Below are 72,089 nucleotides of genomic sequence, written 5' to 3' on the forward strand. Positions count from 1 at the left end.
TGGAGGGAAATATAAGTTAATTACCGCGCTACCACAAGTAAACCCCTGCAATTGGAGAAACTGGGTATAACTCGAAAAATCGCCACATTTTTGAGCAAAAAATGCTTTTCAACCTTTTCCAAAAGAATGCGAACATTTTGATCCCTTTCCTTTCAGGTCGTCGACGGCGACGGAGGGTGTGGGTCGGACGGGAATCGTTCACGCGTCAAGAGGAGGGGAAAAGGGAGGAGGCGAAGGTCAGGAGGAGAGATCGGAGAGGAAGGGCCCGCTGTAGAATCGACGGTAGGGGGTGCGAAGGACACCGAAACTGCTGGTAATGTTCGGGGCACCATTGTGCCCGTGGTCCGCGTGGGAGGTTTATGCAATCCCCCTTCCTCCCGCCTGCCCCCGACCTCCCCACCTCTGTAGGACCCCCGAGCACGGTGGCGAAGGTTTTTGCGAGTTAGCGCCCTGTCCATTTGGTGCGTGCGCTTTCGTGCCGGCACTGCCGAGACAAAAGGTCGTGAGAACACAAAAGGGAGGTCCGTGGAGGGGGAAGTGGGAAAGGTGCTAGGGAAGGAGTGAAGGGTAGGGCTTGTGAGGGGAAAGGAAGGAAGGAAACTGGGATTGTTCGTCGGTGGATAATTCACATACGGGAACGAATGGAGGAGGGTCCGAAATAGGGGCCACGGTGAACGAAAACGATGGGCGAGAGAAGAAAAAGGTATACATAATGAAGAGGAGATCCGAGATGAGGTGGAGGTGGAGGGGTTGACCGTGCGAGGAGGAAATGGCCATAATTCGGACTGGTCGGAAGATATACCGCGGGCCGGGAAGAATAACAGCGGGGAGGAGAATGAGGCGAGGGAAGGAGAGTGAGAGAGAGAAAGGCTAAGGCTGTAATTAATGCACATGTAATGGACGTACGACGAGCAAAATGTAACGGAGATGGAATAACTAGTATAAAGCACGAGAAAAGGTAATGTATTCTAGGATTTCACATTAATGATTTTCAATCCATACACTTTCGCTATCCTTTTTCACATCGAAATTAATGTTACGTATTCCTGGTTATGGATAAGCCAGTTTTATATAATAAAGTATAAATAAATCCTTCATATCAGGTTTTCTTTAGCAAATAAATAACTCATACATTGTCGATATATTTCAATGAGTATTATCACTTGATACTTTTTATGCTTAAATCACCGAAAACTACAAAAAAAAATGTATTGCATTGTATTAGCTGCATATAAAATTAAAATATCTGTGAGTCAGAAAACAACCTAAACTAGGTAGTTATTCATTTTATTTCTATTTGTGGTGTTTGGTGCATAAAAAATAGGCAACTTTGTTCCAAATCACTCGATGCTAGATATTAAATTAGATATTATATTTTTGTAGTTAGATATTATGGAATAGGTTTCATAGCAAAATTGGTTGTAATTCAAAAACATCCATTTATATTAAGACAAATACGGAAGTGATGAGGAGTTTAGCTCTGATATGATGAAGAAAGCTTTCCACGAATGTGTTTCCTCAGAATGTGGAAGGAGTAAAATATCAGGTAGGTCTAGTTCTGCATCGTAGAAAGGATGAGAAATCCTTACACATTTTTACGCGAAATAGGTCCACTTCCCCGGAAAGGGATTAACTCCCATCGTTATACATCTTTAAGCTGGGCTTTAGGGAATAATCGACATTACATAAGCTTTCGGTATGGTTAAATAAGCCTTGATTAGGGAGTGAAATACTTGCAGCATAAGTCAATGACGCAATAACCTTCTATTACTCCATTGTAAATCGACTTTAAATATATATTTAATTGCAATTAGACTCACATTATGCACTGATAATGAGGAATTATCATTTACATGGACATGAAGAGGATTAGGTGCTTTTGTGAAGTTTCGTATCATATAATTATAATTAAGTCTAGAGCTTAAAATCAACTGCCTAAATAGGTGCATGGTAGGCCATGCCTGTAATATATAAGTAATTACTTTTCATTTCAAATAGACTTCGAAAAAAGAGAGAACAATTTCATTTGAACGAGGCCACGAATGATATTAATTCAGACAATTGGTGACGTTAAACATTTGAATGAAAGTCGCACCTGACGATGCATAGTGAAGAGAATTGAGGTACTTCACGTGGTGAAAGCAAATATTGACACTTTGCTAATTGACACTTGCAGGTGTATATGAAATTTTGTTCATAGATGCAGACCGCGAACTAGGAAGGATAATATTCCGTAAAACCGATGGATTCTGGGCAAGGAAACCTAACTAGCGTCAAGGGTTGAAGAGAGATATATGGAGAGCGGAGGACAAAGGAGGAAATATCCGGACACATATGGGGAAATAAATGCGTGGGATAGAGAATTGACATGATAGACGGCTTGTTACGAGGAAGAAACGGACGGTGACAAAAGATGTGAAGGGGAAGATGGCTGAGGCCAAAGGGAGAAAGGAAGGACTCCGTGGAGATAAAAAGGGGATTTTTGTCCGAGGGGATCTCTTTTTCTGGGATAAGTCGTTGAATGAAGTGAGGATGCACTGGGGAGACTCTTTGAATGACCGAAGAGTGGAAGAGATTACAAAGATGGGGGTCAGGGTATGAGTATGGTAATCCCGGTATCGGCAACTGGAAAGGCTTGGATTACGATATGGGATACTACGAAGTTATTAGCGCAGCGGTGCGGTTTTCCAGTACTCAAGATTTAATATAACCTTACACACATACACAATCAAGATCTATCTTCCTCATATTTTTTAATTAGTGCATTCATTAATATTGAGAAAAATCATTAAAGCGATCTGACTTCAATTTATCATCAATTCAAAATACACATGAAATGACTGTATGTGAAGCAAAATCATAAACTCAATTATCAGCTAACTTTATCATTGCATGAATTGTTTCCATTATTTATTCACATAGCAGAATAATACGACGTGGAACAATTTCATTTAGGAAGAGGCTTATCTGTTACCACATTATTCTGCTTCTTCAAGTTTATGCTACTAAAATCAAATACCTAAGACCGTCTTAATTTGTCCAATAACTTCTACAACATGGATTGGTAGTAAAATGAATGCAGGCAGCAAACTTATATCGCATGGCTCACACTGTTAATTTATATTAAAAATTATCCAAAATTATTTGTATGGAAAACATTTCAATTTATATGAATTTTGGAAAAAATTACCCGTGAAATCTGTGACAGACACACGCTCGATTCTTGATAAGGTGCAACACTAGCGACTAATATGATGGCTTTTGACATCCAATGAGATGAATTCTTATAACACAGCCTCCATTTGAAGATATATTGCATACCATTCTTAATATGTTGAGCACTTTATAAATCACAAAGTTAATTGCTAAGGAAGAAATGCAGTCCCTCTTTGTTTATATAGCTCCGTTGGGGGATGGACATGTCTTTATTGGCTTAGCTGTCGCGTGAGATCCTACTATTTCCTACTTTTACCTGTTCAAATTGTTTTTTGGGACAAAATTATTTCTCTGCTGGCCATTATTCTCAAGTGGTTGGCTACAATCACAAGAGCACCTCGAGTGGAAACGGTGAAGAAACATATTGGAGTGCCTAATTCGTGAAGATAATAGAAAATAACAACAATGAGGACATTCCCTTGACAGGGAGATTAATTGATGTACATTTGACACGTATTAAGTATTTAGGATATATAAGTTAGCTATATACATTTTCGAGCTATATAAATACTAATGAATCAAAAGATATACACCTGTAATAAAACAAAGGGTACTCTTAGCCGTCAACATCAGATTTCCTTGTTATTGGATTTCAATTGAATTTTTCCAAGGTTTTCAAGGTACTTTCAAAAATATTGACGATATTTTTTATTTTATGAACAGCCACTTCATTCTCGTTATCATTACCATACTTTGTATTAGCTGTTGCTCATACGAAATATTTTTATCGCTAGATTGGTATATCCCTGATCAACATTTAACAACTAAACTCCCATTTAACTGGACGTTCAAGTATTTATTCTTCACTATACGCTTTATAACTTAAAAATACTAATATATTGGGCTAACAATTATATCTCCGCAAAACTGGGAGGATAAAACGATAGCTATTGCAATAGCTGGAATGATCTTGCTTCTCAAAAAAGAAACAATTATTTTGCATGCTAAATAAGCAAGGGTGGAACTATTTTAAGCTCCTTGGAAAAAATCAAAAACCATCCTCCGCTCTGAATAAAATACACAATCATGGTTTTGTGAATTATTAAATAAACCCTGATTTTTTTACTTTAATGTATTTCGGTCATTCTAAACTGTGGAGCACTATTTTTAAAGTAAAAATATCACCTATCATGTTCATCTATCTTCCAATGCCCGCAAAAAATTAGCATAAATGTTTTGAAGTTACACCGTTAAATTATAGAGGACTAAAAGGAAAATTGGCATACATATATAAACACATTGGTTAAGACATTTAAACACAGAAGCACAAAGAAAGGACCCTCATATATGTAGTTTTGACATAGCCTTTCGACGGCACGGCCGTCTTCATCAGAAGATTCTGATGATGAAGGCCGTACCGTCGAAATGTCAAAACTACATATATAAGTGTCCTTTCTTCGTGTTTCTGTGTTTAAAGGTCTTTATATATAAAACCATAATCACAGTAATCAACCCGAAGGTCGGTTTAGCAGGTGATGGTAGAGATCAACCAGTACTAAGCCCGACGGCGTGTGAAATTCACACATCAGGGTAGGGGGGCCAGTTCCTTTCCCTGTACCGGTTATGGTTTCCCAGGAAGACCTGGTACCCGAAAAATCACTTTAGCTTGGGTGGAGCTGCAGGTGCCCAGAGTGCCTTGCCCGGGAATCGAACCTGGGCCTCTCCAGTCTATATATATATATATATATATATATATATATATATATATATATATATATATATATATATATATAAGAACTGTATCTGTGTAACTTCAAATTTTTAAGCCATGTAACTTCATACAGGTACTGTAGGCACAAGTATATCATATCTTTAACCATTTCTTTGCATATATCACTCCCCATATCAGTACAATGTTATCAATTTCAATGCTGAAAAGGCTGTAACAGAAAATTCTGAAAAGAAATAATAAATTGATCAGCTTCATTTTTCTCTTGGGTTTAATTTTCCAGATGTACTAATTTTTGATACTTTGCCGTTTACTTGATTGAGATGCGTACTATCAAACGAATGATGTATATTCGGTGGTGGTAATATTTTGAAAAAATATACCGGCAAACTCACCAAATTATATTTAATATTTACAAATAATGCGATGGGGAAATATTCCCTGAAGTGAGAAACCACCACTTAAAGGTACGGCGTTTTTTAAAAAAACACCTTTTTAATATTAATTTTTTAAATTATTCCGTTGACACAATGCCATTGAAAGTGAATTTAATGTAAAAATATGCATTTCTTGTTGCATGTGACCGAAATAGCTGATAGATTGAGTGTCAAATCAGTAATAAATGCTTATGTAGGGTGCAATTAAATTTTTTTAGTTTAAATAAATTAATTCATAAATTAGTTTATAGAAGGACTTGAACATCATTCTACTTAGTTACTGACACACATAGAAAAAAATGCAGCGACCTATGAAACCATTTAAAATCTCATTTTTCCATTTCTTGGACCAGCAACACTTTTGAGGCGTTTTTTCACTGGAGATAGAAATGGGGACCAACCGCTGAAGGTGTACTGCTTTTTGGGAGGACGTGTGGGGTTGCAGAGGCATCGGCGGAGTCTAGCGCATTCCCTCTATCCCCCCAACTCCCCATGGTTTTTCGTCCACACCTCTCCCACTCCCCCGTCCGACTGCCCTCCCCCTCCCACCTGTTCCCCGGAGGAATTCCCGTCACGACTCGAGGCAGAGACACCGTGATTCGCGCGGACCTTTTCCCTGCGTCCCGCCCGAGGTTCCATTCGCCACGTTGCATCGCGGTGCACGGGAGAGGGCGACCGGGGACGGATGGAAATATGGGAGAGGAACGAAGGAGGTTACGTGGTGGAACGAAGGGTTGACGGCAGGAGAGGGGGGACGCGGAGGAATTCCGTGACTGCTTCCGCGAGAGTCAATCGGCTGAATTTCCATGAGGTCCGGGAGCAGTCGGAGGGCGAGAAGAGGAGAAGGGCGGCGAAAGGGGTGAGAGTTGGACAGTCGGAGAACAGGGATGGTGGATGGAAATAAAGGATTACGTACATCGGGACGGTAGCTCTGTCTGCGATCGCGTGGATACACGTGGGAAGGACTCTCTGGCGATCGCTAGCGAGGTTGAGATTGGGAGAGAGAGAGAGAGAGAGAGAGAGAGAGAGAGAGAGAGAGAGAGAGAGAGAGAGAGAGAGAGAGAGAGATGATCGAATCCACGCAACGTTTCCCCACTTGTTATTTTTCTATTTCGTCACCCAAGCCCCGCCAACCCCATCCCAAATGCTTCCACGAGTGCTCTTTTAATCTCACTCAATAAGCGGAAGAAGTTGGACACGGACTGTGATATAGGGATCCTCGGGCAAAAAAAGGGGAAGAAATTCAATATGCTAATGGCCGTTGCGGTAATCCTGTCGTAAAGTCTCCGTCTATCTTTCCGCTCTGTCCCTCTCGGCCTTCCACGCTCACGGCATAGAAAGAATGCCGTGGACCGTGCCCCTAAAAATTGATTTTTATAAAACAGATTATTTCTAGAAATGACGTCGTGGATTTTTAAAGGTGAAGTCACAAGTTTTCTCCAATGAGAAGACGCCTGCAAAGAGTATCGATAACGAACTTCTCTTCACCAGTGTCATGGGTATTTGTTGTGGTTTATGTCGCAGTCTGCGGATGTCTGAGATGGTAAAGCAAAGCAGAGTGTGGCAATGGATAATAATGCGGGAAAATTCTCATTCTTGATTGAAAGGGTTCGAAGAATAATCGGATTTCATTCTCGTTCACATCACCAAGGTTCGACATTTCTTTTCCCTCGACTAACACCCTCGCTGATAACAAATATCAAACCCCATCCTCTCACGTCTCTGACGCTTGATAATGGGCGTAGATAAGTGACTCTCCTGCATCATTCACCTATCCATGTGCCAGCGCGCCCCCTTCTTCGCCACCGCTTGCATCACAACGAGACCGAACTGGTCCCTAATGGCGATCCTCATGTCATTTGTCTTGCCTTGTCTCCACGAGGAAAACGCGCTGTTTGCCATAATAATCATCCGGCATTGTGCCGTCGCGCGTGCTATTCCAGCTCCTATGAGCTTCACGGTAATTTTCTATTGCCGAACAGCTTTTTTTGAAAAGGCCTTCGTTCACCTCCTTGCGGCTTCAGTGAGGCCATTCCAGGTCGTTCCCAAGTGGGAAAGACGTGAATGTGTCCCGTCAAATTTCGGCATATATTTATGAAACCAATTTCCTTGATAACAGCATTCGCTCATTTGTCAATTTGAAGAATAGTTCAGTTTAACCCAGTATAACTCTCTGTCTAGTGATAATCTTCCTACTGAAATTGGTGTCCCGATAATCATCACATATTTTCACGTACTTCATATTTAGAGTATTTCAACTTATCTCTTATCTCGGCTTTTCCAAATATTTAGCTCCTAATGAATCTCTCTTAGTATGACCAAACATTTAGTTCCAATTTTACTTTTTTATTCGTCTGATTCTCTTAAAACTTTAGAATTTCAAAATTTGCATAACTCTGTATCTACAACACGTTTGCCTTCTGTAACCGGTTTTTAAGACTGCATCTTTTCCCTGAAATAACTGTTTAATGCTTTCTCGATCTCCTACAGGTAATGATGTCCTAATCTCTAATATAGTGCTATATAATAAATAAGTAATTTCATGTTGTAGCTGCTTTCTCTATTACACAGAACACATTTAAAAAGTCTGCCGCTAGGATATATAAGTCTCGAACGAATACGTATCGAATATGAATTTGAGATACTCTTTGTACTTCAAGTAAAGTGTCTTTTGTGATACATTCTAACACCAACAAACAGTTAACGCTAGGAATTAAGAAAGCACGCCAAACAGCAGGAAAAAAGGAAGGTAGCTCAAGAGGGCCGAGATAATTAGTGAGTGCATTATTACGACGCACGTATGGCAAAAGCTTGCTAGGGTAACTCACGGTGTAAACAAGTATGCTTTGATAGTGACGTGCGTCTCAAACAAATATTCCTTCGCTCGTATCATGCGCCCTGCAAATGGCGGTAGAATACCGTTCATCTAAGTTCAACGCAAAATTTCTTGTCTTGTTAAGGATACCTGTATGCTACCCACATTGGTGCAAACGTGGCGTTCACGAATAAATACACCTATCCACTTGCTATGGAAAAAAGTGTATTCATGAAACTCGAGAATCATTTCTGAGATTTTCGTACTTATTGGCCTTAGTGTTGATCACACCAATTAACTTTGCGTTCAATCAATGTATGCCAATGGCTAACTTGTTGGGAAATTCATACTCCATCACTCCATTGTGTATTTCAAAATAAAATGATTGCATTTATTCTAGAGTTAATCGTTATATGAAGCCAATACATTATTAATGAATGGGAGGCATGATACCAGAAGATCAATGCAGATTTCCATCTTGATGGTTGAAGATGACGGCCCTGAGTTTGTTTTTTCACCATCGGTCGGGGCATTTTCTTCACCTCTTTGCATCATAGCATACAAATGAAATATTATTCAAAGACAAACGTTTTAAAATTTATTTTCGATTTCTTTTGTCATTTCGAGAATGACAAGAGGATGGCATTGATACTTCTTAAACACTGCATAACCTTAACCGTGTTATTATTGCTTTGCTCAAGCACCGGAAAGGGGCAGCTATGGAGAATGAGACAAGGACATTTTATAAGTATTGCATAGGCGTAATTTAAATTTTCAAGAAATACAAAACTTGTAGAGATATTAAATACAAACCAAATTTATTAATTTTTTTACGATATCATCGTCACTATTAGTGGCCATCATTTCCAATAAAAGTATGTTTCAGCTCTCAACCCTATTTTTCTTTCAACATTTAACGTACAAAATACATTTGTCACTTCTATTAAAGAAATATTTTTATTTTGTAAAAGTTTATTTTATTGAATACTAAAGTTCTACTTCATTTCATTAGGAAAGACAAATGAATTGGTGCCACTGGAGAGTGATTGGTATAAAAGAATAGCCTTGCCTAAAATAACGGAAGGTTTATATGGAAAGGAGAATGCTAAATAAACCGAACAGTGTAAAGAAAAGAACACTTGGCCAATTTTTGGATGTCCTTGGGCTTTTTGGACGACATCAAGGCAGGTAGACGGTACGAAGAACTGATAAAGGAAATAATTAGGGGCAAGGGAGAGTATATACACGGGAAGCATAACAGCTGTTTGGACCGGCCAAAGCCTGCATTCAAAATTGTAGACTACCTTTAAAAATTAACGTGAGGCTGAACTGCTCCTAACCTCTGTCGATAGCCCATATACATATTTATCAACAAGGGAATTCTAAAAGGGAGTGTATAAAAATTATTTTTAGAGACAACTTATTCTCTCTGTATAGTTTCCAAAACAAAGAATCCCAAATGGGATTTGATTTTTGATAACAAGAGTAGTACTCACCATTCATACTAATCGTTTTGTATACGTAATTCATTGTACATTAATCAATTAACTACAGTGACAAAGTTTCCGTGAAGTCATAAACAAGTAAGTAAGTACTTCAATTCAAGCTTAATTTTTCATCTAAGTCACTATTGTATAAGCACTCATTCTCTTTTCTTGATAATTCTGGTCATAAAACTAGTCTAATTCTGCCCTTAGTAGACTAGCAGTGTATGAGTTGTTTTCAATAAATGACGAGAATTTGAGTAATTTGGAAAGAATTTAATTTTTTTAATTTTTATTTTGAATTTTATTTTATTTATATTATTATACATTTAATTTTATATGAGCACTTTCTCCAATCCTCGAAACACTTCTAGAAGTCGATCTTTGGCATGACTTTTCACTCTCTCGACGATGCCTAAATAATCTCATCTATGCTTCTAAAATGGCTGCTCTTTTAGGTTGTCTGTATTTAACAGAAAAAAGTCACACGGGTCCATGTCTGGCGGATATGGGGACTGGGACATCATTAAAGTGCTGTTTTTTTCCAAAAACTCACGTAAACGCAATGAGCAAGTGCATTATCGTGGGGCAAAAGTCATGAATTGTTTCGTCACAAGCAGGGGAGATTTTTTCGTATTTATTCACGAGCACGGCAATGAACTTGTAAGCAGTATTCAGTAATGATCATTTGACCTTGTGGCACGATCTCATGGTTCACTATGACGTACACTATGCAATATGCGAAATTAAAATTTTTCCGTTAAAAAATGTTACTTTTTGAACTCACCTCCTATCATACTATTTTGTTGCGTTCGATGAAACGAAATGGATGATTAGGATGGGTTAAATACGCTTAGGTAGTGGGTCGCGAAGGTCTCCCAATAAAATGACAGAATATGGATACATGCATGCAGTAAGAATCTATTCCTTCTGACGAGGAGATACAACTTTAGAACGACGAAAGAGAAAATTTTGCATACAATTTTCCAAGGAATATAAAAAGCCACTGAAATTCCACAATTCGCAATTAATTAACACACAACCATGATTTCACTGCTCACCTGATGACGCTGTGTGGTAGTGAAACCATGTTCGTGAGTTAATAACGTGTGGATTGGGGAATTGCAGGGTTTTATCTTGCCATTCCTTACAACATGGAGAAATTCAACACAGTTAAGCTTGTGACAGTGCCCCTGTATGCAAAAAAATGAAAAATGAAACGTACCGAAAATTTATTTCTTTCCTGTTGAGCCACGATCGAAAAACTACTCTTCTATTCTGTAACCCAAGTTAATAGTTTGAGAATATACGAGAAAAACCTAAATGTATGAGTGAGTGGATTAGAATTTGTACAAAATTATGCTTCTGTAACATGATCGGCGGAAAGGGGGCGGACTCCTTACATAACTCTGTACTGTTCGAGGCGAAATAAGATCGTGAATGACAGGTCTAGATGGTATGAAAAGCCGAAAGGGAATAATAGAGAATGAATAACTTCAGGGAACTCGAGAATAAAAACAAATCGAAGACGACAATTCTGGATGAAAGGGTAGAAATATGCAAAAAAAATCTTTCAGCGAACAAGAAGAAAAAAATGTTATAAATGGATTGATTTCTTACTTGGACGTAGAATGGAGATGAGGGGATCCTTTTCCTTGCCGAATTTGTGTGAGAGAAGGGGAGGGCGCGGCGTAGGAATAGGTTAGCCGTGCATGTAGAGCAAAGATGAAACAAGAGAAGAGGCAAAGGGGTTGAGAGATATGAGGGTGGGGCGAAGCTATTGGGGGGGGGGCGGGGAGGATGCGAGGAGACGGAAGCCGTTTGGGAACACGGCGTTGCGTGAAATATAAACCCGGAGGCGGAGGTTAACGAATCAATCGGTTGGAGGCACTGCTGTTGGCGCCGGGGCCTGGCGGGCAGATCAACGACGCTTGGGACGAGATTCGCAACGTCACCTCGGGAAGGAGAACTCGATTTTCTCGACTCAAAAACAAATAACTGAACGCACTTCGGATCGAGGAAACCGCGTCTCTCCTCTACTAGTCTAGCTCACTCCCTTTCCCTCTCTCTCGCTCTTCCGTCTACCTCCTCCCGCCCACTTCCCCGCTCGCGTACGCCGCGCCTCGGGGAAAAATATTTCATTCCATAGATCAAACACGTCGAGTCGATACATCCGTGTCCACATTTTTTTTTCGTTTTTGCCATCGCACTTTTGTCTACTTCGACTCCCCGATGGCACTTCGAGAACTAATGAAAGAGGATCAGTCCGCGGAGGCCAATAAAAAGAGCAACGGAGCCCGTTCGCAAATGACATGTCAACGGGGTCACGAAAACAATGGATCCGATAGGAGCTGAATCATTCATGCAAAGAGTATAGAAAACATTATTGTCTTTGCTTCACGGTAGCAATATATTTTTACTTTCGCTACCTTTGATAAGGAACAAGGCTACGACATATTCTTTCAGTATCGATTTCCAAATCATTATATATGCGTCATCAAAGTCATTCATTCATGCATGACAGTTACAAAGCATATAAAACGCCTTATTTTTTCAATTTAACTCTATGACCAAAGACTATTTTTATCAAAGACTCACACAATTTTATGTTGAATCTATGTTTATTCGGTAAATTTAATACTGAACTTAATCAATTCAAATATTAAGTAATTTTATTTACATATAATCCTTTTTTCCACTAGTACAACACTTTAACATCGTCTGAAATGTCATTATGTGACGTATATTAAATATCAATGGGTTTCATGGGTTCCAATGGGAGGTTTCCCCGTTATGACTCGAGATATAAATGCCAAACGTCCAAGAAACTACTAGAAAACCGATTGTGCCTTGTTGTTTCAAGTATGCGCAAATAGTATCGATGGCTCACTCTAAAAATATTCTAAAGTTACCTGAAGACCATGAAAATAACGTTTCGGAATCAGATAATTGGAAGTTTTTCCGTGAGATTTTATGCTTAAGTTCTAAGGTCTTCTGTGAATATGTTGCGTTATTTATCGGAGTAGAATTAGTGGGTTCTATATATTCTGCTATTGACGTTTCGAATAAAATTTAAAAGAGAAAAGATTACCTGATAGAAGTCTGTTTATAGGAAAAAATTATAAGTTATGGAGCTCCTGTACTTAGGATTTACTTTCTTTAATTCTGCAATAGTAGCATCTACATAATATTCTCTGTTTATTGGGGATATCGAGCCATAGGATCACGGAAACTGGTCTCCGTAATGCTCCTTATGATAAGAAAAAGGGCTCTTAAATTATTTAGTGAATAGTTGAGACCGGACGGAATTATCAAGCTGAACTTAATTAATGAATTCTCATATCTTACGCTCAGTTTTAATCTCGAAAATACATAGTTCTCCGAAATGCGGTCAATTTAGTGACTGAATTGTCTATAAAATAAATTTGATAAATTTAAGTCATTAAAAAATCGAATTCATTTCTTGCAAGTCTGATAATTCAAAACTAGTGATACTTGAGAAAATATCGATTTTTATCCAGGAAATGAAAACATGACTACTCTGATTTCCTGGTTTCAAATTACGCAAAGAATGATTTTTTACTACCGCTCATGCAAGATTTGAAAAAAATACGTACACTGCATCTTTAAAAACTATCCAAGTAGTCCGGACGAGTCAGACGTAGACAATCGATTCGGTATCGATGGACAAGGCTGCGGGAAAGAACGAAGTTCATGGAAACACGGCCGTGGTTAGAGTCAACGAGAAACTGGCAAATTATTCCCAACAGGTGATGCAACCTTGCATTCACAAAGTTGACATGATGGCATTCTTCCCGATAAAATAATCTGGAAGTAAAATAAATCCCAAGTCGGATTTCAGGGTGGAGAATACTAGGAGGGGAGGATCAGTCAAATTGGATGAATGCAGGTTAGGGACATGAAATGTGATATCTTTAAGAGTCACGACGCAGCTGGAAAACGTAAAAAGACAGAGATTACTTTGCCGGAGTTAGACAGACTAGAAGTCAGCCAAATAAACGAGCGTTGAGAGACGACGCAGTACACGGCAAAGAGATAGTCGCTGGCATCGTATGAAGGGAAAATTGAGAAGAAACGTGACGGCGAGTTGGCAACATAGCAAGACGATTGCGATGATAAAATTAGGAGAGTCCACAGTATGGATAGTGTTTAATAATAAAAATATGGTGACTGTCGAGCGTGAGGAAGAACACTTAGAAGCATATGACCGACAGGAAGTACTCTCCTGAATAGTAAACAATGAAGCGAATTATAAACGAGTTAAAGGTAATGGTAGTTTGCGGTTGAAAGAAGGAAATTATCATAGTGATAACTGAACTGGCACAACGTAAATTTGACGCATGATTACCAGTAGACCTTTGGAACAAGAAAAATGTAGTCGGTATTGGCAAACAAAATCTTTGAGTAGCACCAGAAATGAACTTAGGCATCAAATCAACAACACTATCAGAATCATATAAGAATCAGGTGAACACAATAGGAGACATTAGTTTCAGATGAAAATTATACTCTCAACACTGGCAGAAGCATCAAGCTAAACATTATTTGAGTAAAACGTGAAATAAAATATAACTTGAAAACCCTGCAGAAGATGACATAGGTCTAAAAGAAAAAGTGACAACACTCATAATTAAAAAACAGGTTTTAATAAAATCTGACCGTATTTTTGTAGACTAAATAATCTATGTTACGAATGTATACGTATAAGTTGCAGAAGGCTAACTCATGCTGAAGTGAGCATTAACAGTAGGCGATCAAGGAGAAACGAAATTTTAAGAGATGCAGGAGAAGAAAGAAAAATACGGCATAAAGTGTCAACGGCATAAAATCTAGTGTTGTCAAAGAAGTAATATCAAGCAAGAATGAATCGGAGATGCAAATGAGAATGTTGTATTACCAGCTGAGTGTATACAAGGGCCTACATATAGGATAGGGGCGGAGAAAAGTTATTCAGGAACTGTATCAGGGAAGTATTTCGAGTTTTTTATTAGTTTTAATAAAAATTGAATGACGGCTGAACGAAGAATAACAGGGCCCACATAAATATACCAAGTAGGTAATCATCTATCGCAGTGAGCGGAATGATAAGAATTATGGCAATCAAAGTAATGAGATATAGCTTGAAATAAGGAAAATTCTGTAAAAGGGGAAATAATACAGTTGCAAAGAAAACGGAAGCCAAAATATATCAAACATCCTGAATCTTGGATCAGATTTCGGATAAAGGCGAGGGAGATCATATTTTCTGCCAAACGAAAGCCTGATACAGTTTTACAAACAGTTGTATGTGGCATGTGAAAGGACTTAAAAAAGACCATAGTAATGATGTGTCTGGAAGATCTTTGAATGAATGACGACAGAATAATAACCTGCCAACTCTGCAACGACCAAGTCAAGGCTAGGAATGAAGAATGAGAGAGAAAAAAGGAAAGTAAATACCTGGTTACTTAGGCTCCGTGACTTCTTTCCAGCTCGATTCAACGTGTTTTCATAAGTGCAATATTGAGGAAGGGCATGGAATGAACATAAGTGGAATTAAAATAACTTTAAAATAAATCAATATACAAATATTTTACGTTCCCCAGATGTCGCGCTTGTTCACAGTTAAAATTGAGAAGATGTGCTGGTATCCTTTAAAGTAATTTACCCAGCTTTTTGATGATACAAAATGAATTAAAAGAAATAAAAATAAAATGCAAGCACGAAGAAGATAAAAGTTCTAGCTCGAGTCTATGAAGGAAGAGAAATTTCATTTAGAAACTCTTACCAACCTCAGCGCTGGCATAATGCAGGGCAGAGAAAGCTCGAAAAATATCAACAGCAGAAAATCTCTATCTATGGAGAAAATTATGACGAAGAGATGGCTGAATCATTAATCACAGACGGTATAGCACGAGAAAGAACGTGTTAACATTTATGTGGAGGATGCACTCTAGCTAAGACATGAAAGCTTGATGATGAAGACGAATGGTTAAGTTCCATCGGAAATCCAGAGCATGTAAAAACGAAATACAGGGTTCGGTCCGAAATTAATGCAATTAAATTTCCCGCGCCGCTCCTATTGATTGGAATAAGATCAAACTATTTAGAATAGATAAACCGCAAAACCAGTTTCAGTGCTCTCCAAGCTGTGGAAGCGGCAGGGCATCAGTTATTGTAAACCTCTGCGCGCCGACCGTATCGCGAATTGAATCAGCGATCGAGCAACAATACGCGATTATGTTTGGTGCTTAACTGAAAAAATCTTTTGAGGAGACTAACAAGATAACTCGTGAGGCTTATGGAGACTGCTCTGTCCTACTCACAAGCTTTGTGGTGGTTAAAGGCCTTTAAGGAGGGCCGGGAAGAGGTTTACGATGAATAGCGCACTGGGCAACCGACCAGGAAAATCTACAGCACTGTGGCTCGTGTTCGACAATTGTTGGACTCTGATTGTCGATTGAGTGCCAAGATGGCTACCAATGAACGAACTGAACTTGTCTTCTACTGTTGTGTTTCGCGTTGTTACTGAAGATATAGCGCTGAGGAAAGTGTGCGCCAGGCCCGTGCCCAAGGTGTTGTCAAACGATCAAAAGACCGACCGAGCGGAAATTTCAAGTGAACTTTTGCAACGTATTGAAAATGAACTTGATTAGTTGCACAACGTCATCACTGGTCATGAAACCCCGGTTTTTTAATACGACTCAGAAACAAAACGCAAAAGCTATGAATGGCACATCGACCAGTCCCCCAGGCCCATAAAGGAAAGAATGAGCAAATCAAAAGTGAAAATAATGCTAATTGTCTTGTTCGACAGTAAAAGAGTGGTCCATAAGGAGTTTGTTCTTCAAGGACAGACAGTTAACGCTGCCCACTGCGTGGATGTGCTGAAAATACTCCGAAAAAGGGTCATCAGGACGAGAAAAGACATCTCCGATACCTGGCAACTCCATCACGACAACGCGCCTTGCCACAACGCGCTGTGAGTCTGCGAGTTTTAGGCAAACACTAGGTGTGAAGGCTGCCCCACCCCCCTATAGTTCTGACGTCACCCCAGCAGACTTCTATTTGTTTCCTTGGTTTAAGATAGCCCTTAGAGGAACCCGCTTTTCATTCTAAGAAGGCATCTAATCAGTCGTGACGAAGACCTTTCGAGAAGTCCCCGAAGATGCCTTACAGGGCGCGCACCGGTCATGGCAGAATCGATGAAAAATATGTGCACAGGCCCAAAGATAGTACTTCGAAGCATTTTAAGTGATTGTGGAAATCAGTTCAATAAATTACTTAAAAATAAAAAACTATCACTTTTGGAACGCACACTTCATATATAGAAGAATATATAAGAAGAAAACAATACAAAAAACTAAAAAAAAAGACCCAGATCAATTGGGCATACTCGTAATGCAGATAATTGGGCAAAGGCATTATTAATTGGACATAAATGGATGACATGAGCGGGATTGTTACCATGATGGGAAGGTCTCACTAGAAATATTACGGGTCAAATACGTAGGCAAAAAAGGGAGGTTTGCAACGGAAATTCTAACATGGTGTTAAAGAATAAGCATTAGTGAGGTAGGAAAGAGATGTTAATATCCACCAACAAATGAAAGACCTACATACCGTTGAATTAAAGGACAGCTTTGTCTCAGTTAATGGGACGAGTTTAGAAGGAAATCCTCCAGCACTAACCTAGAAATTAAAAATCAAAAAATGTTTATAATTAATAGCAAGAAATTTGACATTAAATCTAAAATTCTTAATAATATACAGCATATAAAAAAAAGGAAAAATAAGATTTTTATTTGCACGTGTGACTAAACAATTCCAATGCTGACTCCTTGAGGAAAAATTGCTCGGCAGGCATAGAAAATGAAAATTAGACTATTATATTAACTCCTTTAGAAGCCCTTAAATAGTTTTACCTAATTAAAATCCACAATAAACATTCGAAGATAGTATAAAGTCCTTGAGTATTAGAAATAATGAAATCATGATACAGATATAAACGCCTGAGAAAGAAGTTCACCTATCTACTTGTGCCTATTGCTCGGATGACAATCAAACACATAATATTTCCTATTCTCTCTCTTTCTGAATGAAAGTACACCATACGTCCACTGCTTCGAGGAAGGCCACTGTTGATAAATGTGTCTTGTCATGAATTTGATATTTTTGCCTGAGGAGAAATAAAACCAGGTATGCGATCCACTGAAAAAATGCGAGATACGAACGTATAGAAAAAATCTACATACTTATAGAACTTTGATACGTAGATATCACTAAACGTCCACAAATGGCCCTTTGAACAATTACCTCGATTCCGAAGAAATACCCAAGGGAAATTGAACCTCTTTGCCTAAATATCAAAAGAGTTTGGAAGCTAAACACAGAAATTACTATGAATAAGCCATTATCAAAGGGAATATTGAGTAAAAGTTAAAAGGATTTCCCGGTGAAATCGCAAAGAAACAATCTAAAATTATTTTTCAATATTAATTCATTCGAACACCGGAAAGAGTAGAGGACAAACGATAAATTATTTCAAGTGATTCAAGAGAAATTAAAAGAATCTTTCAAATACTACTGTCTTAACTGGCAAAAGGAATCACACCATCTGGTAGAATGGAATAATTTTTAACTTCCGACGACTGGCAAACAGTTCCGATCGCCAAGCAGGATTCTTCTACCCTAGCGATGCGCGAATTGTACATGCGATTCTAAGAGGGAAAAAACACGTCTTTCTTATGATGAGTAAGTTATCCTCGAGAGCGGACAAAAAACTAATCGTCGAAAAAAAACCTCCTCGGATGAAAATCCGCAATCAAAAGAGGAAGATGAGTGCTCTACAAGAGCGGGAGGGAAGCAAAATGGGGGCATCTAGATTGAGAGGGCTTGCAGCGGCCGTGAGGATGAGGGCGGAAGGGTTGGATGACGGCGGGGGCAGATGGGACTGGAAGGAGGGCGGTGCGCAGCAAAGAGAATGAAATGAGAAGATGGAAGGAAGCGGAGAGGAGTTGGTGGTGGTGAGACGGATGCTTCCGCTAGATATCACGCCACACCAAAAACTACAGAACTCTACCCCCAGTTCCTCTGCCCCAACCCCCACCTCCCTTTCTCCACCGCGACCTGCAGCGGGTGCACGGCGAGAGTACTTGTAGCACAAGGCCCATTGGCGAGGCGTGTGCGAATTCTCCCGTTCCCATGGAAACCAATTGGAAGCTCTGCGAAAACTGATAGGGCCAAGAGAAGCGGGTCGGTCGGTGGGGGAGGGGTTCTCCGATGGGCTTCCTGGACGGGGGTGCCAGATGAAATTCGAAGAGCCAACAATTTTCCCGAACGAATTTATGCATTTTCACGGAATGATTGGCGGCGACGGAACAGGGTGAGGTTTTGGTGTGGGGGATGGGGATGGGATTGGAGGGCGGTAGGGTAGGGGGAGTGTTGGTTGGGGAGTTGGGAGGAGTTTTCGGTGGGAGAGAGAGTGCGTGAGGAGATGCACCGGTAGCGGGTGAGGGAGGGAGAGAGTAGAATAATGACGACGCCGGTGAGGAGCAAGCAGGGATAAAAGAGGGACCAATGTGCGTAATGAAACAGCGCTCGTCAGGCGGGTGGATTCGATTGAGTCCTCCTCATACCCTCGACCATTCAACCCCCCCCCCCATTCCCCTTCCGACTCCAAACTCTTTACTTCCTCACTCCTCCCCCGACCTCTCTCGTTCAACCTCCCCTCCGCGCTCCCTCCAGTTTTGAACTCTGGTTACATCATCACGAATGGTCTTTCATCCACTCCGGCGCTGCAGTGGCTTCTTTTTTTTATACATATCCACCCTCGTAGTGTGTACGCGTGTACGTGCGTTTGTTCTGCACGAGCGTACATGCATGTGTATGTTTTTGCGTCCGTGCGTGTGTGTGCCTCGAAAACTCGTCAACTGCCAAGCGATTCTTTTTTCCTCCCTCTTCGCAATGCTCTCCATTCCACCTCCCCTACCATTTTTTTCAAACCCCCTTCCGACGTTAATTGGAAGTTTTTCCTATTCATTTGGAAACGCATGTTCGGATAACGGAAAAATAAATTTCGCATTCTCGTCCCTTGCATGCTGAAGGGAATGATGAGCCCTCTCCGTACGTCTGTACGTTTGAACGTATGTGGAAGTGAGTGTGTATGTGCTATATAGCGTTTATAAATATGTGTATATGTATGTGTGTATGCACATATATATATATATATATATATATATATATATATATATATGTGTGTGTGTGTGTGTGTGTGTATGCAGGCATATATATAGGTATATGTAAACATATACATACAGTACATATGCTCTTTTTGTTTTTGTGGGCGCATGTCTGTGTGTGGTGTATTTGCCCATACATTTAAATTCGAAAGTCTCTGGTGGAGGGGAAAGAATTTCCATTATCATTTTTTATCCCATTTTTTATTTTCAATTTGTACGCCCATTCAAGACTACAAGTTTCGCGACGGAGCGAATGTCGGAGTGAATGATTCTTATCATCAGAATGGAAATCAATTCCGGCGGTGGAATCGGACGCCTAATCATGAATACACGATGAGGAGACTGATATATTTTTATCTAACTGGCAACCATTTACGAAGGCACGTTACTTTGGTGGTATAATTTTTCACGAGTTTTGCCTCAATTTGTGGATTTGTCTTTTAGGATGTGCCTGGAATATCTATCCTCAAGTGGTTTAAATAGGAATTTTCGAATTAGACTGTGCAACGGTAGATGTTTTTACGGAGGACTATGATACATTTAAGTTCCAATAAACAAAAACACAGAATAAGGTAACATTTTCATATTCTTGGCAAGTTTGTGTAAGAGTTGAAAATTATAATTTCAATTTAATTTCAATTTTAGTAAACAAGTGTTCTATAGAACTTAAGTTTTTAGATTATTTTCACTTATACACAACTTGGGACTGCATTTCATAGTAGTCATATTTAAACTGTGGAAACATATCTTGACATTTAATTGACTTTATTTATTTCTTGGAAAAAATATGTGGAGAGTTTAACATGTTTTAAATTTTTTGACTGGTGATTACAGAATGAAGATATAATTGGAAAAATTTGGAATCTCGACAGTTCAAACTTCTCAGGAACATATGATTTCAATATAACATATTGCTTCATTATTTATACTACAGAGGATTTTGCAGTACACGCTTAGGTACAACTGCTCATCAAACAACGATGTTGAAGAAAAAAATTTCATTATCCCAACGGAAGAATATGAGATAAATGTGAAAGAGATTCTTAAAGATATCAGTTACATTCTCTAAAAAAGTATTGGCCGAGGCTTGCAATCGTAAATATTTCGTTTTTTTTTCTCTTAATTCCTATATTAATTCATCCTTCTATACTACTCTAATAAGCATTTATAAAAGAAATAAAAATAAGTTTATGAATTGTTGGCCAGGGCTTGGGAGCACAGTTCTGTGCAATGGTTTATGAAAAACCAACCCTAAAGCGATTGAGTACCGCTAAAGAAAGGTCATGCAAATTGAAAAAAATTAATCTCACAATAATCAACCCGAGCGTCGGTTTGATAGCTGATGATACCATGAATTTTAATTTATAGGGGCTTTTGAATATTTTGAGCACCTTTTATTTTTTATTTATGTGTCAGAAATAACCTCAGCAAAATAGATAAATTTTGCTGACATAAGCATAGAAAAGGCTTGTTTTTTTATTCATTCTCCCAGAAAAGTTATGGCATATTAGTTATCCGTAAGTAACTCGATAACTTCGTACAGCTAATTACTTTCAAGAAACTTTATTCCATTCCGAGGAAAAAAAAACGAACCACAGTTGGTCACTACCTCGTCAATTAAAGTGTAACTGGTGATTATGACTCCGGATCAGGGTTACCATACCGAGTCAAGCTGCCTAGGTATTTTTTAATGACGTACTTATTCACCGAGCGAATAAATTTTTTCAGGAAAATAGGGAATTAAGGTGATGAGAGAAGAAAATGGGGCACCTATCTTCGGAAGTCTGCCATTATGTACGTAAACCAACATCAGGAGTAAAAAATACGAGTAGAAATTCGGGATTTAACCTCACGCGTAACAAATTGCGCAAAGAATCAGCGGTGGGCCCCCATCTCCAGCAAGCACGACATGCACCGCTGCACCCAAGAAACAAATTTTTGGGTGGAAAATGAAGTCCTCGGCAACGTTTTCCTCCGCCACAACAAGTACCCCCATACACCCGCCTTAAAGTTAACCGATGCCAGCACAACGGACTCTTTTGATCCTGCTCTTCCGGGACTTTGGAGAGGAGTGCACCCCAATCGCCGCCGCTAATCACCAAGGCATCATCGTAGTGGGTGGAATGGGGGGGGGGGTGGATCGGGGGTTTCTGACGGGGGTGGGGTTTAGATCCTAACCGCATCACCAGCACATTTCTCTCCCAGTGATTAATGACTGGGGCTGCGGAGCATTAATTCCACTCCTATCCCTCCACCCCCTCCCCCTGAGCCTGAAAATTGTTTGGTAGCGCACGATGCTCAGCATCGCGACAGCAAAAAGCCATCGCCTTTTTCTAAATAATGCTTGACGATAATGTTTTCTTTAATGCACCCGGGAGAATTTCCAAATACGTAGGAACGTAATAATATGTATCAAAAAAAAAAAGCAAAAATAGTTGAATAAAATTTTATGCTTTATGCTTCATTTTATGGGACTGCTTTACACGAATATTTTGATTAATTTTTTTGTCCAGTCTCCCAACATATTCTCAACTCTCCAAACTTGGCAACGATAAATGAGTCTGTATCTTTATGTACTCAGAGCCCGCTTTTTTTTAATTGAGAAATTAAAAATTTATTTTTGAGAATTTGTAAACGTTATAGCGTTCATTGTAAAATATGTTCTTCACATCCGTGGGGAGTAACATAAGTATATAGGTTTTTTAAAGTATCTCGATGGGTTAATGAGTTGACAAAGAGAATTTTTTTAAATTGACCATTACTTTTAACAAACCTAAACTTAAAGGATACATAATTGATCGTGCGTAATTTAATAAATGTACTTCCTATCAAAATCTTGCTTGTAAAATTAATATTTTTAATCCAACCTCCAAAGTGACTATAGTAATAGTTCCTGTAATAAAAATGAAAACAACTACTATTTTCTATATACACTAAAGCCTCCTTAACTGGGTGAAAATCGTTCACATGACCTCAGATGTAACCGGATTGAATGTTGATCGGCCACAAAATAAGGACCTTTTAATCTTCCCAAGCCACGTTCACGTCATCGACACTAAGATTTTATTTTTCAATCCAGTAATTAAGAAGTAACTTCATTTTTTTCCTCAAAGGACGCACGTAAAGAAAGAATGCTCGGAAAGAATAAAAGATTGAAGCGCCGAGAGTAATTGGTGATTGATTGAAGAAATTGGTTGCGTAAACATAGGGATTTCTATTTTAAGCAGAACTTTCAATTAATCTAACTTGAAATCTTTCCCAATAATACGCCCAGGAAAGTGATACTACTGGTAAATGTTGGTCACCTCTATGTCACAGTGGCTTAAAATGAGTCGTTAAAGACAAAATATGAACAAATAATCGAAAACATCTTAAAAACTATTTAGATATATAAATTGGAATTCCTACTATAAAAAAACCAGTACCCGTCGGACTCCGACAAGCATAATTATTAACAACGAAAAATCATTATAACAGCAAATGAATGATGCCACAGAAATGAATTAATCACCTTCGCCACATTTAAACAAAGTGAAGTATTAAATGTTCAAATTTGCATTGAAAGGTAATCCGAGGTTAATGAATACATTTTGGTATATTAGAGATAAAAATGAGAAAAAAAACCTTTCCAGTGACTTCTATAAATAAATTAATAAGAATAAATTCAAATAAACACAAAGCACAGAAAGTGTTCGTTCATTGATCAATCGTAAGAAATTAAGATAAATATATGTGTATATATATATATATATATATATATATATATATATATATATATATATATATATATATATGTCTGTATAGTAAAGAACTCAGACCAACACAGTTAGACATTGAAAAAGAAAATGACGTAGAGGAAGACAGCTTAGGTCCAGGCATACTAGACAATGAGATAGAAAGGGCATTAAGGGAGATGAAACTAAATAAGGCCGTGGGGGTAGATAACATTCCCGTGGAACTTTTAAAATGCTTAGGAAAATGTGGGAGGAAGAGGCTATATGGGCTGATCCGTAGCATTTATGAGGAGGGAATCTGGCCGGAAGACTTTGTGAGAGCAGTTTTAGTTCCGATTCCGAAAAAGGTAAAGGCCACGTCATGTGAGGACTATAGGACAATTAGTTTGATATCCCACGCAGCTAAAGTTGTTCTCAGGTTCATAAACAAAAGGATAGAGAGTAGGGCCAATGATTACTTAGGGGATGACCAGTTTGGGTTTAGGAAGGGGAGAGGTACGCGTGATGCCATTGCAGTAATGAGATTATTAATCGAGAGGAATATAGAATACAACCAGGATGTATTTGCCTGCTTCGTAGATTTCGAAAAAGCGTTTGATAGAGTGAATTGGGAAAAAATAATGAGTATATTGCAGAAAATAGGAATAGATTGGAGGGAAAGGAGGCTAATCCGCAACCTGTACATGTCTCAGACTGCTCAGGTGCGGGTGGGAAACGGGGGAGTCAGGATGGGCAGTGTTAGGAAGGGGTGTAAGGCAGGGTTGCCCATTATCACCGTTGCTGTTCAACCTGTATGCAGAGGAAATGATCAAAGAGGCATGGGAAGAACTAGAGGTAGGAATGAAAGTGGGCGGGGAATTCGTAAAATCAGTTAGGTTTGCTGATGACCAAGCTTTAGTTTGTCAGTCAGCCAAGGGGCTGCAAGCATTGCTGAGTGAATTGGAAATTCAGTGCGACAGGTATGGGATGAGAATCAACATTAATAAAACAAAGGTTATGCGATTTTCTAGAAAGAAAAAGGGCAAGCTTAACATTAAAATAGGAGGGCAAAAACTAGAGCAGGTAGAACAGTTTACGTATCTCGGTAGTGTTTTGGACCAACACGGTCAAAGTAGTAGGGACGTAAGGAGAAGAATTGCGCTAGGCAAAGAGGCTTTCACGAGGAGGAGGGAGTTGATGACGGGGACTTTGAGTAAGGATGTTAAGAAAAGACTCGTAAAAACTTTGATATGGAGCGTAGCTATGTACGGCGCGGAAACGTGGTCATTGAAGCAGGAGGATAGACGTAGACTGGAGGCTTTTGAAATGTGGGTGTGGAGAAGAATGGAGAAGGTGAAATGGACAGAGAAGAAAACAAATGAGGAAGTACTTGGTATGGTGGGCGAAGAGAGGGGTTTGTTGGGAGCAATCCTATGGAGGCAGGAAAAGTGGATGAAGGGGGTGTTGACCGGTAGTGGGATGTTGAAGACTGTGATAGAGGGTAGAATGTTGGGCAAAAGAGGAAAGGGAAGGAACAGGATAGGGATGTTGGACGGGATGAAGGGCGGAAGAAAGTACTCAGAGATGATGAGGGACCTGGTGTAGAGTAGAATTTAGGGTTGTGTTTTGTTAGTAGTCACAAAATATTTGTTTGGTAGTTGTGTCCATCGAAAAACCTACCTTAACCGGTAGATTACCTTAAAAAAAAAATATATATATATGTTTGAGTGTGTGTATATATATATGTGTATACATATATATATGTATATATATACATATATATGTGTATACATATATATATGTATATATATACATATATATGTGTATACATATATATATGTATATATATACATATATATATACACATATATATATGTATATATATATATATATATATATATATATATATATATATATATATATAAATATTGAAGGAAAGTCTCACAGTTGTGAATAATAAGGGATTGGGGGTTGGTGCGGTGCCTATCGTACTGGCTTCCCAGCCAGAGGGCTCGGTTTTGAATCCCGGTGGCGTTGAATATTTTTCAGTGGTATCTCAATCCCTACTTAGGTGCTTTGTGCAGGGCACTTTGAGAGAGTACGCCGTCCGTCGGATGGGACGTTAAGCTGCGGACCCCTTGGAGCCATTCGTAGCCTAATGCCAACGCCAGGTTTTTTCTCCACCCTTCATCCTTTCCTGTCCATCCCCTATGGCGCAAATGACCTCAGCAGTCGGTCACCTCCCCTAAATACTACTACTGAGTAATAATTAAACGATAGGAGATTCAGGATATACGAGACGGCGCTGACGAACAAAAAATCACACGTATTCCGAATTTTCGGTGGCCAAACCACCTGCCTATATATATATATATATATATATATATATATATATATATATATATATATATATATATATATATATATCAACTCTGATTAAAACATTTATGCACAGTGACACAGAAAGGATACTCTCACATAGTCGTTTCTAGTTGACGTTTCGACGGCCCAATCATCATTATCAAAATACCGTCCTCAGGGGAATAGAGGAAAGGATGTGTCAAGTTGGATTTTTCTATGCTACATCACCTCTCACCCTATTGTCCTTTTTTATTACACATTACAGAGGTAATGTGTAATAAAAAAGGACAAGAGGGTGAAAGGTGATGTAGGATAGAAAAATCAAACTCGAGGAGGATATGGACAGTTAGACAGACTTGAACGATTCAAGTATTATCATACGAATTTCTACACCAATCAATTACTACACTAATGTCATAAGAGTGTAATTTTATTAAGAAGTAAATTAATTATTACGCCATTTTACTGGATTATAGCAACAAAGTGGGGATCGACACGTGCGGTGACTATCGTACTGGCTTCCCAGCCAGAGGGCTCGGGTTTGAATCCCGATGGCGTTGAATATTTTTCAGAGGTATCTCGATCCCTACTTGAGGTGCTTTGTGGAGGGCACTTTGAGTGATTACGCCGTCCGTCGGATGGGACGTTAAGCTGCGGACCCCTTGGCGCCTTTCCTTAAGAGTAGGCTAATGCCGACGCCGTGTTTCTCTCTGCCTTCTTTCCTTCCCTGTCCATCCCCTATGGCGCAAATGACCTCAGCTTTCGGTCGCCTCACATAAAAACTACTACTGAGAACAAAGCATGATAGCTCGGGTTAAATAAAATCATTGAACCAATTTTAAAACGTTTTTTCAAATCAATTGGTTCATATTTTAAGAACAATTTTCATCCCAAACGAATCTTGGTTGTATTTATTGTATACCCAGTTTTCTATTTTTATCCTCATCTGAACAATCGGATTAAATATATTAATGAATTGGATTTCAGGAATTTTAAACCAATACGTTGAACAAAATTTCCCTAGGTATTCAATTAACAACTATATTCGTGAATAATTGAACCGGTAGCTCAAGCACGTGCACTAGACGGCAGCCAGTGCAATTGCAAATTTATTTTAAATAATTTTAAAATATCATCAGGGAGAACCATGATTTGTATTATTTTTTCTGGCTGCCTCAAAAATGCCTATCGGCTCTTTGGAAACGTAACGTAAATTATCCCACTGGAAAGTGGCATGCCTCTTTTACAGACGATTCAATAAATTTTAATTGGTATTGATTTAATTCTTTTAAAACCCGTCAAGCCATGTATGAACTCAAAACTCAAGAGTGTTTGGTAAATCCGACCAAATACCATTAAAAACTCAAAAATTTAGTTGTTTCGTACTGCTATGTTGGGTTATCCCCATTGAGTGAGTGCTTGGTGCTTACTCGAATAAATGGCATTTCACAGACTTTCTCACCAGGTCAGCTCCTGTAACACTCGACAACTAAAATTTTAATGGATCAGTCTTATTTAGCCTTTCCAGGGTTAAAAATTAATAGTAGTAATGGCTTTCAGTAATTGAAGAAACATCCTTAGATAGTGTGGGCAATATAATGGCTCAGTCGTAAATTTGCATCGATAAAGAGGCAATATCTCCCCTTTTAACGAATATTCATTTATATATCATATATATATATATATTTAATGAATATATATATATGTATAAACTAAATACATAACAATAACATATATTGATGAATAATTATTAATAAATCAATGGGAATTATTTCAATATGACTAACTATGACAAGAAGGCCATGTAAAATGTTGGTGCACGGGTTTATTAGTGGAATTATGATATTTAAATAGAACTGGATAGTTTCAATAGATATTACAAACCATCCCTCGAATGAATAAACTATTGTGGTGACGATAACGTTTTGAATATTTGATCATATATTTGGATGTGAGTACTTGGAATTAGGAAAGATACAAAAACTAACCGAGTACAATGAAACTCACCACTCACACTTTGAACGAGATTCGGGCTTACGCAATTTTCACTGACCTGATCAATCTTCAGCCTACACCAAATCGAGCCGCCTCATTTCTCAGTACTCCGCCGGAAATATTTTGCTCCCCTACGCGTCGCGAGACGAAGCCGAATGCTTGACTGAAACCGGAACGGGGATATGTGATATCACTTCTGATGCTTGAAATTGTCCCTAACGTCAACGGATGGGGAGGTTAGGCGAGGAGAGAAAGGCATCATCAGCTCCGAAGACGTGTAAATACAGGAGGTCCGCCGCACTAATCGGGTTAGGATCGGACATGTAAGGATAAGGAAGAGCGAGGTGGATGTTGACAGCGTGAGGGAGTCGTAATCAACGCGGGATGAGCACGAGGAGGATTCAGGGGGACACATGGGATGAGGGAAGGAGACGGGGGGTCGACTCGACTTGGTTTATAGGACGCGCGATGGGGGAGAGTGGAGCAGGAAATCCTACGCACACATTCTATTTTGAGATATTGTAACCCCCGCCCCCCACGAGTTAAATTTCGGCCCTCAATCAACGGACGAGAACCGCCGCCTCTACTCATTACTCCCTCCCTCGCTCTGCGCCCATCACGCTCTCCTTTTCACTCGGCCTCATTCCACAATGCCGGGATTTGCTTGTCGCTGTTTTTAATATTTCATGACCAAACGAGGCATGGTTCTGCAGGGAACATTAATAACGATGCAGTTTCTATTTGCTCTTTCCCATTTCCAAGTCGGATCGAGTTATCAACCAAAGCCAAATATGGTCACTGCGCGAAATTTCTTTAGCTTTAACTAAATATGTGTAACAAACAAATAGTAGCATAAAGCTAATGCTGCGTAAACATTTAAAAGACAAGCGAAGTTTTACTCACAATAAAAATTATTACATAAATACTTCCTCCTATTTATCCGTAGGCATTGAACAACGAGTGCACAGCTTTAACATTACCCTTTGGCCTAAGATAAATGTTAAATGGTTCCATGCACATGCGTGTGCAATTTAATTACAAAAAAGTCTCAGAGATAAAATTTCCATTAACAAAATATCAGGTGACAGGGAATATTTTTAGTTAATTGCTTCAGGAGTCTACAAGTTATTTAAGGCAGAAGCGCTAAAATCCAATAAACTTGTAAATACTTAGATTTTGTATTCATCTTAAATGTTATACAGTTGGCAATGTATCAATATCGTAAATATTTCCTTTGAAATCCCCTTCCTTGAAATATGGAAATGAAAATCCACTTCCTTGGAATATGATAAACACTACATCTTTCTGCATTAAACTGGTAGTGAAATAGATTAATGAAACTACTATGGAAATTACATATTCGCATCCCAATGCTGTTTAAAAAACATGTGTGCATTAATTAGTATACACCAGTATTATTAACGATTATTACTAGAAAATACGAGTTAAGGCAGGTTTTGAATGGACACAACTTCCAAATATTATCTTGTTTCTCCCAACAAAACTGAACCGATCATCCTTCACCTTCTCCATCCTTCAACAAACCCACATTTCAAAATCCTCCAATCTACGCCTATAATCCTGCTTCAATTGCTAAGGTTCCGAACCATACATAGCTACGCTCCATATCACAGTTTTAGCAAGCCTTTTATTCACATCCTTACTCAATGTCCTTATCATCAACTCCCTATTCGTGAAAGCAATTTTTCTCCTTATGTTCCTTCTACTTTGGTCATTTGGTTACAAAATTCTTCCGACATAGGTAATCTGTTCCACCTGCTCTTGTTTTTGTCCTCCAAATTTTACATTTACCTTAGTTTTTCCTCCTGGAATATAACCCTTGTTTAATTAACTTATATTCTCATCCCATATCTATTGCACTGAATTTCCAATTCACTCAGCAATACTTGCAGCACCTTGACTGTCTGACAAACTAGAGCTTCGTCATCAGCAAACCTAATTGATTTTACAAAGTCCCCTCCGGCTTTCATTCCTACCTCCGTTTCTTCCCATGCCTTTTAAATCATTTCCTCCACATATACGTTGAAGAGCACTGGTGATGATGAACAACCCTGCCTTAAACCTCTTCCTGACACTGCTCATTCGGACTCCTCCGTTTCCCACTCGCACCTGAGTAGTCTGAGACATGTAGGTTACGGATTAGCCTCCTGTCCCTCCAATCTAGTCCAATTTTATATTATATACTCATTAGTTTTTCCCAATCTACTCTATCAGATGCCTTTTCGAAATCTACGAATCAAGCAAATACCTCCTTATTGCATTCTATATTCCTCTATCTATATCAGTACTCCCCTTACTGCAATGGCATTACGCGTGCCTCTCCCCTTCCTAAACCTAAACTGATCATCCCCTAAGTAATCATTTGCCTTGCCCTCCATCCTTTTGTAAAAATCATGAGAACCATTTTAGCTGCTCACGAAATGAATTAATCACGAGTGGAAATCATACTGAGATACTTCTGCTACACAGAGTTAGTTGATTCACTTTCCTGTTTCATAAACGCATCATCTATCAGAGTGGGTCTTGTCCCTTTTTTCTAAGAAAACTCCCTATATTTTTGACAATAGGTCACTTCGGATTTTTTTTTCCTTTTCTCCGGCTGTAATATCCGTCATAAGGATGATGATATTCGAAAGAAAACTGAAATTAAATTAAAAAGATCCTCAGGAAAATCAAAATGCCTATAGGTACACATACGTAATAATAGCCGATATCTAGGTATTGACAGTATACTTCACCTTTTGCGCTTTTTGAACAAAGATCATTTGATGGGGTAATGGAAAAATAAAATATTTTCGATGCATAATATTCAATGTCACAAAGGAAAATTATTTAAGATGCTCTGATCACTCCGAATAAAAACGAAATCTGTTGTTGGTGAAATTGGTGGAATCAGCGTATATATTAACCAGCAAACAACTGTTAAATATCGTACCTTCACCGAATGAATAAAAGTCAATAACTGTGTACATCACTTCTATTGATCGGTATTCTTCCCTCACCGTTTCAATAGCAATATGGACATTTTGCGATATTCCTTGAATTTTATTTATGGACTTTAAAAAGTCATTGGACCCGATGGATGAATGTTAAAATTAAAATAGACGTGATCAATCACAGAAAGCCAAAATGACTGGAGCCAGCTTAACAGTTTACATCGTCCAATTGAATTCTTCATTGAGAGTCCAAAAACTGATCTCAGATTGAACTCACGATTGTTGAATTTCTGCCATTTCCCCTGCTCGAAGCTATATTTCGATCATCGACTGAGATATGCTAATCATTTGTAATATCTGAAGCTCCTAAAAAATATGCGTATGAAATCCCGTCAATATTCATTATACAGGATCATTGTCTGAGAGAAAAAAAATTTTAAAATTACTCGAACGCTTACGATACCATTTTATTCCTTATTTTATTATTTTTATTTTGGTCGAGACAACCTCAGCTTGAAAGAGGAGGGATAGGGAGATGAGTGTGTGAGGGGGTGAGAGACAGAGAGAGTGAGAGGGTTGAGCTCATATTTCATGGTTATGCAAACATTCCATGCTACCGAGGCTACGCACTCGGTCGCGACCGGCTGAAAAAAAATGATATTCCTCTTCCACCCTCTCTCCACACACCCTATACTGCGCCATACCCATTTCACAACAAAAATTAAAAAAAAACCTGGGGAGAAAGTGTGGGGAAAGGGTTTTGGGGTGAAAGAGGACAAGGTATGGAAAGGAAACGGTAGGGATGGAGTGAGGGGAAGGCGTAGGTGGCGTGGGATGAGGGAAAGAGTTAGACTGAGGTTACGAGCAGAAAAAAGCAGCGTTGGAGTGGGAAACCAACAAGTATGGGGTGCTTTAGGGGCCGGGAGATGATCTTGCTCCGTCGTGTACACATATAAATAGATATAATTTTATTTCATATCATTTATTTTTTTTAATTCTTGGAGCTCGTATGAGAAAGTGGAGGGAGGCGCAGGTTGCCTGGTGTTCTTTTATTCTCGCCCGGTGAAAGCAATTGTTTCAGCATTTTTCGGCCTACGCGACGATCCGTGGGCTCTCTCTCTTCAAACCTTTTTTACTCCTTTTTTTTGCTTCACTTCTTTTTTTGTTAGGGCGCTGCAAGCCTCTTTCACACATTCCTTCCAAACCCACACGCACGTCTCCTCCAAAATCTACCTACGCCCCACTCCCTCTCCACTCCACCCCACCACTCCCTCCTCACACCCTCTCTCCTGCATTATTCCCACTCCTCCTCCATGCTCCGACCCCTCCCCTCCAACTCCCCCCTCAATACTGTTTACTCGCCCACCTGTCGCTTAGCAACCACTTCCCTTTTGAGCATTCGGCCCGCAACCATACCAATACCGTGCCGCCACCTCCATCCCCTCCGCACCCTTTTCGCCTTTGAATCCTCGCAAAATTTGAACCCTCCCTACATCCTCAACACTGCACCCCACACACCCCATCCCCTCCCCACCTGTGCCGCCGAATCCTGCGGTCGGGGACACACCCTCCCTGTTTCCCTCGGCACCCTTGCACCCGACGTAATGCCACACCTCGCACGGGGAGGGCGTCGTCTCGTCTGGCCCGGTAAATAAACGCCTTCCGACCCCTCCCCCGACCCGCCCTCTCGACCGCCCCAGGCGTGCAGGGACCGACGGATGAATTGGGGTCCGTGGGTTCGCTCCCCTCACACGCCGACAACGAGCTCTGCCTTCATGCGACCTCGCATATGGACAACATACGTCAACATACCCATCGCGAGTGGCGATAGGCTTCTTCCATGTTTCACAACCGGCTTGGATAGCGAACGAATCCTTCTCGAGGCATCAACCACGGAAACTTGGTAATTTATTAATGGAAAATCAAATATGTGACACTATCTGCATCAGATAAAGATCACATCCCAGTAGAGAGTGTGGAAATGGATTGAAATTTGTATCGCCTGTTGTTAGTATCCAGAGTGGACAAATCCAGGAGAATGTGAATGAATATATATGTATATTTATATACTTATATATATACTTATATATATATACTTATAAGCCAAAGTGATTTTTCGGGTACCAGGTCTTCCTGGGAAACCATAATCGGCACAGGGAAAGGAACTGGCCCCCCTACCCTGATGTGTGAATTTTCACACGCCGTATAGGGCTTAGTACTGGGTGATCTCTACCATCACCTACTAAACCGACCATCGGGTTGATTGCTGTATTTATGGTGGTTTATATACACTTATATATATATACTTATTTATATATTCTTATATATACTATACGTATATACACACACATGTATATATCTCTATAGATACATATATACATAGCATCGGCGCGAGTATTATACTGGTTTTATCCCATAAAAGTTTTTTTCTCTCTTAAGTTTTAATTCACAGTTTGATACAAACGGAGATTTTGTGCAAATATTATAATTTGCAATAATTGAAACCTTGCTTATTAACAAATCTCCAGTCAAGAATTAGACCGTGGCTTGATATTAGAATCCGTCGATAAATGCGTTTCTTCGGTAATCATCGGCCACTTCAACTCGGTATTTATTAATTAATGAACAATTTTCATTAAATGATGACTGTTATTTCCTCACTCATAGTTTTATTTTTCATTTTCAAAAATAATTAGTAACTCGAAATGTTTTTCCTAAAAATTCCATCTATTTTGTCATAAATAAACTCATAATAAATATCAAGGTTAAACAATTAATGCTGCTATGTAATAATATTTTATGAACGGCATGTAACAATTACAAAAGTAAGACCTAAATTATCATTGAGGAGAACCTTTTAGGTTTTTTATCAGACTGAAGCACTAAGGGCACGTTTTGACCGTTGCATGTAAATCGATTTTCCTTTTTCTTCCTTATCTTTCGCCAAAATTCTATTTTGATTCGCCAATTCATTGTCACCGCTGAAACTTCTTGGTGTTTAGGAGAATATTGACATAATTGTTATCCGTCCTTTATCACCCATGGTAGATATACCAGGTTATCTTCCCGTGGGCCACTGGATGGACTTTCGTTTCTGAAGCCTTTCTGTTTTCCGTTCACTCAGGACCGTCAGTCAACACGGTAACTCATTCATTGCCTTAAAACTTCAAACCCAGCGCATTCACCTGGTTCCAATGTATGGCCTTAGTTTTCAGTGTGAAAGCAAAGTTCAACAGATGACCATTGTAATCTCCTTAATTCCGAGGAATGTCAACAGTGGAAGTGTAAAGCCCCTTCAACCCCATTCACTCTCTCCTATATCCCACCCTGAACGGAACAATACATTTTATAAGCGGCCGTTTTAACTGTCGAAAAAATAGAATTGGAGTAATTGTTAATAACTAACCTGTATTGTTAGCATTTATACATATGTGTTAAACTAATGAAAATAATCAAATTATGTATAAAATAATATGTGTAGTTACTGAAAGCTTACGTTCCAAACGTTCTAGTTATATTTTCAAGCATTTTCGTTATAGAGTTTGATTTTATTATATTGCATTATATTTTCCAATTCTACTAAACGCCAACGCCTATAGTAATCTGCTACGGAAGTAACCGCCAGCTATCATAAAATTTTGGGTTTGAGTCTAATTCATAGGGCTCTAATGCACAGTAGGAATTTTAGTCTCTACTTAGGCTATGATTATACTAAATTTCGCCCTAGTGAGTGAAAATGGGAATCTCGAGGACAAACTTAAGAACCGGAAGCATCTGTTAGGCGAAATTTATAAATGTATTTATTCTTTCCACTTTTAAAAGTTGAAATTATATTTACGCAAAAGGCTCATTCTTGCATCTCAATTTTTAAAACTCCAAGCTTCCTATGTACCATTTCACTGTATTCCTTTTCTATTGACACAAAACTCAGGCATTGTAACCATCATTCGTGGTAATGCAACACAATACACTCCCAGTACATTTAAAATTTGACCTTTGAAAATCAATAGCTTTTTCTCGGTAAGAAGTATTTACGGCTTTATTTGAGATAAAGATTATAACTCGGTTAAAAAAGAGGCAACTTGTATAACCTATCATTTAAGGTTACACAATGACATTTTTCAAATTATTGAAACTTCACTTAAGATTTTCATAGGGTAAATACAAGCACAGTGAAGTAGGAGTACATTTATTCATTTTCCATTATTTATGAATTTATGCGATATTCTAAAAAGAAAAAGGCTAAGCTAAACATTAAAATAGGAGGGCAAAACCTAGAGCAGGTAAAACAGTTTACGTATCTCGGTAGTGTCTTGGACCAACACGGTCAAAGTAGTAGGGACGTAAGGAGAAGAATTGCGCTAGGCAAAGAGGCTTTCACAAGGAGGAGGGAGTTGATGACGGGGACGTTGAGTAAGGATGTTAAGAAAAGACTCGTCAAAACTTTGATCTGGAGCGTAGCTATGTACGGCGCGGAAACGTGGTCATTGAAGCAGGAGGATAGACGTAGATTGGAGGCTTTTGAAATGTGGGTGTGGAGAAGAATGGAGAAGGTGAAATGGACCGAGAAGAAAACAAATGAGGAAGTACTTGATATGGTGGGCGAAGAGAGGGGTTTGCTGGGAGAAATCCTATGGAGGCAGGAAAAGTGAATGAAGGGTGTACTGACCGGCAGTGGGATGTGGAAGACTGTGATTGAGGGGAGAATGTTGGGCAAAATAGGAAAGGGAAGGACCAGGATAGGGATGTTGGACGGGTTGAAGGGAGGAAGAAAGTACTCAGAGATGAAGAGGGACCTGAAGTAGAGTAGGATGCTGGATTTTGTGTTTTGTTAGGAGTCACAAAATGTTTATTTAGTAGCTTTGTCCATCCAAACACCTACCTTAACTGGTAGATTAACTAATAATAATAATAATTTATGAATGGATATTCTTTACCATCACTGACGCGGATAATGGGTGAGGAAACTTGAGAAATACCTTGCTTCCCAGCGCTAGCATTAAGGGTCGCCAGAGTAACCAGCCGTCTTATTGAATACATTTTCACTTACTAATCGCATATTCTTTTATAATACTATGGTCTGATTACAGCATGGTTTATATATGTCAGTGTTTGTGTTTCCATATATATATATCTCCCTCTATATATATATTTATTTATATATATCTCCCTCCCCGGACTACAACCTTGACGTGGTGGAAGGGCTGGTGCGTTCGGATGACCCCTAGAGCTGTGCTGGCGGGAGTAATAATTATTGCTCCTGGTAGGGTCACCCATGCCAGATAGGTCGAAGGTTAGGAGCCAGACGAAAGGTAGTCCACGCAGCGTCTGTTCCTCAGTGAGGCGGCTGCAATGGCGTCTGACCCCAGTGGGGCGGCCAGTAAGTGATGGTGTCACGTTAAAAACACTATTGAGGAAGGCAACGGGATACCACCTCAATTATCATTCCCTAGAAAAATATGATGGACAATAGAGATATTTTGAGTCCTGGCAACCACGGGTCTCGGCCCAATCGGCCGTGTGTCGTGCCCGGCAGCATGGGAGGCAAGGCTTCCGCGGTCGTCATCCCACGAAACCCTTGCAAGGGAAAACCAGCAGCAGCACTACTAGTGGAGATAAAAGCAGAACCGACGAACTTAGTTATTATTCAGGTATACATGCCACCGAGCAACCATAAAGAAGAAGAGGTCGATTGGATATACGACCAGTTAGAGGACAAAATCGCGTGTGTTCCTGCAGGGAAACATTTGATAGTGATGGGGGATCGGAATGCAACGGTAGGCAAAGGAAGAGATGGTGATGAGGTGGGAGACTACGGTTTAGGCACGAGAAATGACCGTGGGGAGAATGCAGTTGAGTTCTGCAGGAGACAGGGGCTAGTCATCACCAACACTTGGTTTAGACACCAAAAAAGACGCAGGTATACATGGAAAATGCCAGGTGACTCAGGAAGATATCAGCTAGATTATATCCTGGTTAGACGCAGGTTTAGGAACAGTGTGATAAATTAGCACAGCTTCCCGGGGATGAAGGGGATATTGGCCGGCAGTGGGATGTTGAAGACTGTAATGGAGGGTAGAATGCTAGGCAAACGAGGAAAGGGAAGGAACAGGAGATGGATGTTGGACGGCATGAAGGGGGAAGAAAGTACCCAGAGATGAAGAGGGATCTGATATAGAGTAGGATTCTGGAATTTGTGTTTTGTTAGGAGTCACAAAATGTTTTATTTAGTACCTTTGTCCATCCAAAAACCTATCTTAACGGGTAGATAACCTAACAATATATGGTATATATATATATATATATATATATATATATATATATATATATATATACCATAAACCATAAACACAGTAATAAACCCGAAGGTCGGTTTGGTAGGTGATGGTAGAGGTATATATATATATATATATATATATATATATATATATATATATTATAGAGGTATATAGGTTTGGTATATATATATAATATTATATATATTTATATATACACACACGTGTATATTAATGATAATGAATGAATAATGTAAAAATGGTTTTAGGAATGAAAAGGATACTCTGTTATATTTTACACGCATTCGTGTTCATGTGCTTGTAGGAAAGTGCTAAATACCTAATATTCAAATTTCTCCAAAGGAGAGAGGAGAGCGTATTTTCTTTTCCTCACCAATATTATAAACACTGAGAGGAATTGTTTAAAGGATACTTAAGGAGACAGGAAAAATGGATGATACCCATATTGATATGCAGAGGGATGTTGAAGATTGTGATGGAAGGGAAAATATTAGGCAAGCGAGGAAAGGGCAGGTATAGGACGGGGATGTTGAATGGGAAAAAGCGAACAAGGAAGTATACTGAGATGAAGAGAGGCTTGTAATAAAGTGGGATATTGGGTAGTGTTTTGTTAGGAGAAGCAAAATATTTATTTGGTAGTTGCGTCCATTTACCTAAACCGGTAGATTACCTATTAATAATAGTACATATATAGTATGCATACACAAACTCAGATATATATATATATATATATATATATATATATATATATATATATATATATATATATGCTTTCATAGACGTAACACGGAAGTGCCGAATAGTACAATACACAGTAACACATAATATAGAAACACAAAAAAAGAGAACACTCACACGTATTTTCTTGATATTTCGACGGAAACAATCCGTCTTCCTCTGAAGATGTAGAAGTAATGACTGCTGGAATTGTTGAGGTGAGGGGTGCGAGAGAAAGGGAAGGGGGCCAGGGGAAGGGGAGAACGGGAGGCGAAGGAGGGGTGAAAGGAATGGTTGGGGAGAGGAAAGGGAGAGGGAAGGGGTGGAAGTAACAGTTTTAGGCCACTCCCATCAGTGAACGACATTGAGGCCCGGATGCTGATAGGCCATACAGATGTAAATGAAAGCCAATTCAAGGGTTTTTAATTCTATAGGGTTATCGGATGTGGGAAGGGACGCTAGGACGGAAACATTGTAACACTGGTTGAAGGGGGTATTATGATGGGAAGCATGTTTAGGGATGGAGAGACCCGCGGACGGGGAGGAGGGATTGCACGAGGCGCGGTGGTTGTTAATCCTAATGTTAAGTGGTGTGGAACATTGGCCTATGTAAAAGGACGGGCAGAGTTTACAGGTAAGAAGATAAACAACATTCTTGGAAGTGCAAGAGGAATAGGGGAAGGGCGGGAGAGAGTTGAATGGTGGGATGGAGTGGGGTGGAGTGGTGAAAATAGGGCAGGTTTTGCATCTTGCTCGATGACATGGAGTGGGTATGGCTCTGGGTGTGTGAGGGGATATTGAGAGTGGCCTGGTGGATTTGAGGATATCTGCTAGGTTGGCGGGACGTTTGAAGGTGACAGAGGGGCAATTGGGGAGAAGGTTGGAGGAAGTGTTGTGATTTTTGAGGATGGGGAATAGGTCTTTGAGGATGACTTTGAGAGACTGAATGCCTGGGAAGTAGGTCGTACAGATTGAGAGAGGCTGGGAGTCTGTGGTTGACGCAGGCTTGGGGGTGTAGGAATGTTTAAGTATTTTTTTATGGAGGAGAGAATCAGGGTATCCTCGTTGGAGGAGGGAGTGGTGAAGGTTGTTAAGGTATTTGTTAAGGGATTCGGGATGGTTGCAAATGTATATATATATATATATATATATATATATATAAATATATATATATATGTATGTACATATATATATATATATATATATATATATATATATATATATACATATACATACATGAATGTGTATGTACACACACACACCTGGAGAATGTTGTTTTCCTCTATCCTGACATGAAACTTTGCACGAACTCATGAAACCGTAGAAATGGTCATAAAATTCTTTCATCTACCATGAACTTCTATTTCAAATCATTCCTTTTCCGTCACCAATTTCTACACCTTGCAATCGTACTTCCCACTTTAAACCTTTCAGCGTACCTCCCCACTCCGCATCTCTTGATCTTACTCCCTCAAGTACGTGTATGGAGTAATTTCCGGCCTATCCTCGGATGAAGATCGAAAAAAAATCGTCGAGGCACGTGAAAAAAGGGGAGCGATAATTCACAATTTGGGGAAAATGTCCCGAAACGCCACCACGCCTCCTTGGTCTCCAACCACCCCCTCTCCCACGAACTCATCCGCGCATCCACTCCTTCTATTGCGCCGGGGGGGGGGGATGGTGCGTGTGCAAACACTTCACCCAGTTCCAGCTCAAACACACGCCCCCACACGCTTGCAGACACACGCCCTCGGGCGGACAGGGGCACACACGTACGCATGGACACACAAACACACCGAGTCGTTCGTATCTTTGGCGGAAGGCACGTGAAGGAAAACGCGTCACGCTCTCCTCAGTCACTCGACTCAGAGCGGCAATTTCGTCCTCCGTTTCCCGTCGAAAACACACACGGGGGAGTGGGTCGGAGCTTAATCTCGCCGCAATCCACTCCCGTTTTTATTTTCACCTCATACATAGCCGCTCTCGCCTCTCCCCCTTCCTCCACATCTCCCTCATCCCCGCCCTCAATCCACCCTCGCCGTCTCTACACGTTTCCGAATATTTTTTTAAATATTATTTTCCCCGGCCAATCGAACCGCTTGTTTTATAACGTCTCTAGCACGCCTCTACCAACACCCATCAACCCGGTCACCATCACCATGGACGGACACCAACCGCCGGCACTATTTCATCCACATCGCCACTTCCGCGCGTGTTTGAACAAGAGTTCGTTATTACGCGACCATGGCGACGAAAGTGGACGAAAGGACTCTCGTGTTTCCAGGGCACGACTCCCCACGAGCCTCCTCATCTCCGTCTCATATCCTCCCTCCTGCCCCTCGCACTCCCTCCTCAACCAATCCACCCACCCCGGACATTATTCCTCGTCACAGCCCTCAACTCACCCTCTCACGTCCTCCTTCCCGTAAACTCTCCCTTCACACACACACTGTCGTCCCACGCTCTCTCTCTCTCTCTCCCACACTACCTGCGGACACCTCTCCCCTCTCGCCCCTCCCCTCCGACCTCCTCCCCATCCCTTCATCACCCCGTATATAGGTCCTCGCCTCTTGATCGTGCCCTCGATACCTTCCGACCGTCCACCACTTCTACCTTCCACTATCCTTTCTCGATGAGATAGCCTCGCGAGGCGCGTCGACCCAGGAATTAAGGTTTGTGACGGTATGAATGGACACTTGGGATCTCCAATTTCAGGCTGGGACTTAGGTCGTGAGTTCGCATACCGCGTAGGGTGAGGGCCCTTCCTTTTTGGGTTGACCAGGATTAAATGTCACTGGAGTTCCACCACAGCAACCGGGTGGATTGAAATCAAAATTAGCTCTCAAGCTAACAATATTTCTTAGCAAAAATCCTTCCGGCCGCGATCAAGCAGAACTTGACGAGGTAAAAGAGTAATATTTTCAATAAATGAATGTAGTTCCACGAGGTAAATCATCGATACGATGACGCCTAAAGCTTATTCACAGATATTTACGCATATGGAGTTGCAATAACCTTCGTATGTCATTAACTTATCTAACTATTATCTGCCCAAGTTGAAATGTAAATAATTACTCGAACGATTCAATCCTCCTGGAGTAAAACAGCTAAATCAAAAAAACTTTTTCTGCAACAACAGCAAATCTATCATATAACTATACTATATTGCTCCATAAGTTTACATTGTTAATCAGATAAAATTAAGAAATAGGAAGAAATATTTGTGTGAACATTTTTTGTGGCATCTGAACTACGAAGCTAGAGTTTGATGCCATTTCATGCCATAAATGGCTAAAATTGAACTCTTACTTTCATGAAAATGCGGTGGAACGATTTCTGACGACGAAGTCGTTATACATTTATAACTCTTTTCTTATTTTTGTTTCCTTTATTCCACTTCGACCTGTCACACGGCTCAAACCTCTTTATCGTATCTCCTTCCACTTTGCAAACCCACGCTTTGGTTTTTTCATCTCAGAGATATCACCTCTCCTCGCTGAAAATGTCAATTCAAATCAAATAAAGTCGGTTTTTCAGAATATATTTTCCCTTTCCTGACAATGGAAACGCTCAGGCTATAAATACTTAAGGACTTTATTAATTCATCAACCACACACTTCCCCAAAAGCGATTATAATATAGACACACTTAAGTGAATTACTTACGATTGGAAGAGGGTCAATCAAATCCATTCCATCTCCCTGAATGATTATCGGAAAGGACAGATTGATCTTGAATTGAAAAATAACTCATTTGCTTTTGCTTCGCCGGAAAGATCTTACCATTGAAAAATTAAAGGAGACTCTGATCATGAAGCAATTTGGTTGAACAGGGAATTGGAGTGAAATTTTTGCAGCTCTACGATACGGAATTAAATTGTAACCGCAAAGTTAAACCCTTACAGTATGAAAACTGATATATCTACCGTAAGATAAAATGGAACGTCAATGAATGCCACAATACACACATATTTGTCCTACTTCACCCTATAGAAGCAGTTAACGCTTAAATGTTTGTGTTATTTACTCGGATTTCTCATTACTCATTAATCACTAGTTATATTAATGTTATTAATGAAATTCATCTTTTCACTAAGTGCAGATTCATAACTAACGGTGAAATGGGTTTCGGAGAAATTTTGAAGTTACAAAAATAACTTAGGTGACCAAGTTTGGGTGGGCCTCTGACAGTAGTTGACAGGAGAAGTTAATGCAATGCCATGTATGAAAACTACGCCGGCTGATAGAATGGCAATTTTTATCTTGTAACTCGAGGAAACATTATTAAGATGAAAGGCTAGAATATCCCGGAAAAAGGGGCCGCGGTTCTGCTGTGATAGACACTGTTGATCATGACTGAAGCCGGGAAAATTTCAAGAATATCACCTCTGTTATTATTAAAGAAATAATGCGACAAATGAATTGATAAGAACTCTGGTTAAGGCATAATTTGGCGGTAGCGGCAGATGTCGACCAGCATCCACGATGGACACATATTGAAAGTTGCATCGTCAAGATCCGTTAACTTTGTTGGGTCCATTGTTCTCCGGTTGGGGAACAATGCACGAATTTCTCTTTCCATTGGCTCTGCGCCGCGCTTTGTACGGCCGAGACACGGCCAGAATCCACGGGAGGAGACGGAACAGAAGCCAACACGTCCCCTAGACTGTCCATCTGTGGACTTGGTGCTCGGTGCTTACTTTCGCTCGAAATTAAACCCTCGGCCCGCCTGTCGGTCAACTTTGCCCTACAACGCACAGCCTTTCTCTCTCCCGCGTCCACTTCCTGGCGCCAACCTCCCCCACCCACTTCCCTTTCATCTTTCAATGCCCCCCCTTCCCTCCCTGCCCTTTTTACACCAACGCCTACCTCCTCTCCTATACCCTCTTACCTCCTGTCCAACGCCCACACTTCCGCCCCTCCTTTTTGACATCTAGCGCTGTTTAGTCGAAACGGCGTCATTTCCGCCCTGACCGGTCACACGGGCGGTCCGGAAGCTTTTGCAACGTGCTCGTCTGACCCATGTAACAAGTATATAAGTTCGCGGAGATAGACGTCATGCCCAATGGCACTCTTCTGAGAGAAGGAATTTTGAGAATAGTGAGGATTTTCCACCATATTACAGTGCGATGAAGTGATATTCGGCGCCTTTTGATTCAAAGTATTCTCCCCCCCCCCCACGGTTACTATAGAAAATTTATAATATCTACCAGACATTTTTAGGCTCGTTGAGTTTTGGTACGCGCCAATACCGTGAAATGAACGACTTTTGCCAACAAATAACGCAGATAAACTGCTTAGCTCTAGCAAATTTCCCTGTTATCTGGGAATTGGCGTGTCAAATATCATTATTTTCATTTATCCACAGTAGTTATTTAATCGATAAAGGGATGGAAAATATTTAATAGGATGTTCAATAATGTTTCTGTTTCGTGTGAATCCTCTTTTATAGTAAAGGTCAAATAGAACACTCCCACTTCAGAATTTGATTATCTAAATTAGAGAACTCTGCCGTTCCCAGGGCGCAAAAAGTGATTTTTGGGCATTCAGGACTGATGGAACAATGGTTTTATAATACCTTTTCATTCATTGAGTGACTGATGAAATTTACTTTTCGAAAAACGCTTGCCTTGAAAATGGTAATATAAAAAAAGTAAGGTTTACCTAATCAATGCTAATAAGAACTCGGTAGGTATATAAATTAACTCCATTTATGATCGTCATGAAATATGAATGTCACCGCTAAAGACGTAGTGGCAACATAATGCGTCTAAGCCGACCTGAAACCACCTGCGAACAGTAAGACAACCAGAAAATTCACAGAGCGTAATTTAAAAAGTTTAAATTTGAACACGGTAAAGAGTGACGAGTTACAAGCTGATATAGATATGTGTAATACAAGGGAGAGGGGAAATCGCGAAATACATGAGAGAAGGTGAAAGATAGAGGAAATGCCTGATGAAGTTAAATTAGGTCAATGATGAAATTATGGAGATAGAGACTCATTAAAGAAGTTCGTAATTTTCATTCTGGAAAAATATTAAGCATAAGATTACAAATTCCCGGAACCCTCTTTAAATAATTAAATATGCCCTCTGTATCATTTTAGAAGAAAATTTAATCTCAAGTTAAGAACCAGAATGCGATTTCAGGATACACAAAAGGATAGTTTACACTCATGCAAGCTATTTATTCAACGAAACCGGTCAAGTAACAAATATTCAGTTGAAAAACGTGAGATATAGGTTCCGGAAGGAAAAAACCATTTTTCTCTCTTCAGAGAAGATACCTAAAATGTGAGACTAGAAGCCTTTATGAAGTTACACTGCAAAAAAGGTGATAGATAAAAAAGCAAGAACGCGAAAATAGAAAGAAACTCAGATAAAGGAGTTAAGAAAAGATTCAGATTCTAAAAAAAACACATATAATCGAGGAGAGAAGTCAACGTTTATTTTATATTTTCGTTTTAGTTTAAACGGAATATAAAATCTCCGAGACTCTGAATAAAAGAAAACTCAGTATCACCATTTCAATCTGTTAAGGCCTTTGACAGCGACAAGGGGAACGTTGAGGATAAAATAAGAATAGCTATTGGACGTCCAGTGAAAAGGTTGAAGGACAAAGGCTTTAAAGAAGAGAGGTATTGGAAAAATACAGAATATGAAGATGTAACATTACTTAGTGTCAATTTCAAGTTTACTTTTTGTCCTCAGGTGTTTCCTCCCCCCCTCCTTATGTAATAAAATCAAAGGGAAGAAAAATGTACTTACAAGCTGATTTTCCGTTTTAGAAGAGAAAGTGGTCAGCTTTAATGTACAAATCAATAACTTTAGATCGTTTCAAGAAAAGAAAAGAATGGCTTAAGGTATTATATAGTGCATTATGAAAGCATCTATCAACATACGCATTTTTATAAGGAAAAAACAGACGGGTTGATTAGAAGGATGTTAGAAAAAGATTAATATTGATACTCAATACTGATGAAAAAGTGGACTTGATTAACATTTTATCACTGTAGATATATTTGGTAAACATCAACTTCACCAATTGCAGCCTAAATATTACCTTAATCCAACTCAATCAAATCATTGTAAATAAATAAAGGGACACATTAACAAAACAATAAAGGCCGTAACCATGGAAGAAAGTTTTAATTATTAATAACTCAAATAAAAATCAAAATTATTAGTAACACAACAACTGCTCACATTTAAGAAACTAAACATTTGTTTTTCTTACTGGACATACGATTTTGGTTACTATTATCATATGATCTTATCTCTACCCTATGTATTCACTGTTCTGAATTGTTAAAGAACTTCGAGAAATTTATTTTCTTAACAGTATGAAATAATCGGAATACGGCAGAAAAGTGGATCACGCTCCCCTTAGGCTCGTATCATTTAAGGAAAGATACGTAACTGTAGGATTTAAATGGAGCTCCCAGAACCATGCCCTAAATGTAAAATTTGGATTCTATCAAAACTTGACTGCCCTTACCAACTCAGGTATATGTAAATCAGAAATATTTATGATATTTTTCTCCACAATAGCCGAAGAGGGATCGAGGAAGAACTGAAGATTAAGACTTTTCGACGATTAAAGTGCATCTAATTAATATGCTTAGATTATCTGGGATGAATATATATTTTAATGTACCGATTAATGGATAAGTTGAGGACCTAATAAGACCTTCAACCGGCTGTTAGATGTCACGAATGTACGGTATGAGTCTTAATGGACTGCCCATTAACAATCAAAGGAAATAAAATAATCGGAAACATATTGAGATGCGCAATTATTTCGACTTCGCTTAGTTAAAATTTTATTCGTGATACTCTATAAGATGTTGTGATAACGAATTATGCCAGGGGAAAAGGTTATATTGTGAGTATTTTTGAGCTAAGAAATTTGAGAGTAAAATTTGTAGTTAAAATGATAGGGAGGATAGTGTCGACCTCTGGTAGGTTTACAAATATTGCTGGAGAATAAATGAATGAACTCGAAATACGCAATTGTTGAAAAACTTGGCCGAGCTCAAGGTGGGGAAGTGATATTCTTGAAACGTCTAAAAGGCAAAGTTAACAAAAGATTATGTAAACTTAATGGATGGAGCGAGGGTTTCCTAAAGATGTCCATTTCTTAAAGTCGAGAGAGGAGGGAATTCATAAGAGGAATTGGCCAAGAAAATAAAACGGAAAAAAACAGTTCGTAGGAACAATTGTTTAACCAAGGTGAAAGAACTTTACCAGAGGACTAGAAAGAAAGGCAGGATATGACTTAAGAGAAGCAAGTGAGGATGGTGAAACTAATTGAAATTCTTTGACAAATTATATTAAATGCCAAACTTGGGAGGCGTGTTGCGTATTCTATTTAAATTCGCGGAAGCTAAATATTCAAGATATATTGAAAATACTTGAAGTTTATTATTTATTTTTGGAACATTTCCCTTTACTCTTACTTTTATTCAAATCAAATTCTCTACCCAAGTTAATACTAGTTCGTTAACGCGAACCTCGCTACGGGTCCTCAATTAAGTAGAAAATTTTACAACAACCAGCTTCAATTATATTTGCATATCAAAGGATTAATTGAGTCATCTCAGTAAAATACGAGCTATCTCTTATTACCACAGCTTACCTCTGATTTTACATGAACGCCTTCCACTGGAAATTTGAACTATGTAATTTCTACACTTTTAATCAAATACTCTTCAATTGGCCTGCAGTGTTTGCTATTTTTTATTGAGAAGAAAACAGAAAATTGGGTCAGGCATGAGGAAAGCTATCTCATTTCGCCAAAGTCAGTAATTAAATAAAGGGCGAAATTCGAAAATAATTTCGAAAGGTTGACTGCAATGTATAGATTTTTAGTCTGATTGTTATGGCCTGAAATATATTTAGACCATGTATTACTTCCTTAATTATTTTTAAATTCTATCTCCACTCTCTACAACTCACATGCAATGCAAATACTGCAAGTACTGAGTGGATTCCTCATTCTTTATTTTCATTTTAAAAACCTCTAAATTTCAGTTCCCTTCATGACATTAGTTCCATTTTCTCTAATATTTTTCTTTTACAGATGGTCTTACACATTAAAAATATATCTTAGGCAATTATTATATCATTCTTTAAAAAGTGAAATTGTTGAGGTAGTCATGAAATAAGCAACATTTCGTTAAACCATTTTAAAATTCGTATAGAGAAGTAACCAACTTTTCCTGGATACTGGGCACCTAAAAGTGTTACCTTCAAGTTGACTAGAATGTGGTGAATTTGGTGAAATGAATGGGGAGGAGTGGCTTGGAGCAGCATAAAATGAATGGTGCTGTTTCGGGAAATAACTCTTGCTCCTATACCAACCTACCCTTCCCCTTTACAACTTCCGTCGCGGATAACATAATTACCTTACGTGAACTTCTTTCTCAATAAGATGGCTCTAGAATGACTTGGTCTAAAGACAATACTAGCAGTATTCGTCTGAGTTGCACTTTATTAATCTTTAGTCACCTAATAATCAGTGTTTCTCACCTCCACATTTAACTGAAATTAATCGTACACATCCTTCTCTCTGCCTCTCTTTCTCCAGCTCCTTTCATCGCCCATACACCATATAATGAATCATGCCATTCATGACTCATTATATGGTTTGCTGCAAATATGAAATGCAAATATGACACGCAAATATTCCGGCAAATAATATTTAGGTCAATCACCACTATATCGAGTTAGTTCAATCAGGGTTCTCCATCCATTGAAGGATTATGGATTGCCTATTTTGCATTTGAATTACCTACTTCCCGATATTTCTTCTTGAGAATTTGAACTAGGTAGAAGCAATGTTATATCACATCCGAAATAAAATATTTTCTATATAATCGACTTAAGATATCGATCTTCGATTTCGTTGGCTACCTTAACTCAGTGCGGACTCCAGCTTACACAATATATTCTCTTGGAGTGAATAGTAGTATTTAGGGGAGGCGACCAACAGCTGAGGTCATTTGCGCTATAGGGGATGGACAGGGAAGGATGAAGGGTGGAAAGAAACCCGACGTCGGCATTAGCCTAACCTTAACGAAAGGCGCCAAGGGGTCCGCAGCTTAATTTCCCATCCGACGGACGGCGCACTCACTCAATGTGCCCTCCACAAAGCACCTCAAGTAGGGATCGAGAATCTACTGAAAAGTATTGGACGCCGCCGGGATTCGAACCCGGGCCCTCTGGGTGGGAAGTCAGTACGATAACCACCGAACCATCTCATTCCTCTGGGGATCAAATAGGGAAACTTCAAAATTGATCATTTTTTTAGGACAGAAATAACGTGAAGTAATGTTTCGGAGTATTTTCGTCTTTCTTTATAATTGTACCTTTTTTTCACTAGGGAGAATTCAATTTACTTATAATTGTGCGATATTTTCACTTGGAAGAATTCACGTTTGCTCTCTTTTAGAGATATATTTTTACTGATAAGTTTCGTGGAAGTGTTACATTCTTCAGTGGTCAACGGCCACGTTTTTTTGCTTACTGTGCGCTTTTGGCTAGATAAAATAACTAGATGAACTAAACCTAAAAGAATTAGACCTTCAAAGGGGTAATGTGCAGAAAATGATTGGGGCTGGGGTGAATATAAAAACAATTTTTTCCGTGGATATATTATTGAATAGAAAAAAACAAAAATATGCCCGTGAAAACTGGCGTACAAGAATCAGCATTTTTAAAACTGAGATGAAACCTCTATCTGAAAAATTTGTACTCATTCCATGTATTTCAAATACTTCAGCTCCAAATTTTATAGCCTTGCAGAAAAATGTTAAAGTTGCGTTTGGCAGAATATTTGCAGCCGAATTTAATATAATTCTTGAAGTCCGAAGTTAAGTAATATTCTCTCGTATTCATTCATGGAGAGAAAGGAAAAAAATGAAGCAACGAGCTCCTCGATATGAGCCGCCTTCCTCGAGTCAGCTATAATATTTCCTTTCAAGCATTATTCCCTGAAATTTTTACTGCTGCATTACAGCGGCGTCTGAAAGACAACGGGCGGACGTGACGCGAATACCTCCCGCGGGCACGGCACGCAGGCGTGTAATGGCAAAGCGGCCTCATTATCAGCGTGTTTTTAAGTATTCCACCCTCGCCGGAGAAAAAGGGTACGCCTTTTGGCTCGCGTCAATGCGCACCCATGGAAATGTCCCGTTCCTTTTTATACACCATCGAAGGAAGAATTGAAAAAAAAAATTGAAAGCCAGGAATTAAGCTCCCGGAGATGGAAGGAGGGTCGGGGGAGGGAAAAAAGGATATTTCTCCACGGGAAGAACAGATGCACATGCGACGGCGTTCTGGAGGAGAGAGAGAGGGAGGGGAGGGGGTGGAGGTGAAAGGACGGAAGGTGCATAAAAGACGAAGAGGCGGAGGAGGTTTCCTTTTTGTCTTCCTCGTCTCTCCCCATCCCTCACCGACCGTGAAAGCCCTTCTCCCTTTTCTACGGGCCTAATGGAGCGAGACGGGGTGGAAGGGCGAGAATGAAGAAGTTTGCACCTTTCCTCCCACTCTCCTTCCCTCAAGAGAAAGGGGCGGGGACCATGCGATCCCTCCGAAGGACCAGAGACCCAAGAAAGTGAAAAGATTCCCTCCGCCCGTTTATAAAAGGTCCATACACACGCACACACTCCCGCGCGCACGCCAATCGACTTTCCACGTCCTATTAACCTCCGCCACTCCCCTCGCTCTGTCCCTCTTCTCAACTCCCCCGATAAACCACTTCCCAGGCCCTCCACTCCCCGCAGTGCCATTCGCCAATGGACGAAATGGAGAGAGACGGATTTTTTTTCGCGTGTTGGATGAGCGGCATTCAGGCTTCCCGCGATGAAGTCCCGTGTTCGGCTCCAAAGGTAGAATGAAAATTTCGGCGCTACCTGCCTGCTTATGTGCACAGTGAGTGGTATTGCCTGAAATTGAGGAGTGTGGTAGGCATCCAAATCGTATCATCACATGGCGCATTCCACTAATGCATTGCTTGGGATTCTTTCCTGACTACCGAAGTTATCCTAACGCTATGCAGTGGACCATGTGGGGACGAGGTTAGTGTGAGGCTCTTCAAATGTTAGGATCCTCTTTTATCCCTTCAACTCCTTTAAATTTACTTTTGTATTCCCTTCTCCCTAAGACATTGTGTTTTTCACGTTACCGGAAGGAGAAAAGCCTGGTGAATTGTCCTCCAGTAGTTGAGGTCCAAGTTTCAATTTCCAATGACATCTAAATTTAGCTTCAAAATTGCCTATTCAAGAGCTCAGTGATTATTTGTGAGTCAGAACTAGAAGTGGAGAGAATGGAAACTAAGTATTTAATTAATTATTGGAGTTGTTTTATTAAATTATTTATTTATTTAATTTCAAACCGCTGCTTTACGTAACATTGCCTCCGCAGTAGTTCTCAATCTTAGTATTCCGACGTCGAATCGAGGGCTGGAGTATAAAAAGAAGAAAAAATAAAAATAAATAAAAGAGTGAAATTTTCTTCATTTATTCCTGATATTTTTGTACTCCCACATCGATTCTGGGATGCCCACATCGATATTCCCCCCTAACTTCCCGTTGAGGGCATCACTCGTCTGCCCGTCTCTCCTCCGCATCTCCCATTGCGAGAACCACTTGACGTATATGGTTCAACGGTCATCCACGAGTTTAAACTTTGCCAACCGTTTCTTTTTTCGTTACGACGCGAAGAAAGCAGGAAGGAGATAGGGCGAGAAAAAGATTGGGCGAAGGAGGAATAGAGAGAGAGCGTGGGGCGGGCGATGAGAAATAGACCGAGAGACCGGATCTCCTGCATTTCGACGGCGAGAGACGGTGGACTTTCCACCGCAGAGTTTTGCTGCGTAGGTCCCCGACTTATGGACCCAATGAATCCCCTTTCAAACCCCGCCCCCTTTTTATGCATACATACACATACGTACTCCCGAACGGGGACGAGGGACGGGTATACGTAGAAAAAAGAGAGGAAAGAGGCAAGAAGCCTCCGGCGGTTTTGGGAGCAGGACGTCTGGGGAGGGGAGACTGAGAGAGGGTTTTGGGTGGGGGGGGGGGAGACACCGTTTCGGCGCTCGTGAGCGGGGAGAATGGGGGCGTGATTTGCTCGAAAATCTATGAGATGATCGGGAGAAAAGTTCTGACTCTGTTCCGAAGGAGTTTTCGTGCGGGAAACGACGCGTTTGGTTGAAAAAATCTATATATATAAACGTATAAAGGGGAACATTTCTCGGGGTGATAGAAAGGATGAGGATGGAGAAGAAAAAAAAATCAAGTCGTTGGGGACGCGATGTGAGGTGTGTGGGAGGAGGAGAGCGGAGTGTTTCGGGGAAGGAGGGGAGGGGATGAGGAAGCAAATTCGGGAGGTGGTTGGAGCGCACTGCGAGAGGTTGGGTCGGGGGACGATTGGGAAACGATGGCACATTCACGGTCGCGAGAGTGCGGTAAAAAAGTTTATGCGGCTGGGGTGGGTGTTTTTTTTAAATTACGGCCGATTTGGATGAAAATAAGGGGGATTATTCGCGCTGTGAACTATGCCGTCGGAGGGCGGAAATCGGAGTCGTCATAGACCTGTCGATCAGGGGGATGCATGGGTTTAACAAAAGAAAGGGCATCCGCTGAGTAGTCAGGAAATGGACATTGCTTCGAAGTCATTCTCGGGTACCCTAGTGATTCATCACCGGATTAAATCAGAAATCACCCCTTCAAGGGATGCTTCACCGAAATATCCATAAAAAATGAAATATTTCAATCGTAGTCGAAAATGCAAATTCAAATGCATTGATTTGGATCAAGAGTTGGGCTAAATATGAAAGCGGATCCTACTCCATCTATTAAAGGGACATTTACGGCTGGCAGTACATTCGTTGCTTTATTAATCATTTTAGGTATCTGACGATGATATTATCATTGAAATATAAAACTAATAATTAATAATTGGGGAATATGATAGTCATGTGGGTAGATCGTTCCGCTAATAAAGGATAAGCTAAAGATGAGGTAATCCAGAGATACCCTCCATGGTATCTCTGGATTACCTCATCTATAATTCAACTAGTTTTGGACAATAGAACTGCAAAAAACCGAGCGGTAAAGGTTAAAAAATCAGCTCCCTTCTAGAGGTGAATGTGTAAAATTGACATATCTTAATAGTTAGTTACTTCGTCGTAACTCATATCATTATAGCTTCTCCCTACAAATATCGTCCTTCAGGTTAATTACTGTGATAAGTGAATTAGTATTATCAACTTACCTAATAACCTTATATGAATGTTAAATAATTTTCTTAATTTTACACATAAAAAAATGATCCCTTAAGTACCAAAAGATGCATAAAATGAAATCTAATTGAATACAAAGTTTAGTGGAAATATTTTTAATAACAATTTTCTTCTTCATGACTGCATTTCTGATTTTAGCATCCACTCCAAGCCTTATTGGTAAATTTCCGTAAAAGCACGATAGGTTCTTTATTTCTCTCTCATATCCTTGAAGACACACTTTATGTATCTTCATTTCTTCCAATAAAAGCTATTCAAACAAGCAACTCCACTCCATGCTGAACACGATAAGACATAATCCGATGAAATTGGCCCGCTCAATGGGCACTACGTTACATGTGCTAGCAAGAGAAAAATATTCCCAATTACTTTCCCGAGATCCTCCAATCAAAACGATCCACATTTCATATCGTGAAACGCACCATGTCGTCCGCGGGGGCCGATGCATACCCGAACGAAACGATACTGCCTTGCCCTCACAAGAACGTAAAATAAATATTTCGAGAGTGACATTTAATATCCCTATCGAGTAGGTATGTGCTTTCCACAAATTTGAAGGCTGAGATCCTCCTCAAACAACCCAGGTGACTCTCTCGAGCAGCTCCTCCCATGGAAAGAGTCGAGCCTCCAACTCCTGGAACGGAAAAGCTATCGAGGCGAAGGGAACAGGGGATTTAATCATCCCTTCCCCCCCTCCTCTCGACCGTCGCGGAGGGCTCACCCCGATGATTTGGAACTAGCGTTTCGTTGTCGCTACCAGCAACATCGCTATAAGGAGCCTAGGCATCGGTGGGTGGGTCTTCTGCGAAAGGAGGCGACGAGGGGATGAGATTGGATCGGTTTTATGTAAAGGAGGGGGATAAAAACTTTCAAACTCTGGTGAGGGGAAGCGGGGGAGGGATTTACAGGGAGGAAAGGGGGGGATATTGGAATGGAAATGGGAACTTAGGGAGCAAAAGGGGGGTTAGCGGGAGGGCGAATGGGCCGATTGGGCAGCGGGAGAGGAGTGGGGCGGCTGTCGGGGTAGCCTTCGATGACGGGGGACTCCCGGGACGTGAGGAAGGGGAGGACGGAAAGGAATTGTAATTTAGGAGGGCCGGAGTGGGAAGGGGGAATCGGGTGATCAGAGAGGGGGAAAATAGTTTCATTCCCCGAACAGGGTATGAAATAGCGGAAGAGGAATACAAGGCCAGTGACGGTAATAAAGGCGGGCGGAAATGCACCAGGAGGGAGAGAGGTAGGAGGGTGAGCCGGTTATGCAGCGCGTATGCATGGTGGGAGAGTGGGGTGGGAGTTCTTACGCCCGTGTGAGGTGCCATCGAAATGCGTGGAGTCCACTGGTTGGCTGAGGACCGATACACTCATTGAAAAAGTGTTATTGGAGGGGCAGGAGAATATGGGGAAATACTTTTGAAGCAAGCGCTTGGAAATGAGGTAGAGGGATAAGAAATGGGGTTGGAATTTCCACATGAGTTACAGTGCCGATAAAAGACAAGGATTCATAAGTAACGAAAATTAATTTAGAATGCAAAGAAGTGTTGATTCCTAAAATTATGGGGACAATGATAATATTGTTCAAGTTTTAATAATTTATGAAGGTTTCCATTGAAAAACATCAACACATTTATCAGCGGGACCATTCTCGTGCGCACGTGAGGGTGTACCAGAGTAGCGAAATAGATCGTGCCGAATAAGTTTGTGGAACACTAGAAAGTTCTTTTACATAATGATTTTCAGAAATATCCTTCAAGTCAAGCAAGACTCGATTACTTAGATTACGAAAGATTTTAATTATCCCCATACTTTGTAAATGCTAAATATATATTTAATGCGTGAAATTTAAATGTGCATCTCTGCATTTACACAATGGCATTAATGGCGTCCGACATTGTTCCGTATGTTTTATGTTAAAAATTATTGCTGCTTCTCTTAGCACGAAATTTTCTTCCTAGAATGCAACTGGGCATTTAGGTATCAACCCCCAAAATAGTAACGTAACTAGTAGATCTTGAAACTATTTACTTCTACCAACACTTTCTTTCATCACGAAATGCAAGGATGGATTAACTTTAAAATTGGTTTCCCTCAAGGAACCCACAAATTTGATTCCAAATGAGTAGTAAACACGGTGGCTAGCACGCAACCACACCACTGTTTTTATTACTTCCACTCAGAGGAATACATCTTCGATAGAATTCTACGAATCGGATGTAACAGTAAGTCTTGGAATAATTGGATATTTTTATATAAATAGGCCGACACCGACCACGAATTTCGATACACTCTGCTTCCTATCGATCAATCTTCCCTCACCTTTAAAAACTCAAAAGAGATGATTATTGCCACAGCAGTAGTGCGTCACAATTGAAACTGTAACCTCACAATTTGTGGTTTGGGTGAAGAGAACATCGGTGGTATTTGAGTTTACTATAAATTAACGGTCATATAATAATAACCAGGAATAGAATGATAGAGGAAGCTGATTTTGGTCACTTCATATATATTGCGTGATATATCGTATACAAATATACATATGTATGCAAATCTCTACGGGTCTAAAAACCAGCCTTAGGATATGAATTTATTTTTGAGTAAAAGTGGTGGAAATGGGAAAGATAGATGAACATAAAGCCTATTTAGAGCATGTGTAGGAGTGTTTTCCACTTGGGTTTATTGTCATCATTTGTGGAAGATAAGAATAAGTATATATATATAATTGTTTTGTACTTTTATTCTGCACTTTAATTACAATGTACAACGCATTACGACTTCAATACATTCTCTTCACGGACACACTCCTTATAGAGTATAAGGATAATCATCAAACGTATTTATTGCTGGTCTGCTTTTGACTATACCTATATTGTCTCAGACCTCGATATGCAAATAAAGTACGATGCCATAAAATTTCCTCGCTGATGAAACTAAATTAGAGTTCCCAAATAAGCGGTCTGAAAGCTTTTATCTTAATATTTTTATCCCCAGATTTTTTACCAAGAATTTTTTCATGCATACTTTGATTACGTTTTATTTGTTTGTAAATATACCTTATATTCTCTGTGATTTATTGATTTATGCAAAATAAAATTGTGTCATGGATCCCAAATACTTATCATACATTCAAAACCTGGTCGCATTAATGTGAAATTATTCCTCGCCTTTTTCCTAATGATTGTATTCCTCTATCCATGCTATCAATGGAAAATATATGCTGATGTGTATTCTCCATGTATGTTTAAAGGTTATATTTAATCATTAATATTTTACTTGTTCTTAGTTTCAAATGTGAATACCGAAAACCTCCTCTTTTCTTATTACATTGAAATAGGGTATAAGTATTAATTTAAGGATTTCAATAAGCAGAATGTAATAAATGTGAACGATGCTATATGGGATGTAATTTTGTGCGCTTCATTTCTTCACCTGCAAAATTTAGTTCCTGCGGATTTTTCAAAATCAACTGTTAATATTTATTCTGCATGTAATTCATTCGTGAGAGTGAGGTGACGGTTAGCACCACTTTGAAAATATTCCTCATTCCAGTGATATCCCTCAAAAAGGCCACATCCTCCAATCGAGAGGACGAAAATTATTTCGCCCGGAGAACTCTCCAAACGCCGAGCACTCAATCCGGACTCGGGCATTCCCGAAACATCGCTTTTCGCAATCAGTTCGAGCGGGAATGCATTCCCCTCGGGGGGAAACCGGAGTGTTTGGATTGTGTCCCCATGCACGCGTGTTTCGACAGAGATGATGGCGGACTCACGAGGACGCCGAGTCAACGGCGGCGTGTCGTGACGCGCGCAACAATCGCTCCCCCTCTCACCCCACTCCGCTGGAACACGTGCGGATGGGACTCGTCCCGCCCTCTCTCCATCCCCATTCCTCACCGCCCCCGAGTACACCCCCGAAAACGAGACGAGGAGGGGCCACCTCCTTCCTCCCTCCCTCTCCTCCGGACGGAAAACTCTTTCCACGAAAATAAAAAAGAAATAAAGAGAAGAGTCGTACATTCTGATAATGAGGGTGGACCGGAGGGGGGAGAGGATGAGGGAGCAGGGTGGGGACGGCGGAATTGCATCCGAAACGGGAATTCGATGGCGTGGTGGGATTGGCGGGTCGGGGAAGAGGTGAAAACAGGAGCGCGCGAGGAGGAAGGTGGAGTGAGGAGGGGATGGTTGTTTGAGAGGAGGAGGAGGGGAACTGTGCGTGCTTTTGTGTGCGTGTGTGTCTGTGTGGAAAATAGATAGGTTGAGAGAAAACAGCCTTCATTTGAGACAAAACTGAGACCACTATGTATCCTTTTCCACACTAAAAAACATAAAATAAAGAACACCAGACAAATATTGAACATACGCATGAGCATTTAACTACAACATTCACAAACATGAACGTTAGTATGATTAACTCAAAATAATTGGGCGTCTAAAATTTATATATTGGTCAATTGTTATCCCATAAAAAATAGAAAAAATGTATCAATTGCTCAGGGTCATGATTAGCAAAGATTTATGCATGACAAACGATATCAATTCTTTGGAGAAAGTCAGGAATGTTGTAAAAATGATTCTCTAAATTTGTAAAAATTGAATACCTGAGTAAATTTTACTACGGCATAATTGATTAATTCGTGCAAAAAACCTTCTAATTACGATTAAGCCGTGCGAAAATTACTAGCCTAGAAGTGCGAGCCAGTTTAGTTTGAATCAACACCGAGAGAAGAATTTCGGAGACACAAATTAAGAGGGATTATCATATTGCGTAATATATTAAAAATACTTAAGTATATACCCTCTTTTTATGCCAGAATTCTTGGTTGAAGCAAAACCACCAAAGTAAAGATGACCTAAAATTTATGAAATGGATCGATCCTTTCCCCTTCAAAAACTCATGGCATAACAACTTCATAAATCCGAAGATACAACTAAAAAAATGATCACAGACCCGTGTCCTGGCACTGTGAAAGACGTTAACGTGGCCCCTATCTGACCCATTATGATAATATTGCGAAAAACTACTCTATAAAAACAGAAACACAGAAATGACAGCGTGAATGACAAGTGAATTCTACCGAGAAATAGGTAACGGCGTGGAGGAAGAGAGAGAAAGAGATTAAGGTGGTGAGAAAAGCGACGTAGTAGAAGGAAAATAAGAAACGTGGGCAATGGGGGCTGGGGAGCAGGGTAGCCAATAGGTTGGCTGGGGCAGGAGGGTGGCTGAGCGAGGGTGGGCGGGATGGAAAGCGAATTCCGCGCAAGAATTGTCGGGGAGGGTTCCCAGAGAATTCTTTTTTTCCTAATCCAAGAAGGGAGCGAGAATGGGGAAATGAGGGGAATTTGAATGTAGTCTGTGGATGGGCCGGGACATGAGGTGGGGACGGATGGAAGTTGGGGGATGAGGGAGGGGAAAGAGAAAGGGAAAGAGGAGGGAAATGGGTTAAGGGCGGGCTGGGGGTTGCCTCATCACCCGACCGCCCACTCCTGGTTGGGGTTGAGGACGAAAGCGAGGAGGCGGGAGGGAGGGTTTTGAGACCAAGGAGGGAGAGATGGGAAAGGAAGTGGAAGGGAATTCGGTAGCTAAGGGACACGGGTGAAGTGGAGGAAGGAATGGAGAAATAACGGGGGCGTAGGAGTTCATGGGAAGGGGTGGAAGAAGGGGAAGTTTCGACCGTTAAGGAGATGGAACAGCACGTGATGTCAATTCGGAAAGATATGGGCACATAAGTCGGATTGGAAGGAATAATGGACTATTATAATCGAGGGTATTCATATGAAAATAGCAATAAATCGTATGGATTATATATTTATAGTGGTTTCTAAAACAAATTGACAAATTCTATTCAATTTATAAACATTGTTTTGTATGATTTAAATCCAGTTTTATAATAATTTAAACGGCCATTACCATTGGAATCAATATCATCTGAACTGATAATGAACATTATCATTTCAGAATTTGAAAAAAACGATGATTTGTAATTTACAACCCTCTTGTTAGCATAGCTAACTTATTTGTGACAATTCGAACAAATCTCCAATATTGGAGATTGTAAAGATAATGTCACTCCATAATTCTTAAATGCAATACAGTAATGAACCTTATGAATGATCTGACAATTTTAAATTGCCCTAAAGTAAGGTGGTTTTTCAAAAATACTTTCCTGGGACACCATGTACATTTTAATTTCATAGTGTCTTATTATTTTATCATCTTTTCAAATTAAATTTTCATTAATTTTGTTTCCACATTGAACGTAGGTACTATTCAATAAGTAAATCAGGCTATAAAGTGAGCATTTGATCAATAAACATTTGCTTTTGGGAAAGTAGATGATAGTGATACAATGAAGTGAAAGGAATACATAAAAAAATTGAACTACATCGCCGGTAATCTTCACTCTATGATTTAAGAGGGCAAACGCCGATATAAAGGAGAGATAAAAAGCGAGCTGATAAATTAAGAAAGAATATGCACACTGCGGCTCGGAAACAGAAAGTTCATAGCCTGGCGAGGATGCTAGCCTTCAGGAGAACGAAATGAAAAGAATAACTCCCAAAACAGCCGAATCACTTGTCATACTTTTTTACTGAAATAAGGAAGATGAAATTCAAATAAATCTAAGTAATAATACACTTGGATAGTAGAAACAATTAACCTAACTCCTCAGGTGGAATGTTATGGAAAAAAATAAGGAAATAGTCCATAGAAACACATGCGAACAAGGCTTCCTTGTACTACACGTAGTAGAGATGTACTACACGTATGAGGCGAAATAGTAAAAGAAATAAGAATCAATTTATTAATTATGCTTAGGGTTCTGAATTATATCTTGTAGAGTACCTTTCCTACTGCTGTCAATGGTGAATTGGATGAAAAGACGACGAAAGTGATGAGTGTACGATATTCAATGAATGTTAAATATGCTCATAATAAATGATGATAATAACTGACATAAAATATTTATGAAAATGGGGCAAAACAATTTTACCAAGTAGTTGTTGGGATGCAAATGTTAATCATATAGACATTTTACTCGACGTACAAGAGTCAATATAGACCTCTGATACCATCAATTAACTTTCAAAACTGTCCAAAAAAAACTTTTTAATGCAATAGAAAGAGAGAAGTAATTGGAAACGTTAGTTTTGAAGATCTTTTTGAATGAATGAACTTATTAGCAACTGTTTGAAAAGTTCTACGAAGTCTCGGGGAAACAACGCGTGGAAAACACTGGTAAAAGGATTGGATGATGTAATAAAACGATTTCCTTGAGATATCCGTTTAGCTAAAGACATAAAGATTGATAGGAACGAATTTCGCCGAAAGACCATTTAGGAATAAATTTAAACTCGATTACAAAGAGTTAATGTGTTACGTAAAGAGTTGAAGAGATTTATAGAGAAGAATAAAGATCCTTAGATCCACTAAAAGAACAGAAGGCTCCTTGAAACTAAATGATGGCGTGGTATAATGTAAATGAACATTTGACTATTTAATGACAAACTACGAAAGGCAGTAACGACAACATGGAAGAAGTTGATCGCAATGGGATTATTAAAATAAGTATGTTAGAATACACGAAATGGAATTTACTGCCGGCGTTGTGCGAAAAGTGGAGTGGCGGTGTTTTAGCGATGAACTTTCCCAAAGGTGAAAGGTGGATAATGTAGTTATAGGAGAACAATTTCGCCGCACTAATCGAGGATAACAACGCTGAGGAAATATTTCAAATTTTTTAAAGCAAAAATCACCTCAAGCAAATCTATTTTGCTTTGGCAAACAATCGTTTAATTAACACATCATCGTTGTCACGATTTTTAATGAAACTGCTTTTTTCATGAAAAGAAATCCAAAATACACGTATATTTACACATTCTTCTGCTTGAAAAATGATGCAACCGAAGTCAATATCGTCACGTTGAAAAATTTATTTTTTTAATTATGATATTTTTCTAAAAAATAAATGTGTGTAAAATAAAGGACGCAAATTAAATTTGCCTCAAATCAACCCAAAATCCACGCAACCAAACAAATCCTAGAAATAAATATGTAAATACGAAAGAAAAAAGGTGACTTCCAACATATATAGAGACATTTATAATCATATATTTTATTAAATTAAAACTTATATAGCTGTTAAAGAAGGCTCAAGCATGGTGGGTACTTGGTCTAGACACACTGCTTTCTCAGTATAGTAATGAATCTGTGGAGCAGGCCAACTAATTTAGTTAGTAATCATTTTTAATCTACACGCTAAGAATTTTCAACACGCATTTACTTTATCATTCTGTTAAATTAGATTAATTCATCCATGACGCAGAAAAATACTCCAACTATAAAATCTGGATTTCTTTAAATGAACTAACTTCAAAATTATTTATTTCAATCACAGGAAGGAATTTAATCAGCTCAACTAAAGTTCTATGAAGTCATATTATAGTAAACAATTAATGTTATTGTCTAGAAAAAACATCAAAGAATAAAAAGAGAGGGAATGTTTCATTGACTCACCCCAATACTTACTTATATTAGAAAAAAGGCTCATTGTTAGATTTGACGCTATTATTTAGTACATTAGTTCGAACAATGTGTCGCGAACCGTTATCTACGGATTCGTCGGCATGTGTGCGCCATCATAAAACATTTATTTTTGAACAATATTCATTTATAATCGGCGTTTTAAGCTAAACCCATAATGGATTATTTTATTCTGAAAAATCTATTTTCAAGTTGTTTTCTTTCATTCCATTAAAAACCCTTTTATTTAATATTGGGGTCCCTGGTCACATTGTATTTTTGAAATAAAAAGCCCCAAATCGAAAAAGGTTGGTGGTAACCTCCGATTTTGCTGGCGGGGAATAAATGATATTTTTAACTAGCACCGCCGTAGGAGGATTGCTAATTTTTCCCGGACCACCATTCCGTTTACTTAACCTCGGACTTCTACGTCTATTTTTGCTCATACTCCAGCTTCTCCATCCCTTAAACTCTCTTTAAGCTATAGAGTTCAGTTACGAAATTGTTGGCCGACTTTACTTGGAGCAAGCTCATGGCTGAAAACCCTTGAGCGTGAATAGAAATGTACCCGAACCGAAATGCGAAAATCCAACATCGCACGGTTCCTTGGACGCGCAGTGTGTTTAAAGGGGGAAAGGGGCGTTCGGAAAAAGCGGCCGAAGGGCGAGGGAGGGGATATAACTAACTACGTAAGATGAGACAAGAGGTAGTGTGACTGGAAAGTTGCCCAAGAGCCGCGTCCTGCTTTCACGAAGCGGGCTTTCACTCAGTGGTGAAGACTGAGGAGGAGGCCGAGAGGGCAAATAAAGGGCGGGTGGCGACCCGAAACACAGGACACAAGGGAGTCAAATGGGTTTATCCAAGTGAGCGATTAAACAAGAAGCGAGGAAAGTAGTGATGGGGAACATAAAGTGGGTGCAGAGGACGAAAGCAAAGAGAGAGGGAGAAAGGAGGTGGTTAAACAAGGACAAAGAACGAGAGAGGTCGCGTCGGAGCCATTGAGGTCCGCTTTAAGTGGTCAAATTTCGTGGATGAATTACGCAGTTGTTATGTCGACTTCCTTTTTCTTTCACCGCGATATATTCTTCCCTCTATCTTACGAAAACCACGGAAATGGAGTGGAACAATTATTATCCTATGCAGACGGTTTACATTGGTACGTCTCAGACTTGCTCGCTAAAAATGGTCCCTATCGCAACATATTTGAGCGGCAAATTTCACGATTTTTCATAGAGGTTGTAGAAATGTTGCGAGGTGTAAATAATACAGCTGTAAATAGTGAGAAGAGTTGTAAAGGGGCAGTACTAAAATGAAGGAATAGGTGCGGTGCCTGTATTACGGGCAACCATTTTTGGCATTCTCAGAAGGCGAAGAAAATTTCGTGGAGTGTAGTATCCATGGCGTGGGCAACAGAGTTTACACCGTAGTACAAACAGGTTGTAATATTCTCCTTAACCTCAGCGATCTCTCTTAGTGCCAGTTTATTAACATATTTAGTATACATACGGAAGACAACTGGTATACCAAAGAATGGGTGACGAAAATCGAACCGGTCTTCATATTCAAATATATAAATCATACACAGGGCTTTACAGTACTGCATTATTTTTAATCCATATATAGGTTCATATTTCGCCAAAGTTTATAGGCTTTTACTGCCAGAAAAAATAAAAGCAAGGTTTAATTTACCATGCCCAAGCTAAGATTAAAAGTTGCGCTTTGCTGACTTTCATTAAACTAGCTTCTATCAAATGAACGCACTACATTCGAGGAGACGACATACCTCTTCGGAAACGTGAATGCAGATAAGAGGGAAAAGTGGACCGTTAAAAATTCATATTGCCTTGTCAATTTTGTGAATTAAGTTCTCTGCAGTCTCTTCATCAATAAAAACTAAAGAAAATGAAAATATATAAATCCCTTAACACGACAATTATATGCCACTGAATTCCGGGATATATAAAAAATTTATGCTAAGGGTTCCAGCAATTAATCACCGCATTGTAATTCATATTTCTATTTATTAAAAATAGCTATAAATTCGGCCACATTTTTTAAAGGCATTTTTCATTCCTCTGCCAAATTATCAAAAAGTATCAGAATTTGAGGACCTAGAGACAATAAATAAAATTAGTTATGAAACGAGTACTGATTATTGGCAACAAAAGTATGAAAAGCAAAACACAATCTGCTTGAATATTTTTGCTTGAAGACGAAGAATGAACAAGGGATATTTCAGGAACATCAACCATGTCAGGAATGTTAACATTCATTTCAATCAATACGGTACATATTCAAACGTTTTTAGCGTCATAAAAATATTAAACTGATTAATGCGGACAAAATTAAAAAACGTATTGCATAGTATATCATTGTCAATAGTGTCATAATCAAGGATAGTAGAAAATATGTCGAATTGACAATAATAGATGAGGTTATCAGCAAGAAGTAGACATATTTTTCCTAAAACTTTTGATCAATTAATTTTTATTTTATACTGAGGAGCAAGAAAGAAAAACTTACACAGAGCTGGCTGTAGAAATTTATTTAGACGGAGTGTGCTGATACTAGTTCAGTTTTGAAAATAATATACCCTTCCTTATGCAACAAGTAATTATGCAAAGGGTTGAATTATTTTTAAACTAAAGGGTCTAAAAAGTATTAAAGAGAAAAATATGGATGAGTGTAGGCTGTAATAGAAAAATTATCGATTAACTCAGAGGTTTCATAGCGCTTGTTTGCATTCTAAAAAGTTTCATTGGAATTCTAATAAACGTCTTCAAGTTAAACTTGAAGACCCTGAGTGCTCAAAAAAGTTGTTTGAATAAGAAACTCAAAACTCAGGAGAACTATTATGATAAGAAAACTAAGTTGGGGAAACCTTTGCAAAATATAAAAAATAACGCCATTGAGATACTCTAGCATTTAGAAGGCTAAAAATAGCATTGAGGATAGCACATATCATTTGGATAATAATTTGGAGGAAAATGGACTAATTGAAAGAGCAATAAAATAGTCGTTTATTGGGTCGATCAGTTTATAGACGGGGCAGGCGTTACTTCAGGATTATCACCGGAAAACGTTATAGGCTCCAAATTTTCCCTGATAAATAATAACGATTTTGAGTTCCCACGGTAGCAATTAACTTAGATATTTGCAAATGATACGTTCACTCACAGAGAAATAATGACACCTACGTGCTACACCCAATCAATATAAACGAGACATCAGAGTTATGTATGTAATAGGGATTTTAAATATATATTACTAAATGTTTTGAATGAAATTTTAGATAGATAGATACAAGGTCACACCCAAAAGTGGTCGGACTGATTTTCTCTGGCGCGAATGGAGCGGTGGAGGGGGGTCTGCCTGGCAGGGTAAGGTGGAGGGGGCTCTTAGCAACAGACCGACACCCACCTCAGTCGCCTGCGGGCTGTCGTTGAGTGAGGACACCGTTTTTAGTGAAGCAAGTTTTTTTTCCGCGTGAAAAACAAAATGAATCTGAATTTAGAGCAACGTTATTCCGTGAAGTTTTGTGCGAAACTCGGGAAGACGGCAACTGAGACCCTCGATATGATCAAGCAGGCTTATGGGGACACTGCCTTAAGCCGTTCCACAGTATTTGAGTGGCACAAGTTGTTTAAAGAGGGTAGGGAGTTCGTTGAAGACGACCGTCGCTCCGGACGGCCGTCGACGGCAAGAACCGACACGAATGTGGACAGAGTGAGGACACTGCTGAACACAGACCGACGCTTAACCAGTGAAGAAATTGCAGACCAGTTGGGTCTGTCTGCATCCAACGTCCAACGCATTATTTCACAGGATTTGGCCATGCACAAGGTGTGCGCCAAGATGGTGCCGAAAATTCTGAGTGTCGACCAACAGGCAACGCGTGTGCGCATTTCCGAAGAAGTGTTAGCCAATTTGCACCGAGATGAAAATTGTTTGGATAATGTGATAACTGGTGATGAAACATGGATTTTTCAATATGACCCCGAAACGAAAAGACAATCGGCGGAATGGCACACTTCCGCGTCCCCACGTCCAAAAAAGGCTCGCATGAGCAAATCAAAAATCAAAACGATGTTGATTGTGTTTTTCGACCGTCATGGAGTGGTTCACAAGGAGTTTGTCCCACCAGGGGAGACTGTGAATGCGAACTTTTACGTGCAGGTGCTCACCCGCCTCCGAGAACGCGTGAAAAGATTCCGACCGGCCATCGCAAACTGCTGGGTACTTCATCATGACAACGCGCCGTGCCATGGCGCGCTCGTCGTCAGACAGCTCCTGGCCAAATACGGCGTTGCCACGTTGCCGCACCCTCTCTATTCTCCCGATCTGGCACCACCGGACTTCTTCTTCTTCCCCCTGATGAAAAGACAGCTCAAGGGACTACGTTTTGACTCGATAAAGGCCGTTCAAGAGGCTTCGAAGAGGGTCATCAACGGCATCCCCAAAGAAAATTTCCAGCGGGCGTACGGGGAATGGGAGCAACGTTATACTGATTGTGTAGCAGCTCAAGGAGCATACTTTGAAGATTATTAAGTCGATGTAAGTATATCGTCAATAAAATTAAAAAAAAAAATCAGTCCTACCACTTTTGGGTGCGACCCTGTAGCGGTCTTTATTTGGGAAAAACTGAGACCTAATGGTCCCTTTTTCCATTTAACCCAAAATCCAGTTTTTGGATTATAAAAAAATCAAAGAAGAGATAAGTTATAAAATTGATTAAAGCGAATCAGGAATTTTAAAGCGGAAAAATTATTTGGGAGTTGCACGGAAATCTAATCTTCCTTGTGCTTCCTTGTGTCTCTTTGGTTAGGCATTAGAAATATGCTTGTTCAACGGACTAAGAACTAGTATTATTTTCAAAGAGAAGGGGCCTAAAAAGGAATTCAGATAAATACCCATATAGATAAAAATTGTATTTGAGAGATTGTTTATTTGATTAATTATTGCTATGCGCAAATTCAAATGGACGCTGCAGTTAAGTAGTCAACAATTATGGTCTTCGAGAATGAAAGAGATAAATAATGCGTAGAAGTCAGTGGAAGGTGGCTGAAAGAAAGTGGTCAAAATCCGAAGATTTCAGACTGATGGAAGACATAATATGTGAGAGTGGCACCCTGTGAGATATGATACAAGCGGGTCATAGAGATTTAAAGACATCGGTATGATGGGAAAATAAAATAATGACCTGAAGACAGACAAAAGTTCAAGAAAAGCAAACATATGTATTTGAGGAAGTGCTTAGGATTGATGGTATGTAAAAATTATTGTATGAAATTTTTTTCAGGGAACGTTAAAAACCTACTTATTTCAAATACCTATAGATATTAATTTTCGTTTAAGTAATTAAAATTCAAATCAATCTATTCGATTACGTAATTTACGCAATAAAACCGACAATAATACCTCTATAGACCCGGCTTGTCTATGATCAGAGAATAATGTTGAGAACACACAAGAAAATGGAGTTTAAATTTTCTCTCTACAGTAGCGTGCCCGGAAACAACAGCTGGATTGATGTACTCGTACGAAACTCTCTTAGTTTAAACTCATTCGTAAATTCTAATATATGGCTCCAAGTACCAATTGCGAGTCGGAGCTACATTTCGACCCAATTCGACAAACTGAAAAAGAACGATCAATTTCTTAAAAAGCTTAGGACGTCGGCGACGGTGTCTCATTTAAAGCCATGTGTGCGACACCTTCATTATAAATCTGGAACACCTTTTCGCGAGATTACACGGAAATTGAAAGGATTCTTCTCCCCCTCGGAAGGTTGGCGCATAAATCTTCCCTGCTCCCCTCTTCCGTCTCATCCTGTACAGCGAACTTTCTTGGCCTCTATAATTCCACTCCGACAACCCGCCTGGTGTCCTCTACCCTACTGCTCTCCGGGAAGAGTCATATCTCCTCAACATCCACAAACACACACACACACACAAGCCAACTTCTTCGCGCCCCACCACACCCTGGAGCGACCCCTCTCCTGAAGTCCCCCTGGATCCCTTCGGTCGGAGCCATCGGGGCATTATGTGAAGGCGGCTTGCGACTGCTCGCATGCAGGCAGAAATATTGCCGCACGCTGACGCCGACGGGGGCTTCCTCCTCGGGAGGTGACGTTTTGCGTCGGGCACGGGGGTGTGGGGGGGGCGAGAGTGGGAGGGAAGGATGCGGGAAAGGAGGCTCCTTGAATCGGGGGGCGGGTCGGGGGAGACGCGGATGTCTTGTTAAAGGGTTATGCGAGTGGATGAACAAGGCATCCGAGTGATTAATTGGTGCGATAAATCGAATCGCTCGGGATTTCCGAGATTGGGGAGAAGTCAAGTGAGGTAACGCTTCCGCACGGAACCGCAGGCTCACTCTTTTGTCTCCCTTCGTGTCGTTTTGAGGGAAACTGCTTGCACGAGTGACGGAATGAATGCTGCAAGGAGACCTCTCCTTCCCTCTCTCTCCCTTACCCGGATCTTCCGAACCTGAGACCCCACCCCACACCCCTCCCTCGGAGAAAGAAACTCTGCTGCCTGAAGAAGGATGGGGCACCCCCCTTCCACTCCCCCGGTAAACCTGTCCTTCCCCACCAATCCCCATCGCACCCGCATCCTCACCTGGCGCGCCTGGAGGAAGGACACTTGGCCTAGAGCGAATTTTGTGACGCTCCGACCGACTGTTTCTTTCCCTGCTCCGCGTTTCTTTGTCTTACCCCCCCCCCCCCCACCTAGTAGAGCCCTCGGGAGTTGGTGTGGGATCATTTGCGTCGTGGGAGTGCGATTTGATTACCTCGACGAAGGCTTAGGCATCTTACAGCTAGGGGGGATTCGTGTGCTTCGCAGATATTTGGGGTTTTAATTTTCTGTTGGGTCTGGCATAAGTCTATGACCTCACCGAGGACCTGGAAAACCAGGGCTAGGATTATTAACAACAGACTAATAGAACTACATTACGCTCCATTTGAGACCAAGCGGTAATCGTTTTATGTGACGACTCAGTCTTTGACAATGTTAAACTATATGTACCCAATTGACATATGAAATTTCATGAATTGGAATTGTTAAAATAAAAACTGTAAGTTCCACTGAATAAGTCGACATTATCAGGTGATGTCGGTTGTTCGACGAAATCGGTCGTTTTAAATATTATTCAATGGAATATAATTTACCATTAAGGTCCATAAAGTTGAACCGAATACCACATGATTCTTCGTGACATAAGAATGTCAAAAATGAATTCTTCCAATGAACTATTGGATGGGTCACTTAGAATTTGTTAAAATTAACTCCTGATAGAGAGATATGTTGACGTGAATTATTTATTAAATATAGACTTATCAAGTACCTTATATTATTACATTATTTATGTACGAGAGGGAAAGGCCACGTCATCCACACACCCGCAAATGTAAAGAAGCCGGATCAATAATAAGTATCAATGGAACTTGCGACATATTGGATGAATACTCGGGAATAGACTTAGATTTAGCAAACACAATATCTATTCAGCGCATGAAGAAGAAATAAATTCAAATTACTAGGAGATGTAGACGGAATCAAAATATCTTTAAGATATTTATATTATTGAGCGAATTTTTTGATATAGTGTGAGATAATGTATAAAAAACTTAGTTGTGTGCCTCGAGCTGAGGTAGCAAATTTTAATATCTAGTTATCCCTTAAAAACCAAAGCTACCCAGCTTCGGCTTAGATTAAAACTTTAACCAATCAATATTTCTCTGCCAGAAATATTTTGTGATACTGGACCATGATTCAACGAGGGTAGCAAGTTTAAAATTTCGTTTAACTCCTCTCCATCCTACCGGAGTGTACTCATTACGTCGAGACACGAAACTTCTGTGCCCTTTTACCTTTTTCGGGAGTGAAATTTTTAAAGAAGAGAAAAATGGAGAAAAAAATTACCCATGAAACTTAAGCAATTCCATAAGCATCAATCACTCCGCTCACCCAAATTGAAAAGAACCGCAATTTAGTAATCGACACATTTCGGTGGGGAGAAAGACATTAAACTCTTTTTAGAACCCCTTTCTTTATCATCGGCAACCATCAGGAAACCTTGTCGTCCTCACCTACTCCTCTTTCGAAAGACGATTTTCCCTGAATGGGGTCGTCCTCAGCTGACAAACGTATTCTCCCCAACTTTCCACAAAACTCATCCCCTCCTCACTCTAATGATATGAGATATTAAGATGAATCTACGACAGGCCTACATTTATCGGACACTTCAATTTCATCCGAGAGATTAATTAGAAAGCGCGTAGCTAGGCACCCAAGTTTTGTGGAGACTAATTGAAATTGGAATTGCAACCCATTGAACAGGTGCCAATGGGTTAATTTTACGGATACGTCAATTACTTTCAAGAGGCATAAGAATTTATTTCAATGCAAATTAATTTCTAAATGAGCAGAAAAGTTCTAATAATAACTTCTTCTGAAAAAATAATTTTTTGGGCTAAAAAATTAACAACAAAAAAATAGCGGTTAAATATCACCCTCAATCGGACTAATTTTTAAAACAACATGCATCAAAAGTTAAGACTATGAGACAAATATTTTTTGGTAAATTCAATAGCGTGGCCCACATTCAAATCATTGATTGTCATTATTATTGCTCCTATAAACTGTTAAATTATATCGATAAGTTGTAGATAACACTGAATATAACTAAATATGAATGTGACTAAATGTGGATAAAACAAAATTATTAATGGAGACAAAAATATTACCCAAATATTTTTTGTGATAAACTCTTACGAATTTTAGAAAATCTTTGAGAGGCAAATAAAAAAAATACTTTTAGTACATACTAAGTCTATTATTTATACCTTGTATAAAGTATGAAATTTGGCCACCTTTGCTGCCATAGTTACATAATTGCCACTACAGTTGCATAATTATATCATATATAATTGACCTAGTTTTCTCGAGATAGGGTTTCTCTTGCAGTATTACGTTACGAATTAAATATAAAATACCGGGCGCATTCTTCCTTTCCACGAAACTGAAAATGGCATAATATTAATTTGTGCTGCAAAAAACTCAAAATGGGCTTGTTTTTAGAATATTTTTAGAAATAAATGAAAAACTTACTATTTCATAATAAGGTTTATTATAAAAACTGCTGTCAAATAAATTATTTATTAACGTTTACATATACAGCAATATTATTATTTCATAATTCAGGAGGTCCTTCGTGTTTTGCAATGGAGGTGTGAGTTAAATTTTTCCGACACAATAAAAATCTTAAATGAGACATACGTTTGGGGTAGATATTCCACTACGAACACAATGGAAAATCATCATGGAGCTTATTTGCCAGTTAGTTCATAATTTCGGGGAAATACAGTGCCTAATTGAGACCAAAATAACATTATACAAATTATCTTCCTAACACTGATATTGCCAAATACAGAATAATTAATTTACATTAAATCATTAATAATTTTGATTAATTTACATTGTTAAAAGTAAACTACCGGTACGGTAGATTTTGGATGGATACAAGCTGCCAAACAATTCTCATCTCTTTCTAAACAAAACAAAACCCAACATCCACTCCACAATAAACCCCTCTTCATCTCCGTATACTTCCTCCCCTAATTCCGTCCAACATACCTATCCTAATCCTGCACCATCCTCTTTTGCCTAACATTCTCCCTTCTGTTACAGTCTTCAATATTCCATTGCCGATGAATATGCTTTGAATCCGTTTTACCTGTCTTCTAATGATTCCTTCCAACAATACCCTCCACTCCCCAACCATTCCCAGTACTTCCTCATTTGTTTTACTTTCTGTCCACTTGAGCTTCTCCATCCTTCTCTACGCACACACATTTCAATAGCCTCCCATCTACGTATATCATCCTACTTCAATGATCATGTTTCCGCGGCGTACATAACTGTGTTCGATAGCAAAGTTTTAATGAGATTTTTCTTTACATCCTTACTGATCGTCCCCCTCATAAATTCTTCGTAAAAACTTCTTTGTCCAACGCAACTCTTATCTTTAAGTTATTACTACTTTGACCATTTTCATTTAAAACACTTCCGAGATACGTAAGCGGGTCCACATGCTTCAGTTCTTACCCTCGTATTTTAACGTTTTGGTTAGTCTCTCCGTAAAACCGAATATACCCTTAGCTATGCCTGAATCCCCTTAGCTGACTGACAAAACTGAAGCTTAACCATCAGCAAACGCTACTGATTTTATGTGTTTCGCGCCGACTTTCATTTCCATATCCAGTTTTTCCTATGCCTCTTTAATCAATTCATCTACATAAACCTTCAATAGAACAGGTGATAATAGACATCTCAGCCTTACTTCTCTTCCTAGCACTGCCCATCGATGTCCGAGGCATGTACAGATTGCGGATTGGCCTTCTATTCCTCCAGCCTATTCCCATTTACTAAAAATATTCATTCATTCCTCTCCCGTAAATGCTACGAATTAGTCCATCACTAATCCTCCTACAGTTTCCGAAACCTTTAATTATTTTCGCAAGAATTTTGTCTACCCCCACGGCCTCTTTTGATTTCATCTCCCTCAATGCCCTTTCTATCTCACCGTCGAGTAAACCTGGACCTAAGCTATCTTCATCTGCGTCATGTTCTTTCTATGTCTAACCTTGCTAGCCTACGTTCTTTGCCATTAAGTTCTTCTCCATACTCCCTTCATCTCTCTTGGGTCTTCTTGGAATTTATATAACGCTCCTATAAATAAAAAAATTAATATGCCATATTAAGACCAATATTAAATAATTAAAATTCAAAGAACGAAGAAAATTTCTTACTTAAGAAGTTATTTGAATTGGAAATTAATTTACTTGGTTAGATATTTAAATAGGTTACCATACCTGCAAACCCAAAAATCATGGCCTTTTAATATTTTACACTCTGTGTCAGCAGGCTTTGAAAACGCCAATGAAACTATATCGAGGACATTTATTCCCATATTGCTTGCACAAGCACCTACTTCGTTTTCTGGAGTAATTCGCCGATCGGCACGCAAAAATAAAATAACTTTAAACAACATTCTGTGATACAGATACGAACCTGAAAACTCTGTCCCCAGCAGAACAAACGATGTGACATTGGACAAAAATCCATGGACAGCTAAAATCCCAGCATTGGACTCGCGGGGAAACATGGCGGGAGTAATTGATACTTGAATTTTTGACATGAAAACCCCTTACCCTTCCAGATCCCGTTTCCCCTCTATCGCACGGGTGACTGATCCCTATCAAAGGGAGGGGAAGGGAAAAAATATCCGAAGCCGGAACGACGGAGAGGAGGAGGTGTTCTTGATGGTGCCCCTCCAACCTCCCATCCACCCACTCGTTCCC

Source organism: Hetaerina americana, unplaced genomic scaffold (assembly GCF_022747635.1).
Source record: "Hetaerina americana unplaced genomic scaffold, ioHetAmer1.1.p SCAF_10, whole genome shotgun sequence".
Classification (NCBI taxonomy): Eukaryota; Metazoa; Arthropoda; class Insecta; order Odonata; family Calopterygidae; genus Hetaerina; species Hetaerina americana.